Source organism: Pleurodeles waltl, chromosome 6 (assembly GCF_031143425.1).
Source record: "Pleurodeles waltl isolate 20211129_DDA chromosome 6, aPleWal1.hap1.20221129, whole genome shotgun sequence".
Taxonomy (NCBI): Eukaryota; Metazoa; Chordata; class Amphibia; order Caudata; family Salamandridae; genus Pleurodeles; species Pleurodeles waltl.
This window is the reverse complement of record NC_090445.1, coordinates 1,453,646,405-1,453,718,493: the sequence shown is the minus strand read 5'-3', so window position 1 is coordinate 1,453,718,493 and position 72,089 is coordinate 1,453,646,405.

Sequence of the window (72,089 nt, the reverse complement as noted above, 5' to 3'; positions counted from 1 at the left end):
TCCAGCAAGCTGCCAGAATGAGCTGTTTTTCAGCCAAACTTTAGACATCAAGAGCCAACCTGGAGTGGTCTAAAATACATCATTCCAGAGCCTACCAGCACCACAAGCCTTCTACACATTATCAGGTAGAATGAAGAATCTATTATTATGAATACTAGGATTGCAGGAACTATCATGATTTCATTCTAGCAGTAATCAAACGGAGCAAGATATAATGGAATGTATAATCACATTAAAATAATATATTGTTTCCAAACAACTTGTTTATGATCACAGCGTTTAAATTTCCGATCGCCCATAATTTACAAAAAATATTTTCCTATTTTGAAACAAACAAATATGTAATTATAATAGCAAAGAAGGAGACACTGTTTTTGATATGTCTGTATTTATGACAAGCAACGTTCATTTAAATGGAATAGCAACTTATTCAGGGACTTTTATAAATAATTTATTTTGTAACAAAAGGAAGACCATTTACCTTAGAAATACATTCGTGGCAGTCATCTACCACATAAATGTGAAATAGGATTTGTGCTTAAAATACCTTTAGGGGGTCATTCCAAGTTTGGCGGGCGGCGGTTGCCGCCCGCCAAACTTCCCCCGTCAAAAGACCGCTCTGCGGTCAGAAGACCGCGGGGGCCATTTCGACTTTCCCGCTGGGCCGGCGGGCGCCCGCCAAGGGAGCACCCGCCGGCCCAGCGGGAAAGGCCCTGCAACACAGGAGCCGGCTACGAATGGAGCCGACGGTGTTGCAGGGGTGCGACTGGTGCAGTTGCACCTGTCGCGATTTTCACTGTCTGCTAAGCAGACAGTGAAAATCATGCTGGGGCCCTGTTAGGGGGCCCCTGCACTGCCCATGCCAGTGGCATCGGCAGTGCAGGGGCCCCCAGGGGCCCCACGCCTCCCGTTCCCGCCATCCTGTTCCTGGCGGTAAAAACCGCCAGAAACAGGATGGCGGGAAGGGGGTCAGAATCTCCATGCGGCGCTCAGCCCAGCCAGGGGTAATCCGGCGGAAACCGCCGGATCCCCTTTTCTGACCGCGGCTTTACCGCCGCGGTCAGAATGGGCAGGAAAGCACCGCCAGCCTGTTGGCGGTGCTTTCCGTCGGTCACGGCCCTGGCGGTTTTACCGCCAGGGTCGGAATGACTCCCTTAATGTTAATTTTTGATTGCTGAGATAAATTTGCTTTTAAATATGATGGTGTGATGCATGCACATCATATTTAGAAATGTATGCTCGCTATATTTGATTATGGGAAATTAAAAAAATAATATTTTTCACTGAGTGTGAGTTTTGGATCTGAAAGAAGATTTCAGAGCAAATTGTAAACGAGAAAATATGTTTTGAATTTACATTAATATATTGTAATTCATTTACATTGTTTCTAAGTACCGCTCTTTACATTCAATATGATAAAAAAAAGAGTTACTACTAAGTTGACAGAAACTGTGAAGGTCTGCAGCAACAAGTTTGTATGAGCAGATCAGTAAATTCTCCTGAGAAAACCTTTATTTTATCTACTATTAGGAAACAAAACATGTCTACGCTGTACTATAGACCATTACTATTGCCAGCAGTAGTACAATATTTAATATTGCAAAACTGGAAAGAAAAGTCAATGAAGAGAAGTCAATGATGGGGGTTTAGAAGCATTATGAATTCTAAATGCTTGAACAGGTCTGTAGAAAGACCGTTAAGAAGATGCTGGAATGCTACTACCTGGACTCAAACTTGGTGTGTCTTCCAGAAGTGGCCTCTACCCACATTTTCAATCTCAGGGTCGACAAAATATCATACACAGAGGCAAGGAGATGTTAGAAGCCTTTTTAAAGTTGATGTTATCGTTTATAGGTATATTGCTATGAATATAGAAAGTTTCCACCAACCGAATGGACAGCTAACCCTTTTTGGTCGTTAGTCTCCAAACAGTGGTGTGGGACCATAGTTATGGTCACAAATCGTTGGTAAACTGCACTGCAAATTGGAAGACGGGGAGCACCCTTACACGCCCACCTCTTCCTTGTAATCTCAAGTCACAAAGTATACATTGTGATTTGGAAAGCCATGTTTGAGCTACAATATAGCTATTGTAAGTTGCCTTTTTTGCTGTTGTAAACCTACAATAAAAATTGCACTTTTTGAGGTTGCAAAAAGGCTTTGCATATCAGGGACCAGAACTTTATTAGATGGCCCAACTGCAGCATGTTTGTTGACTCGACACAAACTCAGAAAGAGACAGGCTCGGAACTCTGGCATTCTAAATAATGACAGGATTCCAAATCTAGGGACCGACTTGATTTGCAGATTTGGGCTGTTTGCGACTGGACAAATGCTTTTTCAAATGTGCGAAATGCAAAATGCAATTCAGGAACTTATAACCGACTCTCCTTTTGCATTAGCGAATCAGTATTTGGAAGGGGGGGTGTTTAGGGCACCCCTTCTATATACTGAATTGGTATGGTATGTATTACTGTGCTGTGACCCAATTCTGGTCGCAAAACAGTAATACTTTACCTCCAGTTTAAAGCTGGTGGTAACTCATTCCCAAAGGGACTCCTTCCCCTTTGAGAATGTAAATTATAATACTTTCAAGAGCAGGCACTGTCTACTCTTAAAAATGAAACTTCAAGGTTTCATTTCTTTCTTTTTAAATGCATTCTGTTTTCTAAAATAGGCTGCATTATTTGCATTTAAAAAAGATTGTTTTATTTAAAAAAAACAATCACAGATTTGGTGGTCTGCTGACCTCAGCAGGCCACCATCTGTGTGATGGATGTGATTTCTAATGCGTCACAAACTGCAACCTGCCGCATTAATATTCATAAGGTAGGTTGATTTGCACCCCAAAAGGAATCCCTAAATGAGACTCAATGAGTTTCATACATTAGGAAATCAATATTCCTAATGTTTGCACATCTGGCCCCTAGTTCCTCCTACACCATGCATGGCAATGTGTAGAGAGTGACACATAGATCAAAAAAAAATTACACCAGGAGACACATCAGAAGCTGTCAGTGGTACAGAAAAGATTTTTTGTTGCTGGCGCAGCATGCTGAATTCAACTCCTATTTCTCTGATGTGGAAAAGTAAGCCCATGCACTGCCAACCTTTATGCAAAAATCCTACAGGGTGGTGTGCTGAGCCTGAGCTCAACCACACAGGGTACACCAGAGGGACAGAGACTACAAAACACTTCCACAGCAGGCCTTTACCAGTCACTATTACCCATGAATGAAGCAGTCTGGCTGTCCAGCTCCTGATGTCCCATTCAGCGGGCAATGTAACTGCGGCATGGTACACATGGTAACTGTAGGAAAGTACCATCTTGCCTGGCATGTTACCCCCATATTTCACTGTATATATGTTGTTTTAGTTGTATGTGTCACTGGGACCCTGCCAGCCAGGGCCCCAGTGCTCATAAGTGTGCCCTGTATGTGTTACCTGTGTTATGACTAACTGTCTCACTGAGGCTCTGCTAATCAGAACCTCAGTGGTTATGCTCTCTCATTTCTTTAAAATTGTCACTAACAGGCTAGTGACCAATTTTACCAATTTACATTGGCATACTGGAACACCCTTATAATTCCCTAGTATATGGTACTGAGGTACCAAGGGTATTGGGGTTCCAGGAGATCCCTATGGGCTGCAGCATTTCTTTTGCCACCCATAGGGAGCTCTGACAATTCTTACACAGGCCTGCCACTGCAGCCTGAGTGAAATAACGTCCACGTTATTTTACAGCCATTTTTCACGGCACTTAAGTAACTTATAAGTCACCTATATGTTTAACCTTTACCTGGTAAAGGTTGGGTGCTAAGTTACTTAGAGTGTGGGCACCCTGGCACTAGCCAAGGTGCCCCCACATTGTTCAGGGCCAATTACCCGGACTTTGTGAGTGCGGGGACACCATTACATGCGTGCACTACATATAGGTCACTACCTATGTGTAGCTTCACAATGGTAACTCCGAATATGGCCATGTAACATGTCTAAGATCATGGAATTGCCCCCTCTATGCCATCCTGGCATTGTTGGTACAATCCCATGATCCCACGGGTCTGTAGCACAGACCCGGGTACTGCCAAACTGCCTTTTCAGGGGTTTCACTGCAGCTGCTGCTGCTGCCAACCCCTCAGACAGGTTTCTGCCCTCCTGGGGTCCACCCAGGCTTGGCCCAGGAAGGCAGAACAAAGGACTTCCTCAGAGAGAGGGTGTTACACCCTCTCCCTTTGGAAAATGGTGTGAAGGCAGGGGAGGAGTAGCCTCCCCCAGCCTCTGGAAATGCTTTCATGGGCACACATGGTGCCCATTTCTGCATAAGCCAGTCTACACCGGTTCAGGGACCCCTCAGCCCTGCTCTGGCGCGAAACTGGACAAAGGAAAGGGGAGTGACCACTCCCCTAACTTGCACCTCCCCTGGGAGGTGCCCAGAGCTCCTCCAGTGTGCTCCAGACCTCTGCCATCTTGGAAACAGAGGTGCTGCTGGCACACTGGACTGCTCTGAGTGGCCAGTGCCAGCAGGTGACGTCAGAGACTCCTTCTGATAGGCTCCTTCAGGTGTTGCTAGCCTATCCTCTCTCCTAAGTAGCCAAACCCTCTTTTCTGGCTATTTAGGGTCTCTGCTTTGGGGAATTCCTTAGATAACGAATGCAAGAGCTCATCAGAGTTCCTCTGCATCTCTCTCTTCACCTTCTGCCAAGGAATCGACTGCTGACCGCGCTGGAAGCCTGCAAAACTGCAACCAAGTAGCAAAGACGACTACTGCAACTCTGTAACGCTGATCCTGCCGCCTTCTCGACTGTTTTCCTGGTGGTGCATTCTGTGGGGGTAGTCTGCCTCCTCTCTGCACTAGAAGCTCCGAAGAAATCTCCTGTGGGTCGACGGAATCTTCCCCCTGCAACCGCAGGCACCATAGAACTGCATCACCGGTACCCTGGGTCTCCTCTCAGCACAACGAGCGAGGTCCCTTGAATCCAGCAACTCTGTCCAAGTGACTCCCACAGTCCAGTGACTCTTCAGTCCAAGTTTGGTGGAGGTAAGTCCTTGCCTCCCCACGCCAGACTGCATTGCTGGGAACCGCGTCTTTTGCAGCTACTCCGGCTTCTGTGCACTTCCGGCGGAAATCCTTTGTGCATAGCCAAGCCTGGGTCCACGGCACTCTAACCTGCAGTGCACGAGCTCCTGAGTTGTCCTCCGGCGATGTGGGACTCCTTTGTGTAACTTCGGGTGAGCACCATTTCACTCCTCTTTGTAGGGCCTGTTCCGGCACTTCTGCGGGTGCTGCCTGCTTCTGAGAGAGCTCCTCGTCCTGCTGGGCGCCCCCTCTGTCCCCTGACGCAATTGGTGACATCCTGGTCCCTCCTGGGCCACAGCAGCATCCAAAAACCCGAACCGCACGATTTGCAGCTAGCAAGGCTTGTTGGCGGTCTTTCTTCAGGAAAACACTTCTGCACGACTCTCCACGGTGTGTGGGATCCATCCTCCAAAGGGGAAGTCTCTAGCCCTTGTCGTTCCTGCAGAATCCTCAGCTACTACTGTCCAGTAGCAGCTTCTTTGCACCCACAGCTGGCATTTCCTGGGCATCTGCCCATCTCAGACTTGCTTGTGACTTTTGGACTTGGTCCCCTTATTCCACAGGTACCCTCGTTTGGAAATCCATCGTTGTTTCATTGCTGATTTGTGTCTTTCCTGCAGAATTCCCCTATCACGACTTCTGTGCTCTTTGGGGAACTTTAGCGCACTTTACACTCACTTTTCAGGGTCTTGGGGTGGGCTATTTTTCTGACCCTCACTGTTTTCTTACAGTCCCAGCGACCCTCTACAAGGTCACATAGGTTTGGGGTCCATTCGTGGTTCGCATTCCACTTTTGGAGTATATGGTTTGTGTTGCCCCTATCCCTATGTGTCCCCATTGCATCCTACTGTAACTATACATTGTTTGCACTGTTTTCTAATACTATACTGCATATTTTTGGTATTGTGTACATATATCTTGTGTATATTTGCTATCCTCATACTGAGGGTACTCACTGAGATACTTTTGGCATATTGTCATAAAAATAAAGTACCTTTATTTTTAGTATATCTGTGTATTGTGTTTTCTTATGATATTGTGCATATGACACTAGTGGTACTGTAGGAGCTTCACTCGTCTCCTAGTTCAGCCTAAGCTGCTCTGCTAAGCTACCGTTATCTATCAGCCTAAGCTGCTAGACACCCTATACACTAATAAGGGATACCTGGGCCTGGTGCAAGGTGTAAGTACCCCTTGGTACTCACTACAAGCCAGTCCAGCCTCCTACAGTAACATCTCTCTAGTGGGTTATGTAGGAAGGAAGAGAATAGACTAGCCCACTGATGTTCTGGCAGTGGCACACTCTAACATGTCATAGTTCAGGATAAAATAATAATTCCACAATTAACTTGGTGAGATATTTAGAGAGTTGGGCTAGGAAAGACAAGTTCATTAGTGGGCTGGCAATAAGCAGAAAGGCTATATCAGTCATTAGAACACTGGAATGTTGAGAGCTCCACTTAAGATAATGGAGTGGCTCCAGGTTTATAATGGTTGATATAATCCTTCTGCTTCAACATTCCAATGGATTTTTCTGTTTATCCCTCTTTAATTTTAATCATTCTACCCTTAGATTGTTTTATTAGCCTTCTAGCCCTTCTGCTTCAGTCTTTAACAGCTTTTAAATTCCCTCTCCCTTGAACTAGGCCCTTGCTTGGGTTCAGGGCCTTTAACAAGCTGTATATCCCTTGGCACCAGACTATAAGGCAATATGACTACAGGGCTTGAGGACAGCAGAGGGGAGGTGTCCTAATGTAGCTAATATCAGGATAAGCTTTCTTGTCCACAATACATTTTCGAAAACCTGTTCAGCTTCCATGCCTTTCCCTATGTGATGTTTTCCTTATGAAACGAGGGTGAGCAGGCACCAGGTGTCTTAGATCAGGCCTGCGTACAATTTACTGTCAGATTTGTCCACCTGGAAACAGTTACAAAGAATAGTAGAACATTCTAGAAACCCGGAGGCTAAGCACCTAACATTACTGCACTGGACACTATAAAACAGGCCTGACTCAGCTGCGCATTTTAATAGCTTCCTGTTCTTGGTCTACTATTATGAAAAGAGACCCATCAGGGATCTCCTTCACACAAATCTGTTTTGAATTAAGTGGAATAACACAAAAGAAAGCAAGCTGGCTAGCACAAGTTCATGAAGAGCTGGGAATTGAACTGACCTCCCTCTGACCCCTGTTACCGAGCCATAGCCGCTGTCCACACCCTCCCTGGGAGATAGTAATTTCATCTGGCCCTCAGCACCTAGGGATATTTATGAGTGAAAACCCTATATTTGTGAGCGGCCATTTTCCAAGCTTTCCTAAAAACGTTATTCATAGAAACAATTGAATGCGAGCGAAATGCACGTGCAATTATTTTCTCTGGCATGACTTGAACCTTTTTGCCGCGCTTCCCCCCTGGTTCCGTGGCCCACAGCTAGGAAGAGACATGTTGAGGCGGAAACCCCCGAACGGTGTACTGGTTACACAGAGTGCCTGGCCATGACACGAGTGACAGCAACGAAAGGATATCTGAGTTAAATCCATCTTTAAGGCGCAGAGATATAAATATCTAACATTTTCGTATGATAAAAGTGAGCCCTTACTCCCGCTGTTCTTCACTAAGACAAAAAGAGTGCAACATGCCGTCAGTGAAATTGCAAACAGCACAAAAAAGTATATATGTAGTTTATTTTATGCATGTTTGATACGTCGATGTCCCAGCGCTCTACAGGTACAAATCTCGGTGCGACTCTACACCCCTTTACATTCTCGGTGCGACTCTACACTTCTTGCTGAGAGTCTCTAATCCTGTTTGTCTTGATTTTAGTGTTCTACAGGATTCTGGATTGCTTTTATTTTTTGGCCCGTCCATGATTTTTATAGCCTAAATGTAATCTCGCTTGAAGCCTGATTTTTGAGCTGCTCATAAAGGGCCTCATTATGACCCTGGCGGGCGGCGGAGGCCGCCCGCCAGGATCCCGCCCTCCAAATTACCGCGCCGCGGTCAAAAGACCGCGGCGGGTATTACGAGTTTTCCCCTGGGCTGGCGGGCGGTTCCAGTAAAACCGCCCGCCAGCCCAGGGGAAAACGACCTTCCCACGAGGATGCCGGCTCGTAATCGAGCCGGCGGAGTGGGAAGGTGCGACGGGTGCTACTGCACCCGTCGCGTATTTCACTGTCTGCAAGGCAGACAGTGAAATACATTTTGGGGCCCTCTTACGGGGGCCCCTGCCGTGCCCATGCCATTGGCATGGGCACGGCAGGGGCCCCCAGGGGCCCCGCGACCCCCCCTACCGCCATCCTGTTCATGGCGGCTTTCCCGCCATGAACTGGATGGCGGTAGGGGGGGTCAGAATCCTCATGGCTGCGGAGCGCGCTCCGCAGCCATGGAGGATTCCAATGAGCAGCGGAAAGTCAGCGGGAGACCGCTGACTTTCCGCTTCTGACCGCGGCTGAACCGCCGCGGTCAGAATGCTCATTGGAGCACCGCCAGCCTGTCGGCGGTGCTCCCGTGGTCGGTGGCCCTGGCGGCCACCGGCCGCCAGGGTCAGAATGACCCTCAAAGTCTCATAGGTGGTCATTCTGACCCTGGCGGTCTTTGACCGCCAGGGCGGAGGACCGCGGGAGCACCGCCGACAGGCCGGCGGTGCTCCAATGGGGATTCCGACCGCGGCGGTAAAGCCGCGGTCGGACCGGCACCACTGGCGGGGTCCCGCCAGTGTACCGCGGCCCCATTGAATCCTCCGCGGCGGCGCAGCTTGCTGCACCGCCGCGGGGATTCCGACCCCCCCTACCGCCATCCAGATCCCGGCGGTCGGACCGCCGAGATCCGGATGGCGGTAGGAGGGGTCGCGGGGCCCCTGGGGGCTCCTGCAGTGCCCATGCCACTGGCATGGGCATTGCAGGGGCCCCCGTAAGAGGGCCCCTACATGTATTTCACTGTCTGCTGCGCAGACAGTGAAATACGCGACGGGTGCAACTGCACCCGTCGCACAGCTTCCACTCCGCCGGCTCGATTCCGAGCCGGCTTCATCGTGGAAGCCTCTTTCCCGCTGGGCTGGCTGGCGGTCTGAAGGAGACCGCCCGCCAGCCCAGCGGGAAAGTCAGAATTACCGCCGCGGTCTTTCGACCGCGGAACGGTAACCTGACGGCGGGACTTTGGCGGGCGGCCTCCGCCGCCCGCCAAGGTCAGAATGAGGGCCATAATTTCCTATTTTCCTTACACCTATGCCAACTAAGTATGTTCCCTTACAGGAGAGTTGGTCTAGCAGAAATGGATGCGGGAACAGCGAACTCCCATGTGTACAAGACTTGTTAGCTTCGGCTCCTCCGCTATGGTGGAGGAGCGCCATCCGACCACCAGCAACAGCAGCTGCAAACCTTTTACAATAAAACAATAATAAACTATGTTTATTATTGTTTTATTGTAAAAGGGCGGGACAGGAGTGGCGGGGCAGTGCACAGCACTCCCCTCAGTGCGCATGTATGTTTGGCGGGTCGGTGTGGGCCAGCCAAACACAGATGCGCACTGGGCTCTTTCCAACCCGCCATTGTGTTGCTGGGTTGGACACAGCAGGCAGAGGCTCCCACTCTGTCTTGGAGCACCAAGCCACGGCGCTCCGGCCAATCCTAACACTACTCTTATGCTGCCAGTAGTACGAAAGCAGAATTAGGGTGTGCCTCCTGTGAGGGCCAAGGAGTGGCACGATGCGGCGAAGGTGGCAAGGAAGGTAATTTTTTTTGTTATTATTTTTTTGTTTGTCCTCCCCGTGCCACGTGCCACACCACCCCTTTTCCCCCACATGAGCCGTGAATGGTTAGCACTAGCAACATTTAATAAAGTTTAAAGGAACTGCAGCGAGGACAGTGGCACAGACAGGGTCACAAGATTATTTATTCCTGCAAGTTATGAAAATGGTGATCTTGTGATGGAAACAACTGGGAAAGTCATGGTTTTCATGCAGATTGACTCTTATGTACCACACAGAGAACCAGTAGATCTCACAAGCAATTGGGCATGCTCCTTCAGAATATAAAAATAAGAACCCACCCTATCATTAGAATCCCTATATGTATCCATAAAATCATGTGGTTGTTTTTTGCTATACAGTGGTCCCCAACCTTTTGACTGCTGTGGATCCCCCACTTTATCATTACTGGAATCCAGGGAACCCCACTGAATCATTATTGGAATCTGGGGACACCCACTGAGCCATTACTGGAAGCCAGGGACCCAGACTCAAACATTGTTGATGACTTGAACTGCAAACAAATACACAAAAATACAGAAACAAGCATTCAAACACATACACAAATAATAATACATTTTATTTAATTTGTAAACAAATATAAATTATTTTAAAAAAAATAATGGGAATGTTTTCTAAATTACATTGAAACCACACATCTTCCATACTGTATTCTGTTTGAAGGAGCTACACTGCTCCCACAAATCATTCTGAGGATAGTAATTTAATTTTTAGCCTCAGATTTCAAATTCCTTGACATTTACAGTCTGTTTTAAATTTTCCAATTGTACATATAGCCACTTTATTTATTTACATTTTATTACTTTGTTGATAGCAATTAATGTTCTAAGCAGTCGCGGTCCCCCTGAGGAGGCTTTGCGGGTCCCCTGAGGTCCCGGGATCACAGGTTGGGAACCACTGTGCTATCAGATAAAGCTGACCAAAACTTAGATATTCAGCCACACACAGAGGGATGTTGGAACACAGGCCCATTCTACTCCTTAAAGATGTTCCAACCCTAAGCACAATACCTCCTCCAAGAAGTAAGCATGATCTGCTACCTATCCAATGGAAAAATGAATCATGCAGTCGACTAGAATGAATATCACCACCCTCCCCACACACACACTGTTTTTATAATTCCTTTTTTTTGTATAAATCTGACTTGCTGATGTTTTGCCTAATCAGACTGCGGAATAGCCTGCCACTGTCATTTACAGGGTAGGGCTGATGTAGAAAAGTAAAGCATGTAAGTGCACTGCGTTCAGTTCAGGGATGGATACACGCCATTATACTTTCAAACCTCTCTCAGTTCTTCATACCATTTATACCGAACACATGCACTGAGATGAATATGTTTATTGGTTAATGAATATGGTACTCTGGTCTCAGCTTATTTTCCTCAGCACAATGCTATCTTTTCTAAATATGATGTGCATGTGTCTGGTTCGTAAAAATAGAAGTACAACTGTACCCATAGAATAGTACGCAAGGGTGCAGATTTATGGCTTTGGCCTCTACAAAATGTTCCAGAAGTACAGCTGGTATACCTTTCCAGGAGTACTCCAGGGAAAGTCAAGTGACTATTTTGCATTCGCATTTATCAAATTTAGTCCAATTCTGCATGGGGTGGGGAGTGCCACTGCATGTGTGTAAATGCTCATTTTATACTTATACTTTAAAAAACTAATTTTACCAATGGGATTTTTTTCCCCAAGGAGCAACCTATTTCCTCTACAGCCTCACAAAGCATGGTGGATTTTCGCTCCCCCTCCTACCATGGGAAGGACCATATCTCTGACAATTTCCTTATTGGGAAAGGATAAGATGGAAGTTTTTAAATGGCCACAAATTGTCATGTTGGCCAGGAAGTGATGTGTGTACTCCGCAAACATTCAGGGCTTAACATGCCTTGCCACGTTCGCTCCTTATGTGCAGGGGGTGCCCAGCCACAAACACTTAGAGGCCCCCGTTTAGCCCAACACCAAATGGGAGACTGAGGGCCCCCTCACCACTTTCTGTAGGACGGGCCACATCATTTTGCGTTATGTCGTTCCTCCTACCCCTTGACAGGGATTTACTCACACACAGAATACTACGTAAGCATTTGAAAATATTCCACTGAAGTAAGTGGATTTTCGACTACAAAAGTATCTTTTTGTGAACGTCATCAGCTCCTAAATCATGCGTTTGCACTCGAAACAATGATTTTGAGCGCAAATTACTCCGAGATTCAATCCCATGGTCTTTTCTTCTTGAAATGTAAAAACATGCAACACCACTAGGTGCATGTGAATTCTGGGGACTTTCCCATAGCGGGAAAAATGAACTTAGGTTCTCTGATATTATTTAAAGCATCCCTGCCATAAAACATCGCTTTCTCCTTAGAGTACGGCAAGCACCGTGAAAGAACCAGAAGCGAGATGAAAGGTGATAAGTTGTTTTGGTTTCCTAGCACAACCTCTGACCTTTGTTCCTCTGCATCTTCAACACAGCTAGGCGATTGAATTAGTGAAGAACAAAGTATGAGCTTTCTTGATATTTTGAACTTTGAGGCATTTGTGGCTTCGACTCTTTCTGTAGCTATATCACTGCAGCTAGCAAGCTACCTCTGTGAATGAAACAGTGTCTCTGAGTAACATTGAGCTGGGCAATATTAGCACATGTTGTTTACAGAACTACATAAGGACAACGCTCTATCTGCCGGTACTATATATACAACATGCACGAACATTGATAGTGGTCTGCACTTTTATAAGGTAAAGCGTTCTGTTAATGCAGATGTTTGGAGTTTGGTTAGTGGAAGACGGTATGGCACAATGAGTAAAATGCTTAAGTATCATAATTTATTCGTATTGCTGTTTTTCTATGTCCATCTCTTTATTCATGTCTGTATTGACATATAGCAATAAAACAGTGAAAAGGCTGAGGGGCATATTTATGTGTGGGTTGCATCACCGTTGCAATACGCAACTCAGTACATGTATGCCACATATCTCTAAGTAAGATTTTTGAAGCCATGCAAAGCCACTTTGTGTGATCTTGAGTGCCTCACAAAATCTGGAGCAACCCAACATAGTGCAAATCCCTGTGTTGCATTACTGTGCCCTGGGAATGCATTCCATGAGTGTTGTGTGGGTGTTCCCATGGTAAACCCATGGTTTTTGATCCATTCCCAGATTTACTAGACTTTGTAAATCCAGTGGTAGCTGCTGCGTATGTCAAAACTACTTACCTTTCACCGCCCATCGCTCCTCTGCTTCTGATGGTGTCCCAGCATTCGCTGGGACACCAGCACTGGATCCCCAGCAATTCTGGCACTGCTTACATGTTAAACATATCATGTGAGCAGCACCAGGATTGGTCTGACTGGCAGTGACTGCCGCTCAGACACAAGCCATGCAGCCCGCTGGGTACACCCAAGTGCGCATGAGTGTTTGGCCGGCCTGAAACGGCTGTCCTAATGAAGTGTGGTTGTATAGAAGCAGTGAGAATGCACTAAGTGGGATTTTCTTATTTTTTCATAAAGTGGTCTAACGTTAGCCATATATTATTCAATGTTTTTTTAAAGCATGAGGGCGATTCAAATAGCTTATTAGCTCCTCTTAGATATGTTACCCATGCCCACCATGTGTGAGGGGAAACATGTTTGAGGGATTTCCAGTCTGCTATTATAACCTTAAATGAAATGGCTATAAGGCGATCCAATAAGGCGATGTCACTCTCATCAAGATTGCGTCTAGTTGAGACACTCCAAGGGCCCAGTATGATTAGTGGGAAATTAAGAGTAATTGATGTCTCAAACATATCATTGATTTGGTTAGGGATATATGACCACTAGAAAGCTAGTTGGGGACATTGGAAAAACATATGTTCATGAGATCCCGGAGCAGTTCCACAGTTCCAACATTTGTTGTTTTCTCTGAGACCCAGCTTGTGCAGTCTAGTGAGAGTCCAGTGTAGGAAATGAAGGGTAGAGAATTTAAATTGGATCAGCGAAGAGGCAACTTTATTTCGATGGGCATATTTGCCTATATTAATCGAGTTTTCCTCAGAAATCTGTATTAAATCTGACCCTCCTAGACATTTAGACCATTTAGAAATAAGAGGTGACCTGCCCCATGAGGCAGGTGATTCGAGAGCTTTGTATATCTTCGAGCAGATGTTTCTGAGTAGTGACATAGTTTTAGTCATTGGCATATGGTTGCATTTGTAGCCCAGTCTAGTTTAGAGAGTTTAGCTTTAATTCTTAGAAAGCTATAAAAGTTGATTGAGGGAGCTTGTGTTTCTCAGCCACAAAAGCGAAGGACATAGGTTCTTCATTGTCTTCATATAGGTCGCATATAACATGGATGTTTTTTGACGCCCATGACCGGTGTAGTTCATCTGTAGTGTCCAGTTTTATTCTGGGGTTGTGCTGAAGAGAAGCCATTAAATATCTGTGCAATGGGGTTTGTGATTGTTAATAGCGGAAGCAGTATCAACAAATATCTCTTGCGATATAGGAGGTCTGTCCTTTTTCATGGATAAATATGTGGCGGGTAAAGAAGGGTGAGCATAAAGACTTTTAAATTTCAAGCAATTTGAGGGGTTGGGTAGATCATCAAGTAGCCAAAAAGCACCCTGTGATGCCAGGAAAGCCGTCTGATATAAGTTCCAGTTTGGTAATCTGCATCCCCCTTCATGGGTGTCCATTCTTAAGGCTTTAAGGAGATTCTAGCCCTCTTGCCCTTCCACAGAAAGGTGTATGTTAGGTTCTCTATCTTATGAATAAAGGAGTGATAGAGTTGCATTGGTAACATAGAGATAGTGAAGTTAATGATTGTGGTGATCATCATTTTCAGTGTCTGAAGTCTACCCCACCAGAATATATGTTTGGGTGACCAGGCATCCAAAAGGTTTTTTACGTTGTTGATAGTTTTCTCTTCATGTATTTGGGGTGTGCCTAGGATGTCTCTAGCAAATCAGATATGTAGATATTTAAGTTGTTTAGGTTGCCAATTGAGGTCTGAATTACCCAAGTGTGAAGCAAAACATAACAAATTAAGGGGGGAACCTTGGTCTTTTTTTTGTTAAGTATATAACAAGAGACTTTAGAGAAGTATTATATATTAATTAATGCCAGGATTGCATTCTCTTTATCTTCTGAGCAAATATGTATGTCATCAGCATATGCTGAGGTTTTATTGGTGTGTTTGCCGAATTGGAATCCCGCAATTTCAGGTGCTGATTCAATTAGTAGGAACAAGGGATCTATTGCTAAGAAGAATAATAATGGGAATAGGGGGCAGTCCTGTCTCGTGGCCTGAAATAGATCAAATGTGGCAGAAAGTTCCATCTTAATCCAGATATTTGCTTTAGGGTTGGCAAATAGGGCCATTGTCATGTTAATAAAAGATTCACCTAAGTTGTGGGCCTCAAGGGTAGCGTGTAAGAACTGCCATAAACCTTGTCAAAAGCTTTCTAAGCAACAAGTGCTAGTGCAGCTTCTGGTAGAGTTGCAATTTTTACCTTATATATGAAGTGGCAGAAGAAACGTTTGTAATCTCTTGCCATTCTATCCTTCATGAAACCTGTCTGGAGTTATGTATGAGTTTTGGAATGAGAGATTCAATCCGTTTTGCTAGGAGTTTCGCAAATATTTTTGCAAATATTTTTGCTTCCATAATAAGTAAGGAAATGGGTTGATAATATTTTGGGTCTGTGTGGTCCTTGTCCTCTTTTGGGATTGCTATATTCTTTGCTTCAACAGTGGTTCCTGACACCTTCCCTTTGTGTACAAAACGATTTAGTGTGTTTCTAAGGTGGTTAATCAGTGAGGTCTGAAACGTTTTGTAAAAAGAAATAGGGAACCCACCTGGACCTGGTGCTTTGCCTGATTTAATATATCTAATCGCATGTGCAATTTTAGTGGAGTCAATGGGCTTGTTAAATTGGGTTTTTCTGACTCAGTAAATTTTTTGATTCAGAGATTTCGGAGAAATGTTTCGCATTCAGATTTTGGTCATTGCATTTGTGGGGTATAGTGTTTAACATAGAAATTTAAAAAAACTTCTAAAATCTTGCTAGTTTTATATTGGCGCTTTGACATGAGAGATGTTATTGGAAGTGTGTCTAAATTTGAGTGTGGTGGCCAGAATTATCCCGGTTTTGTTTAGAAATAGGAGTTGTTTGGATTTTTGGCCGTGGACCCAGAGATAGGCTTGTTTAGTAATGATAGTGTTCTATTTGTATTTCAGTAGTTTGATCTCACTTACAGTCACATTAGTTCTTGTTTGTCTAAAGGTGGATTTCTTAGCTTTAATTTCTGAGGCCAACTGTTGGAGTGATTTTATGATCTGGTCATTTTTGTTGGACATGTGTTTGATTATTTGTCCTCTCATTGCACATTTGAATGCATCCCATAATATTAATGGGGAGGAGACCTAGTGGCTATTTTCTCTGAAGAATAAGTTAGTCTCCTTATTTAGGCCCTCTATATCTTCCGATTGTCAATAGTTTGTTCATTCATGTGCCATATTCTATTATTTCGCTTAGTTGGTGCTGGGAAAATGGTCATGGAAACTGCAGCATGGACACTAAAATTTGTTGATTTTTTGAGAATGTGTTGTATTGAGGAAGAGAGTCTGATACTAAGACATAATATATAAGTAAAAAGCTGGAGTGGGGTGAGGAGAAAAATGTAAAGTAATTGCTGGTCGGATTATTAATTCTCCACACGCCTTTGAGTCTGCGTGTTTGGCAGAGTTTTGTCTTGTATTTATGAGATCTGGAGATTCTAAACTGAGCTGCAGAGTTGCGATCTAGGATAGGGTCAATTGGGAGGTTAAAATCTCCGCCAACCATCAGCTGGAGTTTGGTGGGATATTAGTTAGTTTCTTGTCTAGTCAAACCCAGAATCCATGGTCATCAGTGTTCGGTGCACAAATGTTCATTATGTATATTTCCTGGGTGCCATTGGTAACCCTACTAAAAATCCATCTCTCTCTATCCTCATGTTACCATGAGGTGACCGACAGTCCAGACCTCTTAGAGATGTTTGTGAGTGCCCCGTTTTCTTCCCTGCCACTTCAGTGCATAGTATCTCGGACACCCACCCTCTCCCCATAGAAAGGGCTTCCCTAAAGCCAATCTCTGTTTTTTGTAGGAGTATAATATCACCTGCTAATTCTTTAGAGTATTCTAAAATTTTCGTTCTTTTCACTGGATAGTTCAACCCTTTAGTGTGTAAGGATACTATATTAATGGACAACATATTGGAATATGTTATTGATTGACAGCTACTTCAGGCTTGAATCTGGGCCAATAATGAAGTCCAACCCATAATCAACATACACATGTAATACCATCATAAGGATGAGAGAATGGTAATTAGGGGGATGGTGTATAGGGGACATCCACAAGTGAACTTGCCATCAGTAATTGGTGTTAGGAGGCTTGTAGTGGTGTCCCTTCCCACCAGGGGAGGTCTATTGAGACGAATATCAAAGAGGGGGAAAGCACAAAACAATGGGTACAAGCACAGCCAGGCCCGCCACCAAGGCCTATGTAAAACACTTGGATGAGTATGTGGCAGTATGCGTAATATGAAGCCTCCATAGGGGAGAATATGGTTTAAGCCAGTGCCGATTTCCGCCAGGGTGTGGGCGTTAGTATATAAGTAATATGTTTAAGCATCAACATTAAACATATTGAAAAGCAGCCTAGGTATTACTTTCTAGAGATTACCCCCATCATCTTAGTAATACACGTTAGAACACATTACTGGTGTCCTTTTTGACAGTATTTAAGTCTACTCTTTCAACCTTATTGTTTGACAACATAATACAGTTGTGGTGCTAAGGCTTAGATTAACATATATTGAGATAAATGAGTTCAACTACTAATGTGTTTGAGGGACCAGTCTCTTGACAGTAGGGCCTAGGAGGAGCATTTACCCTGAGTAGATGAAGCAACAAGTGGATAATATTGGGAAAGCCCTAAATAACATAACAAAGTAATGCGTTTACAGTAAATATATTGTCAAGGAATAGCAACAGCAAAAGGATATAACAATAATCGCATGTTGTAGCTGTCTGTGTAAGATGATCACAGTGGACTATAGTTCGATGATGAGGATTTAGAGGGTTCAGCTTCCATATGCGACTCAAATTTATTGTCCAGAAACGTTGTTAGCTCCGCAGTTTCAGAGAAGCTTTTTGTCTTGCCTTTGGTTGTAATATGGAACTTGTACGGACCATTGAAGGCGAAGGAGATTCCCATCATCATAACTCTCTTCCTTAAGGCCAAGAAGCCTTTTTGACGATTCACGGTTTCTTTTGCATAGTCTTGAGAGATGGATATTTTCCGAATTTGCCACATTACCACCTTAATTTTCATCATCTGGGCCAGTATTTCTTCCGTGTGTTGGTGTCTGAGTGGTTTGAAAATCATGGCTCTTGGTGCCGTTTGATTATTTGGTTTGTAGGTGGGGCCCCTGTGTGCCCTCTCTATCTTGCAGTCTTTGTCAAAGTCTAGTTGGAGGGCAGTTGGAATCCATGAGATCAGAAAGTCAGCGGCTGATTTATAGTTCGATTTGATTCTTTCTGGGAGACCAAAGATTCGGAGGCTGCTTCTTCTATTTCAATCTTCCTGTTTCGTTATTTGGGATTTTAGAGCCAAAACCACCTTTTCTAACTCAGAAAACGTTCAGGAATGTTTATTGGTACAGTCTTCAACTCTGCTTATCCTGGATTCTGCAGCGGTGACTCTTATTTTCAGATCTTTAAGGTCACCATGTATTGCTGCTACTTCCACTTGGAGTAGATCAGTATTAGTCTTGCTGCTTTGGGTCATGCCACGCACCGTGTTCAAATTGTGTAGAAATGCATCAAGTGTAGGGAAGGTACTGGTTTCTCCTTTACCGGTGACCCTAGAGTGGGCGGTGAGTGCTTTGTTCATTTGAGGGCAGTTTTGGATTCCCTTTCCTTAGTTGTAGAGTCTTTTGATTCTGCCATGTTGCTCTCTGCGATGCAAAATGTCTGACAAGGTAGGTGAGCAGGCAAATGATTGAGCTGAGCACCCACACCACAATGTTGCACACGTTACACTCCTTTCAAATTATGCACGTGAGCAGTAGTGGTCCAGAGATATGTAGGGTTGAGCTAGGGATTAAACTGTAGCGGGAGCATAGAAGGTGCCCTTAATAGAGGTGTCTGCTGACTGATAGTTGTTGCTGTGTAATTAGTTAGATTATTTGATGCACATTATAGACCTCGCGTCGCACTCACACATGATGTTCACAGCAGGAGGCTGTGGAATGCCATACAGCACACAATAAATCGTAAGGATGGGGGAGCAGCCTGTGGCTCTTTGCGAATGCTCAAGATGGCTTGAGCAAGCCTGGTACTACGATCAGCCTCGGATGCTACAAGAGCCCAAAAACACTGGTTTTCACTCAAGCTTTGTTTTTTATTTATTAAGTCATGCCTCACTGCCCATTGTGCGTTGGATATTTCCTGCTAAAGGCTTCGCAGACTCTGCACATTAAACTTGTGGAGGTTGTGTATGGTTAGAATTCTCAAGTTTCCTTCACTCTCCATCGGCTCAATGCGGTGTAGGATCTGCATCCACCATCTTGGTTAGGTCAGGGGAGTGCCGAGAAGGTAGAGTAGATGCAGTCCAAAAGATCGGCGAAGGCACCGGAGTGGCTCAGTTTAGCTCCTCGACACTTACGGGGTGAAACGCTATTTCTGAGTATCACTGAATGCTTATGCCATCCGCTTATCGCTGGGACCGGCTCTCCAGAGCGCAAAAGGGAGCTGCCATCTTGCAACGCGCCAAAACACACCCTCCCCCCTTCAAGGCCCAGGTTTTCATAGTAAAAATACAACTCCGGTATCACAGACACTACATCCCAGGGATTGAACAATAACGCTGTCCTTGCTAATCAGCAAACATATCTCGCCTACAGAGTAGCACATGAATACCTCAAGGCGTAATTGTAGAAAACCATTTCCAGGAACAAGTTTGTAGGACCATCAAAAATATGTCACAATCCAACTTATAGCCTTCCTAAACACAAAAAGAAATATTTCCACTTGAAAAAACTCATTGTCAAAAAACCTTCCAGCAGGTTTTTTAAATGTTATGTACAGGGCCACAGGAATTGGGCAGCAAGGGAGTACGAAATTGTGCACTATGGTTAGCTATATTATACAGCAAGAAAAGGCTAATTAAGCAAAGTAAAGCAGCGCACTTTGTGATAGTGTTATGTCAAAATGTTGTTATTTTTACTCATGTTATGGTCAAAGATTCACCTCATTAGTACTAGCTTAACAATTTAACACATCAATAACCAAGTGAAAGATGACCAGTTAACATTTGTGAAGGCCCTTTCACTCGGCAACATGTTTTGCTGTGCTTTTAGTAACTTTTCACGCGTTTGAGCTAGGAAAACATTTTTATTTGGAAGAATCTGCAGGTTATGCAGCAGATGATAAATTATGTGGCAAATGCGACAAATACATAATTATGTGGAAAATTCCAGTGGTTCTGGCTATGTGTATCTGGCATTTATCTGGATTTATCATGTTGGGCACTGGCTTTTTGTAAAGAAGATTCTCCAATGTGAAAGTCGACGTTTTCACTTGTTTCTTGACTTGATTTGGACATTGTTAGGGTGCAATAAATTGTTTCAACACACAGAAAAGACTGAACAAAGATATTAGCTCCAAAGGGCACCCTTATCATACAGAACATTTACAAAACAGACAACAACAGATATTTGATCTCTCTAAGCAAGGGCTCTGGAACGCTTTGGCCATAAGCCAGAGCTCCATTTGCAAATAACATAAAACGTCCCTGGAACTCTGGTAACTTCTATGAGGAGCTCACTCCTCATTTTGATTTAGACTCATTGTTTGCTCCGGAAATGTTACTCACAACAGAGGTTTGGTCTGCAACCATGTGGGGGGACGTTCTGGCCTGTTCTGAAATTATTTTTCTCTATTTGAAGCAATGGAAGGTTCAGGTACACATTTTCCCTACCATGTGTGGAACAAATCAATGAGATATTCAATTTTCTTAGTGTCTTTAGCCAGCAAGCTACCACTTCAAATGTGTGACTCCACGTTCCTTTATTTAAATTAAAAACGTGCTACATTGTGTCATTTTAAGTTCCACAACTATGAGTTTATTGTTTATAAAGGGTAAAAAACATTCTGCTTTAGGTTTTACCTCTGGGCCTTATTTAGAGGTTGGCAAACGTGATACTCCCTCACAAATGTGTCCAATCTGTCGTATTACAAGTGCATTATAGTCTATTTTACTTGTAATAGGGCCGCCAACACATAATGAACTTTTAAATGGAGTATCTCATCCACCTAACACTGAATAAGCCCCTCTGTCTTCAAATAATATGTTTAATTCATGGCAGTGAAGAAATACGATTGTGTGTACCTTACATTTTCTTCTGTTTTTTCACTCCGGAGTTCATTCTCTGAATGCCCCCATCATGTAGGTGTGAATTTTGTACTACAAAACACTGACCAAGTAATTTCCTGACTATTCTTCTTCTATCACAGAACTCGATATACATGGATTTTCTATCACATGTGCATCAGACACTTAAGCGTCGGCCAGCGCTAGTCATGCCTAGTGTGGGCAGTTGCCCAGGGCCCCTCGCCTTGCCCATCAACATGGGGCCTCGCGCTAGTGCCTTACAATCAGGCTGGTGCACTAATCCTCTTGTTCCTCTCCCAGTCAATTAAAATCGAGGTGTGTCTTCTTACTGGGAAAGGGGAGGGGGCCCTCCCTTGGCCATGCAGCTAAAGTGTAGAGGTGTGAGGCCCAGGGGAGGGGTCCCATCCCCTTGCTCAGGTAGGCGAGACACACTGTGAAAGTATGTGAAGCAATCAGGTCTCTTGTCTCACCGTGAAAAGCGTGGCGAGATGCCCATTGTCAAATAGGGCCTGATTACGATCTTGGCATATGGGATACTCAGTCACATCATATCCTATGGAACTTGTAATACTACGGATGGGATATCCGTCACATTTGTGATGGAGTATCCCATCCGCCAAGATTGCAGTCAGGCCCTTAGCCCTTTCAAAGGTGAGACAACTGTCACTCAGCCTTTTACAGGCTATGCAAGAGGTGTCATGTTGGTCACTTTCAAAAAGTGCATTTCTTTAACCTATAGAAGCTTTGATATTAACATGACACATTATAGCACTGCACTGAGAACTAATTAGTAAAAGTGATAGTTTTTAAACCCAAACCATTAGCCAACTAAGAGGCAAGACAGTTGTCATGTAAACCCTGTATTATTATAGAGCAACATTATAGTCTATTAAGTGAAACACAATAGGTTTATGACCAACCGGTATTCTATTTACATGTGTCTATATGTTTTCATATGGGATAATAAAGAAAAGCAGTTTTGGTGAAATAAAATATTGCCCAAGATCATGCAATTTAAGCATGGAAACTGTGATTTATCCAGGTTTTCAGGATTCACTTTGTACAAATAAGCCACTAAATACTGTAGGTATCTATTTATATTTCCTTTTTTATGTTAACCCTTTATTTTTACTTTAATTGTGAATTTTTCTGCAATCTTTATACAGCACAAACATGACCATTAGTTACATTACTTTGGGTTACATCTATTTTTTATAGGCATAGGTAGATTAAGTGATTTGCTCAGAATCACGGGATATTGAGCTGACGCTGATACTCGAAGCTGGTTCTATATTTTCAAAGTCTGCAACTCTGGCCTTAATGCCTCATCCTGGGTAGAGAGAGGGTGGCAGGCAGAAGCCACTTGAAAGCTCAGTTCAGTATTGGTTCCAACAGGATCTTGAGTTGAGTCAGTGCCAGGTGTCAGGCTCGAGCCTAGCTTGATGTTAAAGTGGCTCACCCACCTCTAATTTCCAACTAGGCCATAAGTGGGATGGCAGAGACTCAGACAGCAAGGCCAAGAAACTGTCCTTGCCAAGTAAATCTCACTTTGTGGCGAGCCCTGCCTAGCTTTAGAACAGAGTGTTTATTTATTTTTCAGCTTAGTTCAGAAGGTAATAAACGGCCCAAAAATCAAATTCTATCTATGGCTGGGGGACAAAGTAGAGTGGGCCCCTTCCACTAGGAACCGCATGTCTAAACAATAGAAGTGAGGTGCAGGGGAAAGCACCTCCTCCCCTGTACCTCTCAGCTTTATATCATGGTGGAGAGTCTCTGGTCAGGGCCCCACCTGCCCTGGGTTTGTAGCACTATATCATTGTCCTGAGGCCCAGAGTAGGGGGCTCCAATGCCCTGATCTCCTGTCCCATGGGTCCGCAGCACTAGCCCTAGATCTCTTAGGTGTGCTGATTGGCAGCAAGGTCTTGAGAAAGGGTCCCTTCACTGGGCCCAATAGCAAGTGCTTCACCGAACTGAACTATGACAATATGCATGGACCCATGCCAGGGACTTAGCCATCAGTAGAGTAAAAGGTGCAGTGGCTCTAAGCCCTAAAGATACTTATTAGGTGCTCAGTATGCACAAATGGTGGCTGTATTTTACTTTATGGCAAGCAGATGGGGTGATGGACCGTCTTACTTTGCAGGAAGACCCAGTGCCACCATTGCAATACTACTTGCATCTCTTCCATTGACATTGCAGTCATGGTTGCACACTCAGGGGAAGGGGTGACCAACCATGGGCTTTGCAGTATTGAAATATGGCTGTGAGGCCTATGTGAATGGGTCTCTCTCAGCTACTAATAGTACAAAAGGACAGTGGTACCAGGACTTGGGGAATCGAGGGACCCAATGCAACAAATTATGGCTCTGTTTTACTGTCCAGCATAATTTGTGTCCATTATGGGTCATTGGGATGCCACTGGCCACCTCTTATGTCTCTTGCAGCAATTATCCAGAGCTGAGAGGACCATCAACCCCTGGGCCTGCAGCTATGGTCCACTGCTGCGAGACCCAAGTGAAGGGACATGGTCGGTGAGATTGGTGGCCCCCGGGCTGACCGCACATATGTGGGCGTGGCAATACTGGTCGCTAAGTGAGACATTATTTGAAGAAGGAACTACCCAAAAGCCCCTTCTCTGATGGAATGGAGGATAGGAGTAGACTGATGCGAGTACGCCAGACGCCAGACGCTACTACTACTACTAAGTATTGTCTGGCGTACTCACGGCAACATACTGTTTAAAAGTGAGGATACGCCGGGCCCGGCATCCAATAACGGTACTTAAATAAATGATCGGTTTGTCTGAGACTCAGCAGGCAGTAGTGTGAGTTCTGGATATTAAGTACAGGAAGTCCTCAAGAAGTCAATGGGCACTCCCTAGACGAAACGCGTGTTGACAAGTGGGACAAGTGGTGATGATAAGTGACAAGTGATGATTTAATGGATGGAATTTTAAAATACAGACAAGTGATGTCTTAACTAACGGAAATTTGGAATCCGACATTGTGATGGTCCTTTGATGAAATTTGGAACATTATGAAAAATATGTGATGGAAGTTGGGAACAAGTACAAGAAGAATTAAACAACAATTTGTTTATGAAACCGATTGGATTCTGCTTTGGTTTGTTTTACTTACTGCTATACTTGTGTTGATTAGTGATTTTATTGTGTGCTGCAACATTTTGAATTCGTTGGGTAACAATGGTTATCATGTAGGGCTTCACTGGGGGTGTAGCTCTAGTACAGCAGCACCGAGGAATAACACATGATTTAAATATTGTGATATAGAGCGCCACTTACCCCTTATCACCCCCAATTAATTAGGTTTTAACATTTTGACTAACCTGGCCCCAACACTCCTTAAATGTGAAATGTGTGCCACACCCAGTATACAGTTTCTTTGTCACAAGTCTAGGGGTGTGCAATATTCATGTAATTACCGCTAGCATAATTATGCGAAATCTGCAAAACAATTACACAAAATTAGGCGTAATCACACAAAATGCTCCTGCCTGCCTATGGGACCACAAATGATGCAAAAACTCATTTCATGCTAAAAAAATAGCACAAAATGCATGACAGGCGATGCATGCATGTGTTGATCAGGAAGAGGTACTATCACTCTAGCTGGCTCTTTCCTCTGTTTCCTAAGGCATCCACCCACCCCCATGCATTTCAAAACTGCTTATCTCACCCATTTTGTCTACTTTCTTTTCACATTTTTGTCTCCTTTTCACCACCCAGGTGCTTCTAATTTTACTGCTCCCCCCTGTCTGTTTGCTTTGCTTGTTTTTTTACCCCTGCTCCTACAGTTATGGAAGATGGAGGAAGTGTACCCTGGGAGGAGGAGTTATCTGTAACTCTCAGATGGCAGCATGCAGGTGTCACAGTCATCACACAAATGTTTTCAGAGGAGGAATAGGTTGTGTTTTTTGCACTGTAGCCCCCTCACCTCCCCTCATGTTGTCAGTGGGCAACAGGCCCACTAAGTGGTACACCCTGGATGAGCAGACCCTGCATTGAGGAAAAGTACACCACACACTGTCTCCCATACACAGCGGCAAGTCATGCACCACTAGGCTAACAGCCTGGATTGGGAACAGAACCTGCTCAGTGCTGAGGTTTGCAGAGAAAGGAAAGTGACACTATGGGTCTCATTACGAATTTGGCGGTCTTTTGGCAAGACCACCATGTTGGTGGTGGTCTGACCAGCGTATTAAGATACAAGCAAAACACAGCTATAGCTGTGTTCCCTACTAAACTGGCCTTTGAGATAACCTTCCAAACAATGTCATATACTCACCTGGGTAGGGGGGAAACGATATGGGAAACTGGATGTACTTACAGTACACCCATACAGAGGCCAAGGTCAAATGGTAACTCCCATTGTCTTGGCCAGCTCTGTGACCATTGTGCATTGTCCAGCTGTTAGTTCAATCAATGATGCCATACACCTTACTGGGATATAAATTTACATCTCATGTCTTTACACAGACAAGATATGAAGGCATCAACAGTCATCTAACTACCAACTTACTCCAAGAACTTGGAGTAAGGCGTGAGCAATTGCAAATCTCTGTGTCCAACTTTTCTCTAACCTAGATTTGAAAGCAGCTGTTATTGCCATATCAGGGAAACATGGAAAGGTATTGTGTTCATGCCACATTGCATGTCTAATGGTCGAAGTTGAACAACATTTGTTGCATCACTCACACCAATTGTATGTTCCACTACAGTTAACCCTCCCATTCCCACCATGGAGAGGACACCAGAGACTGACACTACCCCTCTGGATGAGGTACCCCATGAGGAAAACACCCCAGGATGTCTGGACACTGAGGACAAAGCTGGCCCATTAGGGACACCTGGTTAGTCAATAACTGTCAGCCTAACTCTGCCCACATCACCTTCTGACAGGCCTGTTGCATCCACATTACAGGCAACCATTCACTATGGTAGAAAGGACACTGGACTTGTGTTTCAAAATGGTGTAGCAGCTATTCAGATGATTTCATCCACCATGACTTAACCCTTCACTGTTTACCTTGTGTTTTATTTGGTTTCTATTCACTCTTTTTTCTATGCACTCCCTAGTAAATACCACTTAACCACAGATCGTGTGTTTGTATGATTGTTCAACCATGTACAACTGTCATGATTAACAACTCTTGTACCTAAATGTTTCTCTTAAATGTAAAACCTTTGTCATGTTCATTACACATGTACTGCACAATCAGACTACATATTGCATTAACAAAGTATAATTTACTGCTGATAACTTCAGAGTTACATCATAGGTGTCATACACTACAAACTCACACATTTCTGAAGTTAGGGACATATCAGTGTTTCAATATGCCAGGAGGCAAGCATATTGCTCAAATGCATCATCAGCTAAAGTCTTATCACATACCCATACCATAACTCCCAAATAATCATACCCCAGACAGAGGTCAGTACTAATGTCTCCAGTCATGGACCTTCCACTTACCATGGTCGGGTACCTGTATGCTTCCCATTCAACCATGTCAGTCTTTAGACACAGGCACATTGGCCTGCTAAGTGGAAGCACGCTGACAGCTACGTAGAAGTTAGTTCTCATCCAACATAAACCATAATGAACTTTGAGGGTCTGGACACAACATCTGACATGTGTCAGAGATGAATTAACACACATATGGCATCATTGGCCCACCTCCAATTCCAAACAGGTCTTTAGTGTAGAAAAGGAGACTACCATCCAACTGTCCTGACAGTTTGGGCATAGAACTCACAGACCACAAATCACATGCCAAACAGTACCTGGTTTAATCCATGTTAACTTCACATGTCAGTCTGCAAATCACATCTGCCTGTGACACTGTCTGATATTGCCAAATGATGATGAGCCAAACCGTCAATCTCCAATCTGTAAAAGACAAACATAAGGTATAGGCCACATTGATACATAAACATTACACAGCCAAATCATATGTACAAATGTGACTTTGATTGTTCATTGTGAAAACATTAGACTATGTACATAACATGTCTGTACACAATTCCAAGTAACAATCTGCATGCATATCTTAGTAATTGACTTTGGAGCCAATTATGACCTTTATGATGGTCATTAAAGAACCTTATCTGACATTCATATCATCACTAATACTCCACTAAGTCACTTTCATTACATCACATCACATACCTTAAGCCAGGTGAAGTACTGATTGATGAGATCAGCCCTGATGTCTCCAGCTTCATCCTCATCACGTTCATCCTCTATTTGAAAATCTGCATTTCCACCCACAGGATCAGCTGGCTGCCCCTCATCTTGTATGAATGGTATCTGACGTCTCAGTGTGAGGTTGGTTGTAGAGAATGCAGCAGGCAACAATAATTTGACAAACTTTTTTGGGTGAGTAGAAGAGGGATAAGCAATAGTGATAACAAACCAACCATTGAACTTGAACATCCTCATATCTGGTAGCAGATAAAAGGTAAAGACACACATTTCATATATGACCTATCAACCAGCCGAACCCTCTCTATGTACTGTGTCATTAGCAGTGGGCTATTGCTGTTCCACATCATGAAGGAATTATGGACTGACCCACATACTTTGCACACACTTCTGATATGTAGAGATCAGCCAAGCAGACCACTTGGACATTGATGGAGTGGAAGTTTTTCCTGTTCCTATATACCTGTTCATTGGCATCTGGGGGAACCAAGGCTACATGAGTGCCATCTTTGGTTCCAACCACATGTGGAATGTGTCCCAAAGCAGAAAAATCAGCCTTTACATGGGCCAAATCTTCACTTTGTGGAAACCTGATGTAGCTGTCCAGGTGTTTCAAAAATGCAGACAGTATATCCTTCAAAACCAGACTGAACATGGGCTGAGACATCATTGCAGTAAGGGCCACAGTATTTTGGAAGGACTCAGGGGTCAGGAAGTGTAGCACTGATATGACTTGGACAATGGGAGGTATGCTATTGGGATTACGAATGGCAGGCATCAGATCTGGCTCCAACTGACCACAGAGATCCATGATTGTATGCCTATCCAGGTGGTATATTTGTATCAAATGTCTCTCCTCCATAGTCTGCAAGTCTGCTAGTGGACAGTACACTGGAGGTTTTCTTGCTCTTCTCATACCAGGGTAACTATGTGGGACAACACCAGATTGTATGTGTATTACTCAATCAATACATCATAAGTATGATCACACCATATTCACATATAAAGCTACATTTTGTCACATGAAACAGTGAAAACGTACTCAGCACATACCTAGGCAACATTTGGATAATAACTGCATTCCGATCCCCTAACCCCTAGGATGTTCTGTAAATGTAGAAGCATGTCACTGACAGTAAAAGTGAAATCAACAAACTTAACATGTTGAACTTATTTAGTAACTATATACTAATTTCTGATTAACATTACTCTGCTAATAATACTATTTCATGTACATAACTCAGGATACAGCAAGTTAACAACCTCTACATTATACCAGCACATTTCTACATGTTTGCATAACGCCAGCAGCTAACACAATGTAATAAATGCGTTTCATAGTCAGTGATTCACCTTTCATAACATCAACATAAATATATGAGCCTCAAAATGGCAGCTGCCTGACCTACTGTACTGGACATCAGAAAATGACCTAACTCCACCGGCGGATGTCGTCATGGCGGTAGGCGGACACAACCGCGTTGGACATTGCCATTGGAACACATTGCTGCCTTTGGTGAACTTGGGCCAATGGTGACGTCCGTTGGTGGTGATGGTCCTGTATGTGGTGGACGTGACCGCCATCTCATATTTCATCCCTCACTTGACTCCTGACACTGCAGCCAGCAAGACCTCCAAGACCTGAGCTGCTGTGAATTGCCTCTGGATGCAATCATGCTATATCCTACAGGTGATAGGGCCCCTGCCTTCTCAGCTGACGAGCTGGGCAAGCTTGTGGAGGAGGTCCTACCCCTATATGAACAGCTCTATGGTGCACCAGAGGAGCAGGTAAGTGCAAGGTAATACCAATGTTTTATATGTTGAGTGTATTATGATGTTCAGGAAATGTAGTTGAATAAAGGTTTGGGATAATATGTGTGGGTAGATGGACATGTGCACATGTGCTTAGATAGATTTTGAGCCCTGATACATAGTAGGGAGTATGTGATGTTTGTATCCTGACCCACCTACAAACTGTAGGAAGCAATAGGAGGACCAGAGACTCCGGGCCTGGAAGACTGCAGAGGCCCAGCTGGGGATGTCCTCCAAGGAGGTAGGGGTGCGCACTGGACCTTGACTCCCCTAATGGCCTGCATAGTGGCATTGGCCTACCCTGAGTTGGATGGGCTTTTGAGGGCAGCACAGCAGCCACAAGGGGGTAACTAATGAATCAACACATTTTCATCCTCATGCCAGGTCAGTGTAGGAACTGATGGAATCTAAGGTGTGACAATGTGGTAAGTGCAAAGGAACACACAGATGTACAGTCCCCAACATTGGTACATAGGTGTGCACATTCTAGTGTGTCAGGGGACATATTACTCTCCTATGTTATCCCTTCTGTACACAAGCATATGACAATGCACATTTGACTGTGTCATATGTGTACCAATATATTGTGTTAAATAACCTGCTGGTTGTTCCTTGCCACCTAAAGATCCATACTCCCAATATCATTAAGGTAAGTTGTTCAGGTGTTTGCCTTCTGTCCATTCCAATGCCCCTTGATCCATGTCTATGTGCAACATAGAGTCTGACAAGTTTAGGTCATTCCTACTTTTAATGAGGTTTCTGATGAGTGACAACTTCATGTGAGGCTGTAATGTTCATCTGGCATTTCTCATGCCATACTGGATAAACGTATGCAGAGCTGTTAGGGGGTGAACTCATTTGGTAAGTGCATGCTGGTCCTTGGCCCCTGTAATGTCTCTGAGTGAACATCCTAGATGTTGGAAACCATGGAGGTATTGCTAGACTACTATTGCAACACATGCATTTATATCATAACGCTGATTGTTAGTACCATGTACATGTATTTTGGATGCTAAGTGGCTACACAGCTATTTCCTTAGTCATTGGGTTGTGGGAATGCTAAATAGGCCAAGACATATTATTAACAGTTACATTCTTCATTGTTTTTTGCCAACATCATGTGTACATTGTAAGGTTCTGTCATAAATAAACATTGTAATGTATCATAAACATACTTGCTTTTGGTATTTTGGATATGTTTTGAATGCTTTTAGTATGAAAATCTATTGTTTGCAGTGACTACATTGTGGTGTCGGTGTGGTAGTTCACATTCACATGTGGGTGGAATGGTATGTGTAGTCATTCATTTGGTTTGCCTTAAGGTGTATGTCTCTATCATGGTATCCTCAGATGTAGTTTGTGTCATTGACATTTTCCTATACAGATGTAAGACTACTCGTGTCTGAAGTGTGGATTGTGATGTTGCCTCTCAAACACTGGGCTATTGAGGTTGCCACTCATCATGAGACATTGAACTGTGTGTGGCTGCCATGCACATAACAGGTGTCCATTGTAATTAAGGAGATGCCAGGCTGCCTGTGAATGTCTGTGGGTAAATGCAATGTTTAGCATATGATAAGGTTCCTTTACTGGTAAATGACATTGGGTCATATTGTAAGTATGTGTAGATTTTATGTATGTGATATGTGGAAATCAATGTTACCACTACTTCCCATAGCTTGGTTGTTGGTTGACTATGTTGCTGTGGAGAGGGACCCAGATTCATTTTTCCAAGTCAGCTTGTCATGGAATGGTTAGTGGGATAGCTCTACATATATGAAGGTATTGTAGGCATGAGATAGGCGCCTTAGCTGGTGTGTGGATTGTATCTTGTTGTGACATGATGTTGGCACTAACCTGGTGTTACCTGGGGTGTAGCACAACTAGGTGTAATGTAAATGTTCTGTATAGTGTGATGTTAGTTTATGAAGAAAATGTGATGACCTTACCTCTCTTTCTGTTTTCCAGCATCAGTATCTGCAGGAGAAGGAGACGGGACACAGCTGGGTGGGGAAGCTGCTGTCCACTGGACCTCAAGTGATACCACCAACACCGAGGGACCCAGTGGCCCTGAGGGCGAGGGGAGTCCTACGAGGGAGACAGTCTCAGCCTCATCATCTTCAGAATCCACCTCCAGTGGACTCTCCCTGGCAGTGACGGACCCATCTGGGACCACCTCAGCACCAACTCTGTGTGCCCCCCTATTTTCTACCACTGCCCTCCCTATAGCTCCCCACCCAGTTGATGTGCCCTCTCACCCAAGAGGATGGGCATCTTCTTTGCCACTGACACATCTGTCCCAGCCCCTGTTAGCCCTGCTGCCCTCAGTGAGAAGGCTATTGACCTCCTGAGGTCGATCTCTGTGGGTCAGGCAACCACTGTGAATGCCATCCAAGTCTTGGCAACTCAACTCCAACATAGTAATGCGTTCCTCAAGGGCATTCAGGGTGCACAGGCTGGCCTACAGAGATCTTTTCAGGCTCTGGCCTCCACACCAACGGCAGCCAGTCACTCTTTGTCTACCGTCCCTCCTCTACCTTCCTCTTTCGAATCCCAAACCCTTCTTCCCTGACCCAGCCAAAGCACACAAACATACAGGCATGCATCAACCTTAACATCCAACGGTAGCTCAGACAAACATAAGCACCACAGGCCACACCACCGGCATACAAACAAGAAACATTTAGGTGCACACAAATCAACAGTCACAACCTGCCCTGACACCCCCACCATGCCCAGCATCACAGACAGCACACCTGATACACCTGCAGACACCACACCAACCTTCACAGATCCAGCCACTACACCTATACTACTCACAGATAGCACCACAGCAGACCCTCAGACATCCACCCCAGCCATCACATCCGCAGTCACCACAATTACTGACACTCCTACATGCAGCACATCCACTATACCTGCAGTACCACCCCCACAGACACACACACCCCACCGCATCTCTCAGTACCTGCACCTCAGCCCAAGAAACATAAACACCCACACGTACTCACCCAACAGACACCCACCAGCCACAAACATACCTCCCACAAACATGCATGCAAGACATCCATACAACTCCTCCGACAACCACTCCCTCTCCCTCCACACCAAAACCCTTTTTGTTATTACCGTCCCTGTGTGTGCAGAAAGTCTTTCCTCTCGGAGTTTGACCTTGTCCCTACTCCTCTCTACCCCATGAAACCCTTAAAAGTGCTGCTTCCCTCCACAAGTCCATTACTTCAACCTCAGAGGCCTCCCCTAACCCTCCCTGGGGAATATTCATGCCCCTCCCTCTGCCATTAAGCCTACCCCTCCCAAGAAGACCCACTCCTCCCCCAAGCCTAAAGCTAATACCCCCCTTCCAAGCCAAATCCAACCCCCCTCTCAAGCCTTAGCCCAAACCCCCCTCTTCTACCCCCTGATCTTCACTGAGGTGCCTGCCTGCCCCGTTGATACCCCTAGCTGTGGAGGTTACATGGCAGTCAGGGGTCAAGTTGGGGCACCATATGGTGCCTTTGCAATTTACATTTGATACTTGACTGGCTAAGGGCCTTGTTTATTATGGAAATACATTCAGTAGTTTTGTAGCTATTAAAGGGAAAATAAATGTGTATATCTAGGGCTGCGGTTCCTTCACAAATATATCGCACAAATTTGTGAATTTTCACGAATGCACGCGCAAATATAAGCGCTGTAATTGGCTGGTCACAATCTGACTAGAAAGTTGCGGCTGCCATTATATGTTATCAGAGAGGGTCCCCCGGGCTGAAAATAGAAATACGTGGTATAATGGGTCAGGGTAACCAGGGGTGTGATATAGGGTTTTTTTAGGCTTAAATTATTGGTTTGAAATTATTTTTCTTCACCATGTGTGATATTCGCGAATGTCCCCGAATATTCCCGTATATTTGAGGATATTCAAGGATATTCAAGTATACGCATGAAATAAAATAAAAAATCACCAACTCATTCTTACACTAATTCATTCACTCATATATGGACTCAGACTCAGCTGCACACTCACACACCCACTCAGACACTCATACACCCACTCAGTCCCACTCATAGAGTAACAAACCCACTTTCAGTCCCACTCAGACACTCACCCACTCACAGATCCATTGACAGAGAAAGGCCCTGTAGCCAACTTCTGCTGCGCACTGCCAAAGGATGTGCGTGGTGCGGGGGTTGGGTGATTATAAGGACATGGCTGCAGCACCTGGCTGCAGGCCAGGCTCTGTGACCAACACCCGTATAGTAATTTAAATTACTTGATGATAAAAAAAAAGATATAAATTCACTAAAAAAAACCAAAGGTTACAGGGAGGTTATAGTTAGGTTCTGAATTTACTTGTAAAAACCATGGAAATTTAGCAGTTATAGTTAGAGTTATTTCAAATGACTATAACTCACACCCTAAGGAAACTATAACTTGTGCCTTCCCCATGAACAGCTAATTACTCCACATATTATGGGCCCCATTATGAGTCTGGGGGTCACTAGACCACCAAACTCACAGATTGTGGTCAGACCGCCACTGATTCGGCAGGCTGAGGTCTACATTACAACCCTGGCCGGCCGTCAGGGATCTGTTAGCTCTGGCAGGATCAGAGATCCCGGCAGTCTGGAGGTAGGTGACAGTTCTAATCTGCCAGGGTAACACTGTTGGGGATTACAACCTTGTTCTCCACCAGCCTTTTCATGGCATTTACTTGGCATGGGCATTGCAGGGGCCCCCTGGCCAGCACCATCGCAATGTTCACTGTATGCTTTGCAGACAGTGAATATTGCGAGGGGGCTGGTGCACCCTGCAGGCTACAGCATGTCACGGCTTGATTAAAAGCTGGAGACAATACTGTAGCCTGTTTCCCGCTAAGCCATTGGGTGGAAACTCAGGTTTTTGCCTGCTGACCTAGCGGGAAAATCTTAATAACTCTGGCATGGATGTTGTGACGTAGGCTGCAGCCACCCTGTCAGGAGTTTGGCGGACGGAGTTTTTCATCCTCCAAACTCAAAATATGGCCCTTTATCATTGATGACATCTTCTGTATCATCTTTGATATTATCACTGCAAGATTTGCAATAAACCTATTGATAAGAAAACTGTGCATGGCAAGGGTGTGAGTTATAGTTACATTAGGGTGCGAGTTGTAGTTACTTGAAATAACTCTAACTAGAATTGCTGAATTTCTATGGTTTTGTACAAGTAAATTCAGAACATTAGTTCTTTTCAGTGAAAATATACATATACATGTATATTTTCACTGAAACAAACAAAGGTTACAGGGATGTTATCATTAGGAAATAGAATTTAACCCCTTAGCTGCTGGGCCGTTTCCCCCCCAGTGCTGAGCCCTTTTTTGGCTATTTGGGGTAGTTCGCGCTTAGGGCTTCATAACTTTTTGTCCACATAAGCTATCCACGCCAAATTTGCGTCCTTTTTTTTCCAACATCCTAGGGATTCTAATGGTACCCAGAGTTTGTGGTTTCCCCTGAAGGAGACCAGGAAAATAGCCAAAATACAGTGAAAATTTCGTTTTTTCCCAAAAAATGGGAAAAAAGGGATGCCAAAGAAGACTTGTGGTTTTTTCCCTGAAAATGCCATCAACAAAGGGTTTCTGGTGCTGAAATCACTATCTTCCCACCTTTCAGGAATGGGCAGACTTGAATCAGAAAACCACATTTTCCAACACAAATTTGGCATTTTACTGGGACATACCCCATTTTTACTATTTTTGGTGCTTTCAACCTCTTTCCAGATAGTGACAGGAATGGGTGTGAAACCAATGCTGACTCCCGGAAAGCTAAACATTTCTGAAAACTAGACAAAATTCTGAATTCAGCAAGGGGTCATTTGTGTAGATCCTACAAGGTTTTCCTACAGAAAATAACAGCTGAAATAAAAAAATATTGAAATTAAGCTGAAAACAACAGCCATTTCTCTTTATGTTTTACTCTGTAACTTTTTCCTGCGATGTCAGATTTCTGAAAGCAATAAACCGTTTTATCTGCTGAACTCTTCTGGTTGCGGGGATATAAAGGGCTTGTAGGTTCATCAAGAACCCTAGGTACCCAGAGCCAATAAATGAGCTGCACCCTGCAGTTGGTTTTCATTCTATACTGGGTATACATCAATTAATTTGCTGAAATATGAAGAGTGAAAAAAGGTATCAAGAAAACCTTTGCATTTCCAAAATGGGATCAAGATAAGGTTTTGAGGAGCAGTGGTTATTTGCACATCTCTGAATTCCGAGGTGCCCATACTAGCATGTGAATTGCAGGTCATTTCTCAAATAGACGTCTTTTTTACACACTCTCTTATATTTGGAAGGAAAAAATGTAGAGAAAGATAAGGGGCAATAACACTTGTTTTGCTATTCTATGTTCCCCCAAGTCTCCTGTGCATTTTTGAAAACTAGAGACCTAGGGGAATCCAAGATGGGGTGACTCGTGGGGCTCTGACCAGGTTCTGTTACCCAGAATCCTTTGCAAACCTCAAAAAGTGGCTAAAAAAACAAGTTTTCCTCATATTTCGGTGACAGAAAGTTCTGGAATCTGAGAGGAGCCACAAATTTCCTTCCACCCAGCGTTCCCCCAAGTCTCCCGATAAAAATGATACCTCACTTGTGTGGGTAGGCCTAGCGCCCGCCACTGGAAATGCCCCAAAACACAACGTGGACACATCCCATTTTTTGACAAAATACAGACCTGTTTTTTGCAAAGTGCCTACCTGTAGATTTTGGCCTCTAGCTCAGCCGGCACATAGGGAAACCTACCAAACCTGTGCATTTATGAAAACTAGAGACCTAGGGGAATCCAAGATGGGGTGACTCATGGGGCTCTGACCAGGTTCTGTTACCCAGAATCCTTTGCAAACCTCAAAAAAGTGGCTAAAAAAACAAGTTTTCCTCAAATTTCGGTGACAGAAAGTTCTGGAATCTGAGAGGAGCCACAAATTTCCTTCCACCCAGCGTTCCCCCAAGTCTCCCGATAAAAATGATACCTCACTTGTGTGGGTAGGCCTAGCGCCCGCCACAGGAAATGCCCCAAAACACAACGTGGACACATCCCATTTTTTGACAAAATACAGAGCTGTTTTTTGCAAAGTGCCTACCTGTAGATTTTGGCCTCTAGCTCAGCCGGCACATAGGGAAACCTACCAAACCTGTGCATTTATGAAAACTAGAGACCTAGGGGAATCCAAGATGGGGTGACTCGTGGGGCTCTGACCAGGTTCTGTTACCCAGAATCCTTTGCAAACCTCAAAAAGTGGCTAAAAAAACAAGTTTTCCTCATATTTCGGTGACAGAAAGTTCTGGAATCTGAGAGGAGCCACAAATTTCCTTCCACCCAGCGTTCCCCCAAGTCTCCCGATAAAAATGATACCTCACTTGTGTGGGTAGGCCTAGCGCCCGCCACTTGAAATGCCCCAAAACACAACGTGGACACATCCCATTTTTTGACAAAATACAGAGCTGTTTTTTGCAAAGTGCCTACCTGTAGATTTTGGCCTGTAGCTCAGCCGGCACATAGGGAAACCTACCAAACCTGTGCATTTTTGAAAACTAGAGACCTAGGGGAATCCAAGATGGGGTGACTCGTGGGGCTCTGACCAGGTTCTGTTACCCAGAATCCTTTGCAAACCTCAAAAAAGTGGCTAAAAAAACAAGTTTTCCTCATATTTCGGTGACAGAAAGTTCTGGAATCTGAGAGGAGCCACAAATTTCCTTCCACCCAGCGTTCCCCCAAGTCTCCCGATAAAAATGATACCTCACTTGTGTGGGTAGGCCTAGCGCCCGCCAGGGGAAATGCCCCAAAACACAACATGGACACATCCCATTTTTTGACAAAATACAGAGCTGTTTTTTGCAAAGTGCCTACCTGTAGATTTTGGCCTCTAGCTTAGCCGGAACATAGGGAAACCTACCAAACCTGTGCATTTTTTAAAACTAGAGACCTAGGGGAATCCAAGATGGGGTGACTCGTGGGGCTCTGACCAGGTTCTGTTACCCAGAATCCTTTGCAAACCTCAAAAAGTGGCTAAAAAAACAAGTTTTCCTCATATTTCGGTGACAGAAAGTTCTGGAATCTGAGAGGAGCCACAAATTTCCTTCCACCCAGCGTTCCCCCAAGTCTCCCGATAAAAATGATACCTCACTTGTGTGGGTAGGCCTAGCGCCCGCCACAGGAAATGCCCCAAAACACAACGTGGACACATCCCATTTTTTGACAAAATACAGAGCTGTTTTTTGCAAAGTGCCTACCTGTAGATTTTGGCCTCTAGCTCAGCCGGCACATAGGGAAACCTACCAAACCTGTGCATTTATGAAAACTAGAGACCTAGGGGAATCCAAGATGGGGTGACTGGTGGGGCTCTGACCAGGTTCTGTTACCCAGAATCCTTTGCAAATCTCAAAAAGTGGCTAAAAAAACAAGTTTTCCTCACATTTCGGTGACAGAAAGTTCTGGAATCTGAGAGGAGCCACAAATTTCCTTCCACCCAGCGTTCCCCCAAGTCTCCCGATGAAAATGATACCTCACTTGTGTGGGTAGGCCTAGCGCCCTCCACTGGATATGCCCCAAAACACAACGTGGACACATCCCATTTTTTGACAAAATACAGAGCTGTTTTTTGCAAAGTGCCTACCTGTAGATTTTGGCCTCTAGCTCAGCCGGCACATAGGGAAACCTACCAAACCTGTGCATTTTTGAAAACTAGAGACCTAGGGGAATCCAAGATGGGGTGACTTGTGGGGCTCTGACCAGGTTCTGTTACCCAGAATCCTTTGCAAACCTCAAAAAGTGGCTAAAAAAACTAGTTTTCCTCATATTTCGGTGACAGAAAGTTCTGGAATCTTAGAGGAGCCACAAATTTCCTTCCACCCAGCGTTCCCCCAAGTCTCCCGATAAAAATGATACCTCACTTGTGTGGGTAGGCCTAGCGCCCGCCACTGGAAATGCCCCAAAACACAACGTGGACACATCCCATTTTTTGACAAAATACAGAGCTGTTTTTTGCAAAGTGCCTACCTGTAGATTTTGGCCTCTAGCTCAGCCGGCACATAGGGAAACATACCAAACCTGTGCATTTTTGAAAACTAGAGACCTAGGGGAATCCAAGATGGGGTGACTCGTGGGGCTCTGACCAGGTTCTGTTACCCAGAATCCTTTGCAAACCTCAAAAAAGTGGCTAAAAAAACAAGTTTTCCTCATATTTCGGTGACAGAAAGTTCTGGAATCTGAGAAGAGCCACAAATTTCCTTCCACGCAGCGTTCCCCCAAGTCTCCCGATAAAAATGATACCTCACTTGTGTGGGTAGGCCTAGCGCCCGCCACAGGAAATGCCCCAAAACACAACGTGGACACTTCCCATTTTTTGACAAAATACAGAGCTGTTTTTTGCAAAGTGCCTACCTGTAGATTTTGGCCTTTAGCTCAGCCGGCACATAGGGAAACCTTCCAAACCTGTGCATTTTTGAAAACTAGAGACCTAGGGGAATCCAAGATGGGGTGACTGGTGGGGCTCTGACCAGGTTCTGTTACCCAGAATCCTTTGCAAACCTCAAAAAGTGGCTAAAAAAACAAGTTTTCCTCACATTTCGGTGACAGAAAGTTCTGGAATCTGGAATCTGAGAGGAGCCACAAATTTCCTTCCACGCAGCGTTCCCCCAAGTCTCCCGATAAAAATGATACCTCACTTGTGTGGGTAGGCCTGGCGCCCGCGACAGGAAATGCCCCAAAACACAACGTGGACACATCCCATTTTTTCATAGAAAACAGTGCCTACCTGTGGATTTTGGCCTCTAGCTCAGCCGGCACCTGGGGAAACCTAGCAATCCAGCACATTTTTGAAAACTAGAAACCCAGGGGAATCCAAGATGAGGTGACTTGTGTGGTTAGGCCTGGTGCCCGCGACAGGAATAGATCACACAACGGTCAATGTTGGTCCTTACGTGAGGCAGCTGTTGACCCTGGGGTGATCCATTCCTGACACAGGCACTAGGTGTAGGCACTCAAGTGGGGTAGTGTTTTTATCAGGACAGGTGAGGAGTCACTGGGTGGTAGGAATGTTGTAGATCCCAGCATATTCCTGTAGTTTGTGTGACAGAAATGCAAGAAAAATTGAGGTTTTTTTTCAACATTTCAGCTTTGCAGGGTATTCTGGGTAAGAAAACTTTGGGGAATCCACACAAGTCACACCTCTGTGGACTCCCCCAAATGTCTAGTTTCCAGAAATGTTTGGATTTAGTGTGTTTCTCTATATGGCCGCCGAATCCAGAACCAAAAACGCAGGTGCCTGCCTTACAAAACCAGTTTGTTTTGCCATAGATAATTTTGATGTCTCCACAATATGATTTGGGTGGTAGAATTTGGGGCTGAACTAAATTGGGGAGCTCCCAAGAGAGCACTCTCTCTCTCTCTCTCTCTCTGCTTGCCGCCACATTCACCTGCTCTCTGGGTTGGCCTAACCCACTATTACCCAGTTGCACGAACAGCTTGCGAAGGGACAGCAGGACTGTCCCCATCACCTCCCTCATAATGTACTGGAAGAGGAGTTATCAAATGGGACTCCTCTGACTGAAAAATCACTCCCAGAGTCTGTGCCATTGTCCTATCCCTCAGATGCTGTCTCAGTATCTGATGTCTCAGTCTCTGATCCTATGTCAGAGCGGCCCTCTATAACCCGAGTGCAGGCAGCAGTCATCCATCAAGATGCCATCTCTGCTATTGGCTAAACTGTTGCTCTAAAACACTAGCCTACGTAGACAGTCACAAAATCGATGGTGTGTGTGAGATACGTGCAACAGTAGAGGCCACCTTACCTGCGCTTCTTCCCTCAATCAGCACGTACTTTCAAGACACTCAAAAAACACCTGGTCACATACCATTCGTCACAGTCTTTAGCACCTCCTGCGCCCAGTCCAACAATCATTATTGGTGCTCCCACTCCCTCCTCCTCGGATTCCCTCATTACCACCCAGCAAAAGTGCCCTTCATCTCTCCATAGCTGCCCTCCACACCGCACATACATTTAATTGGTATTATAGCATAGGTAATGGCTGACTTTACTAATGTACTCAGCTATTTACATGAAATGCAGATTTGCTCTTTGCAGTAGGCATATAAACCTTCTGCGCTTCTTTATGGCACTAAAACTCCCACTAGACAAGTCGGACCCTTTTCCCCCCAGGGAAACCACACACATATTGACAAAAGTGATATATATATGACAGCCAACCACCTGAAACTCAACTCAAGCAAAACCGAAATAATGTTCTTTGGCCCACACAAAAACACGTGGGACCCCTCATGGTGGCCCACCACGCTAGGCCCTGCACCCACCCCCGCCAACCACGCATGCAACCTCAGCATCATCCAAGACTCCTCCCTCTCGATGACCCAACAAATCAACGCTCTCACCTCCTCATGCTTCAACACACTCCGTATACTGAAAAACATTCAAATGGATCCCCACAGAGACCAGAAAAACTGTCACTCACGAACTCATCAGCAGCAGGCTTGATTACGGAAACGCCCTCTACGCCGGCACCACTCTAAAACTCAAGCACAAACTACGCGCATCCAGAACTCAGCAGCACGACTCATCCTCGATCTCCCCCGACACGAACACATCTCTCCACACCTCAAATCCCTCCACTGGCTCCCCACTGACAAAAGGATCACCTTCAAGATCCTCATCCTCGCACACAAATCACTCCACAACACAGGCCCTGCCTACCTCAACGAGAGTCCCCTTCCACACCCCACACGAAACGTCCGCTCAGCTGACCTCTCTCTCGCCTCTGTCCCCCGCATCACACACACCACCACCGGGGGCAGATCCTTCTCCTACCTTGCACCCAAAACCTGGAACGCCCTCACAACCCACCTTCACAAGACCCAAAACCTACTTCTTTTCAGAGAAGGGCCTCAAAACCTGGCTTTTCGAACAGTGAACCTCCCAGGCCCTTTCCCTCCCCCGTCCCCCCCTCCAGCGCCTTGAGACCCTCACGGGTGAGTAGCGCGCTTTATAAATCTTTGATTAATATATATAGATCTACCTCTATATATATACATATCTATCTACATAGATATATCTATAGATATATCCATGTACATAGATATATCTATCTTCATAGATATATCTATCTACATAGATATATATATATATAGATCTATATATAGATCTATTTTTTTTAGTTGTTGTATGGTTTCCTTGGGGGCCAAAATGGCCCCCAGGGAAACCCTACAACATCTAAAAAAAAAACATATTGCCCCCTCAGGGGGTCACCCTGCCCACGGGCGACCCCCTGTCATTTTATTTTATATTTTTATTTTTTTATTTTATTTTTGGGGAAAATAGAAAAAAAAATTCACGGGGGCGCGATCGCCCGGGGCGATAAAAAATATGCCCGGGGGGGGCGGCCCGTTTTCCGAGGGGGCCGCCCCCCCAAAGTGAAATCCCTGGCGTCTAGTGGTGTTTCCTGGCCCCCGATCGCAGCTGTGCTGCGATCGGGGGCCAGGAAACACTTTCAGAAGGCCTCGTAAGAAAGGGGAGAGTCTCCCCTTTCTTACGAGGCCTTTTGAAAGTGTTTCCTGGCCCCCGATCGCAGCACAGCTGCGATCGGGAGGCCAGGAAACCTGAAAGTGTTTCCTGGCCCCCGATCGCAGCACAGCTGCGACCGGGGGCCAGGAAACACTTTCAGGAAGGCCTCGTAAGAAAGGGGAGACTCTCCCCTTTCTTACGAGGCCTTCCCGAACGTGGGGAAGGCCGTTTTCCCCATTGAAGCAGGAAGCGGCCGCAAGGCTGCTTCCTGCTTTGATGGGGAAAACACCTTCGAAACGTCAGCGCGTCGCAAAGGGGCGGGTGGGGGTTGGGGGGGAGACACGGAAGCTTCTGTGTCTCCCGGGGAAAGGTTAAAAAAAAATAAAAAATCCTCGGGTGCGACGCACCCGAGGATTTATTAATACCCTTCCTGGTGTCGGCCACTGGTCGTGACCCGCACCAGGGAGGGTGTGTGGGCGTCGGCCAGTGGCCGACGCCCGCACCAAAAAGGTTAAAAGAAACATAGAAATTCACTTAATGAAACACATGTTACAAGGACATTATAGTTAGGCACACCTTTTAAACTTTGAAACCCATAAAAATTCAGCTGTTATAGTTAGTCATTTCAAGTAACCATAACTCGTACCCTAAAGTAACTATAACTCCTGCCTCCTGCAGTTTTCTTATCAATAATGTTACTGCACATAATACAGTGACATTATCAAAGGTGTTATAAAAGATGTCATGAGTGCTGTAATGACTGGGATAAATGGCAGTGCTGAGTCTTTAGGAGTGAGAGGGCGCGAGTTATAGTTACCCTGGGGTACGAGTTAGAGTTACTTGAAATAACTCTAACTATAACAGCTGAATTTCTATAGTTTTGTACATTTAAAATGTGAGCCTTACTATAACGTCCCTGTAACCTTTGTTTTTTAAGTGAATTTTCAAGTTTTTTTCATTTTATTTCCTACCTATAACGTCCCTGTAACCTTTGTTTTTTTCAGTGAATTTTAGTTTTTTTTAAGTAAAGTAATTTGAATTACTATAGGTTAATCCAACCACTGCCGTGCACACCTGGAGGCCAGGCTCTGCGGGCATCCCCTAATGAACATCCAACCCCACTGACCCGTGGCCAGGCCCAGCACGCAATCCCCTATAACCACCCAACCCCGGGCCACACACGGGCAAAGGCTGTGGAAGGTGGGGGCTGGCCACATGGCCTGATCTGTGGCCAGGCCCTGCAGCAACACCCTATAACCATCCAAACCCTGCATGACCCACAGCCAAAGTTTGTGTGGAGCACGGAGATTGGAGTTTAAAAGTGGCAACATTAAATATATATATGTAGGGGAGCACACTGGCGCCCCGGCTGCGAGGAGCACCACCTCCCTGTGGAAACATAATTAAAAAAGTTATGGGGGCCATGCACCCTCACACCCTCTGTATTGCAGGGACCACCACCCCCCTGAGACAACATTAAATATATATAATTGAGGGGTCACAAACCCCACTGGACCACGGGGCCCACACCTCCCTGGGGCAACATAATAACATTTGTTAGGGGGTCATGTGGACCTACCCCGGGGACCACCACCTCCGCGATCCTCTAATAAAATATTTTAAGTGGGGCTGTGTGGAACCCCCTATGGACCACCACCTCCTTGGGGCTACAAGATTACAATAAAGCGGTGGGGCCATGTGGACCTGCCGGGGGACAACCACCTTCATGGGGTTTCAAGAATAAAACAAAGTATGAAAGCTGCGGGGATGCCTGTGGGCCCTGGGGACCACCACCTTCCTGGGGCTACAAAAATAAAATAAAGCGGGGGCCGCACAGACCCCTCACCCTGGGAATTACTACCTCCCCGGGGCTATATTTAAAAAAGATGCGGGCCGCGTGGATGCTTGGGCCATGGGACTACTACCTCCCTGGGTTACATTATTTTAATATAAGGGGGGCAGTAACAACTTATGGGGCTTTAGGGAGACTCACGGCTCCGGCAGTCCCACCAGCCCCCGTTTCCTGCGAAAGCTAGCATAGCAAATAGCAGCTCCCTGCGTGAGAGAGGAATAATTTCATCTCTTTCTCTGCCCGCATGTCTACGGGCAGGGAAAGAGACAAAAGCTTCGCTTCAGGCAGGCAGGAGAATTTTTAAAGCTCCTGCTTGCTTGAAGCGAAGTGTTTGCTTTTGCTTGCCAGGAGTTGTATCAGCTCCCACTAAGCAAAAGCAAACAGCTACATCCCGAGGGTGAGTACCTGAGAAGGTAGCAGGAGTCGGTCTATTGGGGTGGTGGTCCGCTGGGCCATACATGGCTCCATGAGGGGGGCCGTGCACCCCACTCCTCCTTCAGTCTTCATGGGCCAGTTCTGGGATGGTGGTGGTTCCCAGGACTATATATGGCCCCTCTCCAATATTTTAAAGAAAGTTATTGGCCCTCAGGGGTGGTGGTCCCTGGTGCCCAGTGGTGTCTGCGTAGCCCTATTCATCCTATTTTAATTGTAGCCTGGGAAGGTGGTGGTTCCCGGGCCCAGGGGGGCCTGCGCAGTCCCCCACTTTATATTGTTATTGTGGCCTTGGGGAGGTGGCAGTCCCCGGGTCCTGTGGGGGTCTGTGTTGTACCTCCACATAATTTGTTAGTTTGCTAGAGCAGCTCCCTCTCTGTGAGAGCAATTGTTCTCTCTGTCTCCCTGCCTGCATCTCTGTGGGCAGGGAGGCAGAGGAAATATCTGCTTGCAGTGAGGGAGAGCTGATTGAAACCTCTCCCTCGCTGAGAGTGGAGTGTTTGCTGTGGCATGGCGGCAGCTGTAAAGCTGTGGCCAAGCCACAGTAAACAGCTATGTCCCAGGGGTGGGCAGCCTGGGACATAGAAGGAGCCTGCCCTGGGGGGTGGCGGTTCCCAGGGCCATCAGTGGGTCCTCGATGGGGGCCTTACAGCCCCCATCCAACTAATATAGCCTGGGAAGGTGGTGGTCCCTGGGGCTGTGGGGATCCACAACGGATCCCCTTTTCTTTTTTTAATGTTTGCCTCGGGAAGTTGTGGCCCCGCATACAATTACATGAATGCCCCGTAGAGGTGCCAGTCCCTGGGGCTGTACAGAGCCCAGGATAGGGGCCCCATGCACCCCTCTCCTTATTAATCACATGCCCCCAGGACCTGGGGACTCACCTGGGGCCTTTAAAAAAACAAGCACGGAAGCCCTGGCTTGCTTTTTGAACATTTTTGCTGCAAAGTTTTTAATTTCACAAATTTGCTGCAGAAACATTTTTTTTAAATGCTTTTTTTGCCCTGGTGTATTCCCTCTCGGACTGCAGCACCAGAGCTAAGGGGTCAGGGTGTCTCTACCCTTCCTGGTTGAAGTGTTGGTAGCCATTCAGAGCTGGGCATTTCCCTGCATGAGCTTGTCATTATTCACAAAGGCTTCGCAGCCAGAGATATACAAATTTGGATTTCTTTCAATTTCTCAGAAACTACTGAACTGATTTACACCAAATAAGTAAAACCATAATCTGCGTACCCAAAGTTAGCTTTCTGCCAAATTTGGTGTAATTCCATCCAGTGGTTTGGGCTGTAGTTGTGTCTGAAGATCCTACAGGAATTAACATGGGAAACCCAACTTATTTGACCCCCCCATTTTTCTCAGCCCCCACGTGATGGATCACCCCCTGAAACTTTCCGTGCGCAAAAAGAATCACTGGGGCACGTGTTTTTGAATACTTTTCTGAAGATTAGGCAACTCAAAAAACTCTTTTTCTATGGAAACATGGAATATTAACCAGGTTTATTTATATATATATATATATATATATATATATATATATATAAAACAAAGCAGCTCTCAAAAGGCACAGCGCTCCAAGTACCGGTGCTACTGCTGTGGGCGAGCCGAGCCCGAGGAAAAATATGTAAATCAAAGATTAGTAGTGCACTCCATTAGGGGAAAGTAATTCTTGTGTTTATTACATTTCAAGACTGGAAACAAAAGAAAGAACAATGCGTTTCGACCGTCTGGTCTTTTTCGAGTTCAAAGAATCCTGTTACTATTGCAAATCCTATTTATAGTGACATTCAATGCTAATTACAATGCATGTTGGGAGTCGTGGTTCTGAAACAATAAATCTTACATAACAACATAAAACGATATAAAAGTAATCTGATAAATCTCACTACATTTCAAATGAAGGCATCAATCAATTCAATTACACACGGAATGTGTCCTCTAATAGATCAACCAACATCTTTCATCCTAAATGAATATTTAAAAGAGGGCAACTTACTATTAACTGCATATATCAATGTGCCTACTGTTTTAATTTAAATTAAATTAAACTAAACACTATTTCCGCTCTACTGATAATGATGCTAGATTTTGAACTAGGAGACCTATACATGAGCATTAATTTCTTAATGTATCAAAAATTATTGTATAGCTCCGAAGGAGACAAAAAATATATGTATAAAAATGAAAATAAACATAAGCATATCGGTTACAAGTATATCAATTCAGCCTTTGAATATATAACATATACAATAGGGCCACACCTAATAATTTCAAAAAAATATATCAACTTAGATAGTAATTGGCTCTTATTAGTATCCGCAAAGGCGGTCAAAACAAATATACTAAAGGATTTAGGGGCCAGATGTAGCAAACCATTTGCGACTCGCAAACGGCGAAAATCGTGGGTTTGCCATGCAGAAATGCATATTGTTAGTCATTACCGACTCGCAATATGCATTTCTGACTCGCAAATAGGAAGGGGTGTTCCCTTCCTATTTGCGAGTCGCAGTGGGATGCAATACCAAGGTTTCGGTTTTTTTTTAAGTGCAGCTCCTGTAAGGAAAACGGGCTACACTTAAAAAAAAAAAACTGTTTTATTTAAAAGCAGGTCACGAACATGGAGGTCTGCTGACGTCAGCAGGCCTCCATGTTAGCGAGCGCCTAGACTCGCTATGGGGCTGCAATTTGCGACCCACCTCATGAATATTCATGAGGTGGGTCATTGCGACCCCATAGCGAGTCGCAGTCGGTGTCTGAGACACCGTACTGCATAGCAATTTGCGACTTGCAAATTGCGAGTCGCAGGGACTCACAATTTGCAAGTCGCAAATTGCCGATTTGCTACATCTGGCCCTTAGTTCCACATTAATTAAAGATGTTATACAAAATAAGACTGGACCTACAAATGGACATAAAGTTCTTCATCTTTGTTCATCCCAAAGGGGGCCCTCGTTTTCATCTGTATTATAAATCTGGATTCGAGTCGCCTTAACTTTTTGACTCTGTCACCTCCTCTCTCATGTTCCGGGATATGATCAATACCGTAATATCTCAGGGTTCTCCAATCATTTTGCATGTGCATTTGTAAGTGTCTAGCTGTTGCATATGTGTAATCCTTATGAGTGATTTCTCTAATATGTTCCAAAATTCTCTTCTTTAATGCACAGATCGTGCTGCCAATATACTTGGAACCACAATGACATTCAATGACATACACCACAAATTTCGTTTCACATGTAATCTTGATGATGAAACTTGATAAAGACCTTTATGGCCATTTGTAGGTCCAGTCTTATTTTGTATAACATCTATAATTAATGTGGAACTAAATCCTCTAGTATATTTGTTTTGACCGCCTTTGCGGATACTAATAAGAGCCAATTACTATCTAAGTTGATATATTTTTTTGAAATTATTAGGTGTGGCCCTATTGTATATGTTATATATTCAATGGCGGAATTGATATACTTGTAACCGATATGCTTATGTTTATTTTCATTTTTATACATATATTTTTTGTCTCCTTCCGAGCTATACAATAATTTTTGATACATTAAGAAATTAATGCTCATGTATAGGTCTCCTAGTTCAAAATCTAGCGTCATTATCAGTACAGCGGAAATAGTGTTTAGTTTAATTTAATTTAAATTAAAACAGTAGGCACATTGATATATGCAGTTAATAGTAAGTTGCCCTCTTTTAAACATTCATTTAGGATGAAAAATGTTGTTTGATCTATTAGAGGACACATTCTGTGTGTAATTGAATTGATTGATGCCTTCATTTGAAATGTAGTGAGATTTATCAGATTACTTTTATATCGTTTTATGTTGTTATGTAACATTTATTGCTTCAGAAGCACGACTCCCAACATGCATTGTAATTATCATTGAATGTCACTATAAATAGGATTTGCAATAGTAACAGGATTCTTTGAACTTGAAAAAGACCAGACGGTCGAAACGCGTTGTTCTTTCTTTTGTTTCCAGTCTTGAAATGAAATAAACACAAGAATTACTTTCCCCTAAGGAAGTGCACTGCTAATCTTTGATTTACACACATATATATATATATATATATATATATATATATATATATATATATAATGCCTCCTGCATACAATTTTACAAAATTAAATGACACTTACCTGTCTCTGCAATCCTCAGAGGTGAGCAGGTTCTGTTCTCAATCGAGGCTGTCAGCCCAGTGGTGCAGGACTTACCACAATGTGTGGCAGCGCGGACTGTCCTTTGGGGTGGAGGGGCCATGACCCTCCACCTTGTGCCCCTCATGAAGAGTGTCTGTCAGGCTGAACAAAGGTCAGTCTGAAAGACACTCTTCATGTTCAGCTCAGACGGCCAGGAGTGAGACATGCGCGATTTACGCAGACTCCTGGCTGCCTGAGCTGAACTTTGCTGGGCTGAGGAGCTCACAGCTTCTATGGGCGTGACCTCCTCAGCTCAGCAAAGGTGCCTCGAGGCCCTCCCCTGGGTGATGAGGAAAGCGTCACCCATTGACTTCGACCTGGGCACTTCAGGTGTAAGCCCTGAAGCACCCAGGGCGAGTGTCAATCAGTGACATTTCGTCACAGAGTGGGGTGGGGTCAGCAGTCTCACTGACACCATCCCACTCTGGGACGAGGCTGGGACTGCTGCCTTCCCTCATTGGCTGAGCTAAGGTCAGCCAATGAGGGAAGGCAGCAGTCCCAACCCTCCTGGGACCTGGAGGCTGAAGGTAAGTGTGTGTGTGATGTTTTAAAATAAATGTTTGGTGCATGCGTGCATGTTTGAATGTTATGAGTGTTGTTAATGGATGTGTGTGCGTGTCTGTGTGTGAAAGAATGAGGGTGTGTGTGTGCTTCCTGTCCGCCCCGCTCCCTCCTAAAGCTGCTAGCCGCCACTGGTGTGTGGTGTACTTTTCTACAGTGCAGGGTCTCCTCCTCCAGGCTGTATATCATGTTAACTCGCAAACATTTTCCCAGGGGCCAAAAGGTATGGTTTGTTGCAAGACCCTGGGCCTCATTGATGACAGCAGGGTGGGGGAGGGGTGATCTTATCTGTAAACTTTTGAAGTGCATAGAGATAGGCTCAGTTAAAGAAGAGATCCATGACAAAGATCCGCCAACAAGGTGTGGAACTTATCAAGGTCAGCATTCACAAATACTGTAACCTCCACCACTGGACATAAGACAATGGCACTGTCTTAGCCATGCCAGTAGGAACCTCAAAATGTAGTCCTGGCTTTATCACTTTGCCAAAACATTCTGGTTGTGAACACTGTGTTCAACAAAGCATGCTGGTTGTGAACACTATGTTTAAAGTCCAAGCAGGTTCCACAGCACAGTTAGATTTCTCTTGGCAAGAGTAGTGACTAACAGGGATGTCCTGGAGACTCACACATCCCCCAAGGTGCAGGGGGGGCCGAGATTCCTTGTTCTAGAGGGGGCCCTTCACCCTCTAAGCCATGTCATTGCACGCCTTGCTAAACGCATTCAGTAGCATGGAATAAGAAGCAGTTAAACACTAAGGAAAGCCACTCTGCTCTCCAGACCAGGCCCCTGCAGCATAGAGATGCCCAACCATTCATGGGCCCCCATTGAGCCTAAGACCAAGCGATATCTATGTGATCTAGGAGATGCCAGGATCCCTCATTGCATTCTGCAGGGGGCCCCATCATTTTGCGTTACACCACTGGTGCTTGAGGCTCACCATCAGAACCACTCACACCGCATTTGTTGTGAATGAGCAAGATAAAAACCATGGAACCTGAAGACATTTCTTATTAATCGCAGCTGCCCCTTATGACAAATTTGTGCTCTTGGGTAATCACACTCACAACCTATTTCTCTTCTTCTTTTTAACACACATAGGAAAATGTTTAATTAAACCTAAAATTTACTGTAAAAATGTAAGAATAAATCAGGATTGTAATCCAACAATTATTTGATTCCAATCATGGGTGGAGGTGGGGACATAGTCCATAGTTTATTCACTAAAATATAGTGTAGTGAAAAAGTTAAGAATCTTGAAGCAAGGAGTCTTTCACTGTTGTTTGATGATAGTCAAACCTTTGACCATTTAACAGGTGTTATGTGATAGAGATAGGAAAGTCAAGTGTGTGGTGGAGTAGCTCAAGATTCTCTTGACCGTCAAGCCCAAATCAAGCTGGGCCTTCATGTAGCATTTGTCTGCCACCCAATCGCTAACCTCATACTCCAAGAAGTAAAGACAGAGCACTAACTTATGATGTAAAACGAGAGAGGGAAAGATATACCCATCTAATGGCTAAAGTGCACAACGTGAAACAAGAAAAGCTGGGATCAATCCTGCCTTTCCCACTTGACCAAATTGTATGATCCTGGGAAATTGTTTTATTTCTCTTTGCTTTCTTTTACTTCATTTTCACTAGTGAGAGCACCTTAAAATGCATGAGTTCAGGATGTACTCTGTATAAACCTTCTTTTGTGTTTAATAAACTAGAGTGTTGGCCGCTCAGAGGTGCACCTAAGAACTGACATCTCTTGGTTCACCATTGGCACTGTTGTCAGGGTGGGTTGGAGGCATAGTTCCTGTTTGAAAACTATCACTATTAAAAATACACCTCAGTGTACTGATGGACTAAGGTGAAATGCTTTTACATGTAAATGAAATACATGTTTTCGAATTTTGAAGAAACTCATATTTTATGTTTGTTGCAAGATCTTTATAAAACGAAGGCATTTCTAAAGTTAAATGGTGCAGGACACGTTTTTGCTTCTTTTCGTTTATTTCACTTAAAGTTTAAACAAATGCTTGTATTTATTTAACATTTATTGGAATGTTAGTGCTCAGTCAAGTAAACAGCAGCCCGGGGCTGCTGTTCACAGGGAGCTCATATGTAAAGGTCAGAAGGACCACCAGCATCCCGTGGGCCACATTTTGAGTATCACTGGCATACATATTTACTGAAAAAAACATGTTGAAGTAACATTATGTTTAGGTGAACATTTCAGTAACAACATAAGGTTTAAACTAAAAAAACACTGGAATTCACCAGTTAGTGTTATTTGTAGTAATCATGACAGGTTCTCTAAAGTAACTATAACTTGTTTCCCAGTCATTCACAATGTTGTCTTCAAGGATGTAGTATCAGATGTTGCAGTGATGTTATCAATCATGTCATAGAACATGTCATAAGTGATGTAATGTATGTGGTATTTAGAAGTGCATTACAAGGGTGGGATTTATAGTTACTTAAGGCACGAGTTATAGCTACTAGAAGCAACTATAACTGGTGGTTGGTTGTTAGTGTTTTTTTTTGTTTCAAACGTTATCTTGTTACTGACATTTTCACTAAACTATAATGTTACCATAACCTTCCGTATTTTCAGTGGATTTCTAGGGTTATTTCAAGGGAAAGTAAAATATAATTACAATCCCTAACTATAACATCACTTTAACCTTTGCTTTTTTCAGTTAATTTCTAGGGTTTTAAAAAAATGTCAACTAATATTTTATTACCATATATAAAATCAAGTCGACGCCATGAATTGCCTTTGGCCAGGCTTGTATCCAACCCTGTGGGCAGGCAAAGTCCCACTGTGCATGGCCTCTGGCTGTACATGACATGGGATTGCTCACAGGCCTTGGGTCCAACCCACCGTGGGAGCCAACCACCCCCTTGCATGGCCTTCAGCCGTGCACAATGCTCCTTTCAGGCAAGCAACCCATGGTGTGCATGACCTTCACTTATGCACAGTGTGGGGTTGGGCACAGAGCCTGGTCTGCGGCCAGGCCCTGCTCCCAAACCCCAACAAGTATCCTACATCCTGCAGCACACAGCCTTCTGGCACACATAGTATGTGGTTGGCCTTTGCTGGCCTTGGCAGCACAAAGACACTTACTGACTTTGTCAAAGAGGCACAACACCAAATACAAAAAGTGGGCCTGTTGGCTTTATCAAAGGGTGAGCAAATCAATGTATGTAAACCAGATATATCACCTTTCTCTAAAAATCACCAATGTTTGTTTAATAAAGTATATATTTCAGTAACTCAATCAATGCAATGTTTAATCATAGTGATTATTATATCAATGTTTAATAAAGTTTTAATTAAAACAAATCTGTAGTCTTTCCTTTAGTTTAGTTTTATTATGCATTTTGTGAGCTGAAAATGCTAAAAGAAAGACTATAAGAAAAATTAAACCAACATTTCTGTGAGTCTTTCTTTTACCATTTTTCATCCTTTTATCCTGCAATATGCAATCTATCACAGAAAGAACATCAAGAGGGCCTTGCACTACACCTGAAGAGCATTCAGCTCCACCTAGGAGAGCTTTAGAAAATATGGTAAGCTCTCATCAGATCATGGGTTTACGGACCCAGGTGACTTACTGCTTTTTTTCAAATGTTGCTACTGATCTGCTGCACTTGATGCAGTGCCACCACAACATTAAAAAATGGTTATTGGTGCCAAGCCCTTTTTTGATGGATCACTGGGAGCTAAAAATAACTATATAAATCCCTTGTAGGGATTTAGGGTGCACTCCCTGGCAGAAGCTGTGAATATGGAATGAGCTGCTTCTCCCCTCATTTTATATTCTATGTTATGACCTTTTTATTGTTAAGGCAGCAGGAGGAGCTCACTCCCACATTGCCATTCTCTTTTTCATCATTAGTTTAGCAGCGTGGGCAGCTCACTCCTGGCCTGCCATGCCTTTTTATATTTTTCATTTAAACAGCACAGGGAACCCCCTGCCGCACTGCCAGGGAGAATGCATTGGTTCATGGCCTCTGCGACCCACAGGTTTCTCCAATACCCTTCTTGGTTCTGGATGAACTAACTTCTCTTGTTTGATCCTTTGGTGGGATCACCAGGTATTTTAAACTTTTTTAGGGGGGGATTTGACTGAGTATGAGTCCTAAAATGCCTGCCATCACTTCCTGGTTCATGTGTTGGCAGCCATTCAGATCTCCGCATGAGATCTGTTGGATCAGCAGACGATCCACATCCCTAGATATCTACATCTATTTTTGCTTTTAATATCTCTGGCATTACAGAATGGATTTACACCAAATTACAGGATGTGCTCTTTTGGACCAAGATCTAGTTTGCTGCCAAATTTAGTGTCATTCTGTCCAGTGGTTCAGGCTGTAGTGGTGTCTAAAAATCCCTATAGAAATTGTGATGGGGAAAGACAGCAGCAGAAGTGCAAAGATTTTGTGAGGATTCATCAAACTGTGCTAATGTTCTTGGCAAAATATAAAACACTTTTTGTATGGATACTAGGTCCTAAGTATAACTACCTACAGGTGACTGCCAGTGGGTAAACACATTAAACAATATATAATGCGGACATGCACTGACTAAATGAATTTAATATTTGCACATAAAACAATATATATGTTTAGAGATGTTTTAATGTACATTAATAATTGTTAAAAGTGATGTATAGATTTCATTAAAATTAATTCAATTACTGTTTTAATAAAATGTATTGTTACATTCATTTTAAAATGCTTTGTAGGTTATTAAAATATTGTATATCCAAATAAGTATGTACTTCTTTAATATGTTTTTTAAACAGTTATGCATATTTATTTCTATTTTTAACTGTTATAAATAACTTAATTCAATTCAACATTATTTCTGAAGAGGTTTTTTTTAAGTCCCTACAATGAAGTAGTAAACTTACTCAAAAGTTATCTTTGTGAATCTGGCCCTTAATATTTAAGTAACTTTAGTTATCTGCAAATGTGTCTTTATATGTATATAAATTTGCCTACGAAGACCAAGATATATTATACATTATGTTTTATTTAACTCAGTTTGTGAGAGGGGAGAACTGGCCCAGACTGAGGCAAGGTAGGCTTGTCGGGGAAGATGTCAGGAGGACTGGTAGTGAAGTGGACTTTAAGGAATTGTGCTGGGCATTGGGGTTTAAAAAATCTATTCCACAAATCCACATTGAGTGGATGCCACCTAGGACCTCAGCAGGCAGAATGGGAACCAGGTATGCTTAAGCTTAGGGGCTGGGGAGGAAGTGGGGAGGACATAGGGAAGATCTTAATGGCTGTGGTGGGGTCCCTCCGTGACTCTCTTGTCAATGCACAGTCTCCTTCTCCGTGAACAGCATTACATTGTCAACTTCAATTCCGGATGGCTTTAGTATGATGATAGCTAGAACTTATGATGGTAGCAAGGGAGCAATAAAATTTGTAGTTGAAACCAATTTCCAGGACAGGAAACTGTTTTTGGGCTGCACTTAAGGCGAGAGAATTTGGCTTGTTACTCAAGCTGTACCTTTGTTTGCTTGGAAATGTATATGACGTGCTTCAACATTATTGCAGCTAGCGCTACTTATAATCAGTGTCTTCTTTTTCTCTCCTCCTTTCAGGAATACCAAAGGAGAGGAAGTCTGAGACAGATACGCCACATCCACTGCTGCCACCACCATGCTGGAAGTCATTCCCTCTGATGGTGGTCAATCATGAATAAATATTTATTTTCTCTTCTTAGATTTCAGCTAGCAATCTCACATACAGCAATGCAGTGTGGCATTCTCCTAACTTACCCCTTATCTCCTTTAGTTAGCGTCTGTACATCCTACAAACCTCCTTGTGTTTCCTGTTAATATTCCCTTCTATTTCAACTGCCTAAATCGTCCTCGTATTTTATGTGTTTTCCTCCTCTTCCCCATTTTATCTCACTGATGCATCATCAACCTTTGCATTAACCCTCTTACATTTCATCTCTCCATTCCCTTCTTCTTCCTTAAACTTTGTTTTCCTAATAGTTTCCTAATCTTTTCTCCATTAGTAAAACTTTTATATTGTTCACTTTTTGAGCATTTGATTTTTAAAATATAGAAGTATACAATTCACAGTGATTCTTTGGGTAGCAATTAATTCAGATTTTTTATGTAGTGTTTTTTAGTTTTTCAAACAATGCATTTGGTTGTGATGTTACAAAATAAGGGGCCTATTCATGGAAAGTGGTGCTGCATCGAGTGCAGCGCCAGTTTCCCTTCACCCCTTAGCACCCCCTACCGCCACCATGTGTGAAACGTATTTAAAATTCGGTGCACCATGGCGCAGGGTAGGGGGCAATAGTGTCATTTCCTATGACGCTATTGATGTACTCTGCAGGAGTAGTACCGAAATATTTCCACTACTCCTGCAGAGTACATAGGGTCCCATTCTAAAAAAGTCAGCCCCCTTTTAATGCGTGCTCTTGAGCAGGCGTTAAAAGTGACGTAGAAAATGGCGCAAGGAAATCTCATAGATTTCCTAAGGCCATTTTTCCAGCTCCCCTAATGCCTCGCACAGGCATAATGTAGCGCAATGGGTTACAGAGTGGTGATTAACGTCAAAATAAATGATGTTTATGTGGTGTAAGGTGGCACTAGGGGCCTATAAATAAGCCCCTAAGTGCCTTGCTTGTTTAGGATCTGCTCAGGTGGATACTAAGGAGGAGCACAATGAGGAAGATCATGAGCAGGAGCATGTAGCTGCTAAGATGAGAGGTATTATAGTGTAAAATACGTGGTAATAATGACTCAGGGACCAGGGAATAAACAGTATCAGATGCAAATGGTGCCCTAGGCGGAAGTGTAGCCCTTGACTTCCATAACTACTACTTTATTTTAGAACCCTTCAATGAGGAAATTCTTCAGTCATTAAATGCAGTTTTATTTTTATATTAAAAAAACAATTTCAAATTTGAAATAGTTTTTTTTAAATATAAAAATAAAACTGCATTTAATGTCTGAAGGATTTCCTCATTGAAGGGGATCTAAAATAAAAAAAATGAGAGGTAAGTCAGAGTCCTTCTCCCTTCACAGTAACAACTACAGCATTTATTGCATTTGTTAAGGTATTCCTTTTCTTTCTTGCTCCTTTCTAAACCTAATCCCCAATACTTTTTTAGTTACACACATTTCTATATTTCTATCTCTGCCCCTTCACCCATTTAAATTAAGGGACAACAAAGAGGTGTGTTCAAATTGCTCTAGCCCAGTACCCACTGTGCACCCACACCGTACCTATTGCTTCACATCGCACCCCATTGCCGACATTTGCCCCAAATTCTTCCTCACCTTCTTCCTTGTATGCCATTTCTTATGCTGGTCAGCCTCTGCCTTTCATTAACCATCCAGTCTGTCCGTAGTCCAACCTACACCTAGCCAAAAAAAATCAACCTTACCTAACACTCACTCACTTCATTATCCAGGAAAGATATGTGCTGTACTTGTACTGGTAATGAAGTAGGGCAGTGGGACCTAGTGCAAGGCATGGGAGAATGGAAAGTCTGTCACCATTGGATTTATTGTTATGGGCCAAGAACTATCCAAAAGTCATGCTGCTCACTGGGTTAGCTCTATTAATGTCACATGATATAGTAAAATATTTTATAGCATAAATTTAAAACACCAACGTTTTTGAGGACAGTCTAAATAACTTTTCATTCTAGTCATGTTTTTTATACTCACATTACTTTGGTGTCAGGTGAAATAAACCTTTCTTGTATTCCTTTTGTTCCATTTGAGCATAACCCATATTTTATTTTAACTATGCACAAGCTTGTGGTGGATTAATCTTTGCAAAGTACTGTGAATAGTAATCAAGTGACTAATGTGTAAGTCACAAGGACAGAGTATCCTAAATTTCAGTAGCACTAGACACAAACTGCAGTACGCAAGCAGCGAGAATGTGAAAAACACATTAAAAAATACATTCAAGGCCTACAGCAGACTTGGCACCAAAAGATAAAACACAGCACAGTATGAAGATAAATCTGGGCAAAATTCACAAAACTACAAGGAAAGGTAGGAAAGATATATTATTCTCAGCCTCCAACATCCAAAAATCATCTCTCTTTCTCATGAGGCCCTGCAGCAGTATGCCTGATTGACTATGTGCTTGCAGTGGGGGCTTCAATTTATGTTTTTTTCTTCTTTTTTCAAAATAAAATCATGCTGTTCCTGTCAGAGGCTCACTAAAGTATACAAAAAGTGATGAATTGAATGCTTGATTTAATTTCAGCCACTGGTAATTACTTGGGGCTGCATTAGAGACCACTGTTACTTTGCATACCAGGCTACCTCAATTTGGATTCAGCCATAAGCAAATCAATCTTGACTCTGCTCCAATGGAAACTGTGTAGCCAGAACTTCTAGGCCTGGTTCGCCCTCAGTTGGAACGCAGGCAACCTAGGATGGTTTTCACCCTAGTTAGGGCTCATCAGCCAGGTATATCTTGGTTCCAGTGAATGCCTCCCAGGGACAGAGTAACATAGTACAGCGATTTGCGCCTCATTGCATTACTCTGAATTTATCAAGCTAAGCAGGGCCATGCAATGTGGCTTTGCGTGGCTTGATAAGTCTGACAGGTTTTGAGTCACACTTACATAAATATGCCCCCATGTGTACAGTAGTCCTAATCTCTACAACACTTCCTCTGTGAAAACCACTTAATGCTTACAATTTGCCCGAACAGTCCGTATGGGTAAAAAAGTTAACTTCAAATATTTAATCAATGCCCTTGCTTTCAGGTCAATCGTCATGTTGCTGCACATCGATGACTTTGCTCCTGTGTGCCCACTATCATTGTTTCTCATAAAGAGACATCTTGTTTTATGAGACAGAATAATGGCCTAAAATTGGACATTATTCGAGATTTTTGCAATGCAACATTTCTGACATTACCCCAAATTAAACTGGCATAATGAAAAGTATGCCCAACCTATGCAGGTTGTTATACAGGATATGTGTCAAGGTCACTAAAGATTAAAAAAAAGACAAGGCCTGGGCTGCAATGTTTTTTTTCTGACCGATATTGACAGTTGCCTCGCTGTCATCCTTTCAAATTTCAAGACCTTTAAATGGAGTTCCACTTCAGAAACCAGGCACAAAAGAAGGATAATGAAAAACCATTCATAGATACAGCATGTCGAGGGAATATCACGCTGTCAAATACCCTCTGGATACCGTGATTGAGAACAACAAGGAAAGAGCACAGCGCTGTACCAACTGAAGCATTTTACATCTATGTTACGTCCACCTCACAGCAAGACAGGCTATGAATTTGCACAGACAGTACTGTAAAAACTGATCTAATGAGAAAAAAAGGTTTACCATCTTTCTGTTCATGTGTAGGCTATGAAGCTTGGTAGTAGAATTTAAGGTTAAAATATGATGAATAGATTACCATAAACGCAATCTATTATCTTTCAAAGAAGATATGGAGATCACCGAGCGTGGTTTGGTTCATGCTCCAGGCCTCCAAATAGTTTTATATTCTTTCATATAGACATGTGTAGCTATCATGTGTGCTATCTGTCTTGACCAGTGAATGAAGGAATCAAACTGAACATTGCTTTAGCTAAATTCAAAGATGATCAAGCTGTTATTTGATATTTAATTTATTTATGCATTGGTTATATTAAAGCACCTTTGTTCCAATTAAAAGGGAAAAATATTTGATCTTACTAAACATACACAAATTTGCAAACTAAGGGCCTGATTTAGTTTTGGCGGACGGGTCACTCTGTCACAATGGTGACAGATATCTCGTCCGCAGAAATATAAATCCCTTATGAAATTGTAAGATTTAGATTTCGGGGGACCAGATAACTCCTTGGCCGAAATCTAAATCAGGATGGATTTATATTTCGACACGAGGGATTTATATTTCGCCAGGACAGCGTGAGGATTTTGGGGGCCCTGGGCCAAACATTTTTTGGGAGACCTTGGCCCAAACATATTTTGGAGGTCCCTGTTCAGAACAGCTTTGAATCTATGATTAATTTGTGATTCAATTTCAGCTCTTTCATGCCCTCTTTGACCAGATCACTGACACTGCACAGGCGATTCTACATGTATTTGTGCTTAATATTCAGGGATAGTGATGTGTGTTTCCAATATTGAAACACAGCAGCAGCTCACTAATATTACTGCAAGTCATCTCAGTGACACCCTCCATTCCTCATATATGAGGTCAGATTGTGATCTAAAAGAACCTTTTTAAATGGATGTTGCATGAAAGATAAACTCGAATTTCTCTGCCAATTGACTGTAATAGACTCTCACACAATACCCAGGTTAAAAATACATTTAAGGAAAACTGTATTTGAAACAATGTTTAAAAATTACCAAAGCTCATCAGGGCTAAACTCTCTGCAGAACAGAGCTAGCTCTATCAGGGCGACCCCTAAAAGGCAGGGGCCCTGGTCCAGAACCCACTTTACCTATATCTTACAACATCTTTGCCAAACCTGTTCCATGTGTTAAGTAAGATTGCCTTCTGCTTGGCATATGACAGACGCTTGCAGCCTTGCAGCACACCGTGCTTGTGCTACACTGGAGACGTACTATGAACAGTTACGCCGGCTCAGTTCAGATCCAATCACGTGTTTTGTACTTTTGCACTGTCTAAAGCATATACATATACTGCTGAATTTCGCCAAGTTAGACTATGATTTTCAGACGCACCTCGGAAACAGTGAGCGCGGCTCTTAGAATGTGAACTGAAGGAGAGTAGGGATGCGGAAAGAGGAGCCAGTCCGAAGAAACCACAAGTGCTGGGCCAGTTTACAGTGGGTGGCTTATTGTCTGTGAAATCGTCTAAATGTACCAGTTTTGACAGCGACACAGTTTTAAGGATATCGTTCATCAACCTAATGCGCTATCTCCGGTGAATCCCCTAACAGAAATGTATTCAAATTTTACTACACAATAATTGTATCTTATATCAACCATCACTTCTGTTAACTGCTTGATCTCTAGTATTGAAATTTTGTTACTAAGTCAAGGTAAAATAAATCAACTTTGGGCTGATACAATGGGCTTTCTCAGTGCCGAAACAACAATATGTGAAAATCACATCCAGTGATCAATATTTGAAGGCAGTTTCTCAATGCTTTAACCTCTCTGTTGAAATATTGTGTACTGAAGCGTCCTTAAATAATTCACCACGTATAACTTTGTTTTAAAAACATGGTCACCACGATATTTCTCGATCTGAAGCTATAATCTTGTAACACGGTATTGATTTAAATATAATAATGTCATGGTTGTAGGACAGGGGTAGAAAAAAGGTTCGTTCTTATATACACACAGCTTTACCATAAAATGTGAATCAAGCCATCTGTTTTTTTAATTAGACATATGGTCTGACTAACGAGTGACTAAAAAGCAATAATGTTTATACTCATTTTCGCAGGCTTCGGGTCACTCTTCTTGTTGAATTTTGCAAATATTACTGGAATATGGGTGGTATCAATGTGGTTAATTGCTCCAGCAGTACACTTCCCAGCATGGCAGAACAAGGTCAACCTGTGTTGGGAGGCCTGGCCCATGGCATCAGTTATAACAAAATATATATCAAAGTATTCCGGCAAAATTGTAAAAGTAACAAAATATTACTGAAAAAAGTCAAGGAATCTTGTAGGCAATGCATCATTCAAATATAACGAGCATATCAAAACTAAACTTTAACATTTATATATAACATCTAGAAAAATGTAAAGTGTTCAAACGTGTAAAGATGCTTGGATGTCCCTTTTTAATGGCCTGGCTTGACAGCGCAACTGTCGTCAGGCAATTATATGAGCACCACTAAATATGGGCTTTGGCCCTGCCCACATGTTGGGAGCCAGGAGTATATGTTTAGACAGGGCAGAAGTTGTGCTCTTGGACAAAAAAGATCGATGCCCTCCACACAGCTTTGATCGTTTTGTTTATTTATCTAGGTGCCAGAGCCTGAACTTTCAGGGGCACACACTTGACATTGTAATGTTATTAAAGTGTCTTAGATAACTGGATAATTTGTGGTGTTTTTTCCGACAGCAGCACAGATGTGAGGCGGGTAGTCATTTACCTACATAGATGTTTAACACTGGTGTCACTGTGCAACTGTCACCTGACATTTTTAACTGGCACTATATTATACTACAGTTCCTTGCTTCCACCCAAATACATATCCATTCACATGATATTTACTTGGAATGTTTCACATTACCATACAGTGTTACTCTAAAGCTATACCTATTGGCTTTGCCAGTGCTGTTTTCTATTTTTATTGTCATTGTTTAAGCCTATTTGAAAAGACACAGGATTAAGCACAATACGTATACTAGCATACTTCAAAACTTCTCCACTTTAGTGACAGACATTTAATTAGTTAATACTGCAAGTACGTGTAATTATGTAATAATAGTGCAATATACCAAAAGAACACTTGGAACCCGAACATGAATGCCCAGTAAACTGCGATCTCTGCCCAAACATGTTTGTATAAGGATCACAATTGTGACTGATGTGAAGTATATTGCACCCAATAACTGATAGGGACGATGTCAAGTTTCAGAAGGCCAAGCTTCACAGAATTTGAAGAGTGAAAAGACCCAGGAAATAAAAAACGACCTGCATAATTTAGTGTAAGTACCACAATGCTCACGTTATGCCCCATTTATGGGCAACACTTGGGACGGGCAATAAGAATAGCACTGCAGTCTCAGGCTTTGTTGGATGAAATAATTATCCACTCTGACCATGCAGCACTCATAATCAAACCAGGGGTGGCCCCTCTACTGTAGAGGAGGAGCATCGCCCTGCTGCTGGAGGCAGAAAAATAAAGTGATAACAAAAGTATTTTATTATCACTTTATTTTTCTGCTTAGTGAGGGCAGGGAGGGGCAGGACCAGCCACCCCACGTCACCAAGGAGGAGAAGTGGTACATGCACTTTTAAGTGCGCATGTCAGTTTGGCCGGCCAATTCATACTCACTTAGAACTCTCCACCCAGCTGTGTTGCACAGCCGGATAGAGACCAAGTGCAAGCTTCCACATCCTCCTTGAGCAGCATTTCTGCCCACTCAGGCCAATCATGAGGGAAGCGTCTGGATTGGGTAGGGAGGGAAGTAAGAAGACAAGAAGAATCAAGGCAGTGGGAGTGGCAGAACACCAAGACGTAAGGTACGTTTTTTTTTCATTATTGGTTTTCCCCCTCCGTGCGCTGCCCCCACCCCTTCCTGGCAGCAGCAGCTACAGCCATAAAAGTACATAGATAAGGTAGCAAAGCAGATAGGTAAGGAAACTAGTCAGTCAAGCATTAGAGTCAAACTGATCGCCATAGAATTTATGGCATTTCAAACTTGACAATTCCTTGCATTCATTCTGCTTATCGGATTGTTTGTACATATATTCCTTTCCCTCATATTGGCTCACTAAGCCCTTCTTTAAAAAATTGAAATCTACTCCCATGGGTTTCCACATTTGTTTTGGCTTTTTGGGGATTTGCAAACATCCCAAGGAGGAATCATAGCAATCGCCAACAATCTTAGATTTCTCGAAATCTTTGTACTAAGCAATATTGATTCTTGAAAAATGTTCTCTAGTAGGAAATCTGCTTGAGTGAATCAGGTGGAACTGTATACTCCCCTGTTGAACATTTTGTTTTCCTTCTTCAAAAAGAGAGTATTTGTAAAATGTTGTCCTCTGCACCCCAACAGAATTTGGGGGTGTTCCCTACACAATTACTGTAACATTATCCTGTATTATCCAAGATTATGAGTGCTTCCGATGGATGTCAGCAGTGCTTAATTTGTGCTTGTTGTTTCCGGTGCTAAGCACCGGCCCTTATTTATGAGGGCCGGAGCTTATTCTCCCGCGTCAAGCATTTGCTGCGAGCAAAAGACACATATGGGAAAGACGGAGGAAGAGAAAAACGAAAAAGCGTCACAAAGGTAGAAAGCAGAAAGCTGTAAAAGTGAGCTGAAGGGGCAGGGAGTGGCTTTATATGGATTGAAGAGGTGTGAGATGGCTTCAGGATTACACTGCCTCAGTTTCCATGTTCCCACATTTAATTGCAGCAGCCGCAGGTTTAACAGGAGGGCATTAAGCACCAGCACGTTTTTATTTACAAATTAAGCACTGGATGTCAGTTAGGAGAGCAGGACCGGTTTTAGAGCTGGTGGTGCCCAGTGCAACAATCCTTTTGGGAGCCCCCTCCCAGTCACCTGCTTCTCCATGGATTCCCTCACTACCACCCTCTAACAGTGCTCTTCCTCTCTACATAATCCCTCCCTCATATGTGTTCCTTTTGTTTTTTTTGCGATACTCATACCAGCATATGGTGTTATAGGTGTGGTGAGCACATCACACATTATACAGAGACAATGAATTATACATTTGTAAATGAGTCTATAGGAAATGTTACATAAAACAATGAGGATTACATGGTGTAGAAGTCACATCATCCATACTAGTAGGCGGTATGTTTTAAGAGTGATTGGTATGGAGAAGCACAAACTCAGGATTTAAAATGTATTACAGTGGCTGAGGTTGCTTTTATTAATAAGAAGGTGTTTCTACTAAACATATGCTTTTTTACAACACTAGGCCAATGAAAGAATGGGGAAAAAAACATAACGTTCTAACCTGTACCATGCACTTTGCATACAGCACTTTGACGACAGTTCATAGATCAATGTGAAATATGAGGATTGTAACTTTTAACAAAAGGGTCTCTGCGACATAAGCAGTAACCCACTGACCTATTCACATAAAATACAGTTCTGTGATCTACATGGTACATGTTCTTTGCAGCAGGCATATTAACACTCTGCCCTAGTTTATGATGAGTAATGCCTGTCATGAGATAAAACTCTGATCTGTCTCCAGCAGCAACATTAGTCACCAGAATTATCTTGACATTTTTTTTGCTTCCTGAAAACTGCTGTACACACAAGGAACTCTGCAGCAGGTGGTTTTAATCCCATAACTTATTCTAACCATGGCACCCCCCACATCAGCGCCAGGTGCGGCTGCATGCGTCGCATCATCATAAAGCTGGTTCTGAGGTGATGTAGCCTTGGTTGCTTCTGCTACTTCTAGTTTGCTGTTTGTTTCATGGTACTGCTTTTAATGCCCATGACCTTGGGGCACAAAGGCAGCAAAAAGCTTCGAAAGGAAGAAAGGGTCTAATGGCAAGGTTAACTCTGTGACTTCTACTCTTTGGCCTTCAGCATCATCATCTGCAGTCAATGGAGGGTGGCAGGTTACAACTCCAGGCTTGTTGGTGAATTTCTTTGCAGGGAGTTCCAGGGTGGAATGAATACCCGCAAACTTAAGGCTTTGTAAAAGCGACATGAATTCTGCAAAGCCACCCTCAATACACCTCTTTCCCACACTTAAACAAAACATGCAGGTGGAAAGTGCGTTTTATGATTTTACAATTTTTGCTGATCCTGATTCTGCGTATTAGAATGTTTGTATGTAGGATAACAAACTGTTTCTTATGCACATAAGATACATGCAGGCATACATTCGTGAATCGGGCCCTGGACAATGGTTTAAAAGTTATTAGTGACCTTCAAGCAATCAGTCCTTCAGTAAAGACGGATTCTTTACCCCTCACAGCATTCCTACTTTTGAGCTGAACAACAGCCAGACTTCAGAAGCTCAGTGGAAAAGCATGGGCTCAACTGAGTCGTATTGAAGATGTTCGGATTGAAGTGAGATTTCTCACCCACACTTCAGCCTCAAGTAAATATCACTCCCGCTCATCATTGGGGCCTGTCAGAAGAGGGTAGGGGCAGAGAGGAATTTATTTCCCAAGGCTCCTCTGTTTGAGGCCTTTGCAGCAAGCGTTTATTTACAGATTTTAAAGTAAAACTGCCTTCTTTCTTAATTTCGAGGCAGTTAACACAGCTAATTCCACTAGATGGGGCCTGATACTGGATCTCCTGTGTGTCTTCTTTCCCTATACGAAATTTAGTTTAAACCTTGAAACAGACTCTCCTCCTGTCAAGGACCTCAATTCAATTTGTTGATCCTGACACTGCAAAAACTTCTGACATGCCAGGCATGACCCCTCCTCGAACTGAGCCTCAACAGTCATAATAAATGGTTTTGGCATAAATCCTAAGTGTTATATAGCTTCATGGACCTGTTTATCACAGTCATTCCACCACAATTTACTCATGGCTTGACAGAACCAGAACAGACATGTCATTTTCATACCGGATATCGTGTTCCAGTGCTAGGCTTTCTTTAAAACCTTCCTGGGAGTTCGAGTCTTTGTTTGCTGCAGTTAAACAAATTTGACTAACATTTCTACAACGATATATAGATTTGCTCTAGGAAAGCAGATCCAAAACTGTTGACAAAATAGTCACCTTTATCTGCAGAGGAAGTTACCTAATGAGATGTTGAAGATCAGCCAACAGGTAGCCCATTCAAGAAACGAAGGGATAGATGATCAGAGCTATTTAGCCGTCGCAAACTATCTGTTTAGAAGAATCGGGCTGTTTGCGACTGCTAAAAAGCTGTCTGGCATGTTGAAATGCAAAATCGCGATTCGGTAACCTGTTACCGAATGGCAATTTGGCATTGCGATTCGGTATTAGGAAGGGGCGTATTTAGGGCGTCCCTTCCTCAATCCGAATACCAGTGGTATGATTGACTGCTTTGCAACTGAAATGCAGTTGCAAAACATTTGCAGGCCCATTTGCAAATGAACCCCTTTCCCTTTGTGAATGTCTGTAAAAGCATTTTTTAACAGCAGGTAGTGGAAATGAAAGGAATACATTTAATTTTCTTTTTTAAACACATGCCATTTTCCTTTAAGGAAAACAGGTTGGATTTAAAAAAAGATTGCTTTATTTAAAAGCAATCACAGACTTGATGGTCGCAATTATGAAACTGCAATTCCAAAATTGCGATCGTCTGGCCCTAAGCTGTTGCAGGAAATGTTGCATCAGCCCTATTTCAATTCTAGAGACTACCATCCCCCTGAAGAGATCCAAGCTAAGGGGAATAGTGCAAGGGGAAGCCCTCAAGTTATTAAGTCTCACAAAATGCCTAAATTAACAGAGGGCAGTGTGCAGCGGTAGTCTAAAAAGTGCTTGTGAACGCCTCATGGAAGCACCATGTGGACTAACTCTATAACAATGTGACAGTCTTACAGATTTTCCATTAATGTTTTAATTTGCAAGTAGGTGACAAGGAGATCAGAAATACAGACACATAAATATATATGGCGGGACCCAGCCTATGTAGTCTGGGTGATCAGTAGAGCTGCTCCTTTACACTGTGTGCCCACCCAAAACAGCAGATAGGTGCCACTAAGAATTCTTAAACTAGCCATACTTAGTTAAAAAAGAACAGCATCCGGCCATTTCAAGCATAACCTAATTCAGACTGTTCCGGTACAACCATCGAAAACCATATTAGGGGGATTCTTCGGTAAATGTCTGGATAATTCCCTGCTTTTATAATATTTCAGTAGTTTCATCAGTATTTAAGAAGGCCTCGAATACTTTTAAACTTGAGTATGTCATACTTTTCTATTTATTAAATAGTAGGAAGATAAATTGCATCTATAGGGGAACTGTATGGATCAATATGCATGAACACATTTACGTTGATGCATTCCACTCAGTAAGTGGTAAAAGTTTATCAACTGTCTGTCACGGCAGCAACAATGCTTTCCCACTGCCACAGTGGACCACTTACGCTGCCCCCTTGTTCTTTAAAACTACAGAAAGGTCACATTTTGTAATGCTCACAAAGTATTTTTTTTAATTGCAAAGTTGTAAGTCGTGCACCATTACAATTTTGCACAACATACCAAGAGTGCATCCTTTAAGGATGCCAGAACTGTAACCAAAGCAGGAAATTGAACTAACTAGTATTTACTCAATCATACAGAGGGTGAGAGCGAGTATGGCTGGATACAGACATTTAAAACAGGCTCAATATTTGCAGGGATATATAGGCAGTCGCGGCTGGTTTTGGGGCAAAGTGGCGGGCCGAGGGGACAAAACAAAAATGTTTTTTAAAACTTACCTGAATGCCTAACGCATCACCTCTCTTCTGGCTCCAATGCAGGCACAGGCTCCCAGGCTGCCCTGCAGCCAAACCTAACACTGCTCTCATGCTACTGCCAGCGTGAGAGCAGCACCTGGATTGGCCTGAGTGACCTCGATTTGAGCTACCAGACAGACTGGGAGCCTGTGCCTGCTGTCTCCAACCTGTAAACACATCTCGGGTTGGAGACAGTTCAGTGCACATGTCGGTTTGGCTGTCCTGAGAAGGCTGGCCAAACCCACATGTGCATTGACCTACTAATCCCCCTTGTGCCTGTCATTCCCATGGCCCTGTATCCTAGACTTGACGCTATGGAGAAAAAAAAATGATAATAAACATGCTTTATTGTCGTTTTATTTTTCGAATTCTGCAGCTGCAAGGTGGGGGGGGGGGTGCTCTCTGCCATAGCAGAGGAACCACCGCTGTACATAGGGTGAATACATTAGCCTTTCCATATTTCTGGGTCTGTGTTTTTGCAATCTAAGTATTTTCAAAGGCACCATTTAATGAATAACAACTTAACTTACCACCTCATTTTTATTGCTTCCATGCTGGGCTGGCCATCTCGAAATCACCTTCTGTGTTGTTTTCCCTTTAATGTCTCCACCTTTCTCTCCAACTCTACAAGATTATTTATTGCAGATTATTTTCTCAGGCTCAGTACAAATCTAAGTCTTGGAAAACAGATAGTGGTACTACTGCAACATCCCAAAAATTCATAAATGTTGCTTAATTCTACTGGTTGGTAACCAAGGAGGCATACACAGTCATTCCATATTTTCTTTCTCTTATACTGCTTCCTCAGGTCATCCGAAATGAGTTTCCTAATTCTCTTGCAACAAATGAGTCTTTAGTATATCAAAAATACATATCAGGTCTTATTGTTAGGTGCTCTGCTGTTTTGCTTCAATACTGATTTTGTACATCAACCTGAACTATGTGGGCTCCCTTGGCGACATATTGGTAGTCGATATCATGTGCATTTTAATCTAATGGATTTTAATACTGTGATAAACAAGTTCTGTTTTCAGTTTAAGCCTATGTCCCTCGTTAATCAAAGCTGCAGCTTCTTATCATATCCCACATAATAGTTACCGCAGTCACCCAAAACATTCATTATTGGTACATCAAAACAAAGCATTTAATATAAAGTAATTTTAACTTCATAAAAATATTACTCCTCCACTCACTGTCCATCACTAAAGACTTGACGGAATAATTTGAGCAAATATTGGAAGCCCGTGTATTGCCCTGCTTTATAGAGAACGCTTTTTATAAGGTAAAAAGGGCTCTTGACAACTAAAGACAGACATCTCTTAATATTTAACAAGAAAAGATGAATTCTCCGATGCTGGGGGACAATCCAATTTGAGGATGATTACATGCTCTGAGATTATGCCATTTGATTACAAACCAATGTTAAAAATAAGAAAAACAAAAAACTTTAATCTGCAGGGACAAGAAGCTCATTGAATATGTTATTCACAACTGTACATGCCACACGTCATGTTGAATACCTTGGGTCAGTGGCATAAGGGAAAGGCTCATGTATCTATTTTGTGGGTGATAGTCTGTTTTGATGTAACAGAAGTAATTTTCAATTTCCTCAGTGAAATCAAGGAAAAGTTTCAGAGCACTATTTCTAAGCTTTGTATGCAAAGTTTCTTATGAGTGCCGGGCTGTATTGGCCTCTGATTCACTTTTCATCAAAGCTAATCATAGCAGTCTGTGTTTCTACATTTACCTGAGAATCTAGTGCAGCTGAAGTGTTCCAGAATTATCTAATGACAGGGCGAGCCAGGAATCTTGCTGGAAGGGGTGTGAACTGTTCTGAGGGTAACCTTGTGGTAGGGCGCCTCTGTGAGAAATTCACCCCCTTCCAATCTCATGTCTCCTTTTCCAGATGGAGTGGACATAGCCGAGTGAGGATAAGTTCATGCAGAAGTACACCTAGAGGTCATCTACAGATTCTTGTACAAGAACAGCTCACAAAGTAAAATAAAAGAATGTGTTAGCATCAAACAACTTCACCAAAACTGAGTGTGGAAACACATGAAGATGTGCAGGTGGTCGCAGCCCATTCATCTACCACACCCCACTGCCATAATAGCATGAAAAATCTATTAAAAAACACAATGTGTGACAGCAGCACTTCTTGGTGACACCCACCCTGTATACATTTGACCCCATAGCACTGCATGCTCATTAGTCCTGGAGGAAACCCTTTGCAATTCACACCAGATTCACATGCAATTGCCAAGTATCAGCATGATTGAATGTGATGTCAGATCTCTGTTTCACAAACAGCATGCACAAAACAAATATGCCATTACAACAACAGATTTCTAAACTAAGACACAAGTAGAACTGGCCATTGTGGTATTCATTTCATCACAGTTTAGAGTGGGTGGCCTCGGACAAAAGTTTACCTTCCGACAGTCATTTTCTTGAAGATTTTCTTCAGCGAGATGAAGTCCCCAGTCCGATCCGACCTCCCTGGAGCCCTTCCTTTTGTATGCGTTGTGGGAGCCCTCGGTGAAGATTTCTACATTCGGACTTAGACGATTTTTCAAGATGAAAGTCCTTCGACCGAGCTGAACCTGAATTTTGAGCCGACGTCCCTGGAGCCCTCTTCGGATACATTGCTCGGCAGGTCCAGGCCAACTTGCTACATTCTGAATTAGTCACTTTTTCAGAGATTTTCTTCAGCGGTATGAACCTGCAAGTCAGGCCAGGGCACGGTTGAGGCAAGCCTGCTAGAGTTGCCGCGGCAGGCCGGTCCCTCTATGGAGCTTTATCCAAAAAGTTTTCCAAACTTCTGGATCTTCTTCTAGAAAGTCTTTTGGGAGTCCACAGCTCACGCCAAGGTTCCAGAAGCTCTGAGTTGCTCCTTGAGGGTGCGGACTACAACTCCCAGGATGCACCAGATTCAAACTCCAAAATGGCCACTGGACAGTGGTCAGCTGGTCAGTTTCTTCAGGATCTGAGGCAGGGGACTCTGGTTAGGAATTTGTCACCTGTAGCAAACAGGGAGTCCCTCCCTGAACCAGTTGCAGCTAGCCAAAGTCCTTCTTGTGGTGAAGCCCAAGGGTGCAGCTGGTGCAATTCTTCAGAGTGCAGTGTCCAGGTACAGGTCAGGGGTCTAGCAGGGCAGTCTTTTTTCTTCTGATGTTCTTTCTGGTAGGGATCTGGTAGGGATCTGAGGTGTGGCTGCAGCTCTGCCATATTTATCCTTGCTCCTGGATGAAAAACAGGGGGGTCCTGGTTCTCCAAACAGATGCAGGGTCCTTCCCCCTGTGATGACCACTTCCTGGGAAGTGTGGCAAAAATCAGTCCCAGGGAGCAACATTCTTTAAAAATCGATCATAGCTGAAAATGATTTTTGGAGGTTAGATCTGACTGATCCCACCCACTGGTGTGGCTAAAAATCCTAAACACACCCCTCTCCTGCCCGCTCCTAATCTAATCAAGAGGGCACCTAATTGTCTGGGGTTGCAGGGTGTGAGGGAGGTGCCGGGTTGCTCCAAATGTCATTCCCTGCCTTTGAAGGCCAGTTTGGCAGCCCTCCCCTTCCTGCTTCCCCATCTGCTGAGGCAGATCTCCTCCCCCAGGCACATCCTTTGTGTTCAGCCCAGACCACTTCACACCTCATCAAGGCAGCCTGGTCAGGCTGCCAAAGGCAGCCAATCAGAGAAGGGCACTACAGAGCTGAAGTTGGCAACTTTTCAGGTAGAGTTTAAAACTCTTTACCTGAACTAGTATATCCAACAATTGTAAATTGCGGGATTTATTATAACAATTAATTTGATACCAAACTACCTGCTTATAGTTACATGACACCCAACTTTAGGGGCACATAGGACACACCTTAGGGGTGACATATGTAAAAATAAGGTAGTTTAAGACTTTGGAAGTACTTTTAATTCCAAAGTTGAATTTGCATATAACTTTAGTTTAAAAGCAGCCAGCAAGGCAGGCCTGCCTTTAAATTGACACTGGGCACCTCAGCAGCGCACCCGTGGGTGCACTACCTATGCTGGGATCCCTAAACCTACATGCCCTACCATATACTAGGGACTTAAAGGTAGGTTGACACAGCCAATTATAATTAGCCTAATTTTCATATTCATTTTATACAGAGCACAAGCCCTGGGACTGGTTAGCAGTACCCAGGCCAAGATCAGAGTCAGGAAAACACCAGCAAAAAGTGAAAAATGGGGGCAAAAAGTTAGGGGGCCTTTGCAGTCATCCCTGTTTTCTCACATTAATAATTTGATAGAGAAAGCAAATTAGCTAGATCCTCTACGGAAAAAGAGGCGAACAACTGTGCAGAGAACATCTGAGCGGTGGATTAGCAAAGACCTTCTAGATTCTAAGAATCAAATAGGGGGAATAGATGGTGTGTGTGGACAAAATATGAAGTCCGAAATATCATGTGAACAAAATATCATGTTAGGAATATTGAGGAAAAGTAATATCTTGAAAGCAAGTTTCTGCAGGAAATCAAAGTTTTACTGTACTTAACTATCACCCTGATGCTATATATATCTTCAGAGTGTATAGATGAGGAGTTAAAAATACTAAATCTATACCTATCTATTTGCACTTACCTTTTAGACAAAATATTCTGTCCACTCAATATTTTTAGCATCAATATTCTGCCAGACAACAGGAATAAATGGCAAATGACGTTTCACAATATGTTGATGAGAAGTCAATCATACATTTAAAAGCGTGCTGCATAGCTCTGAAAATCATACTCTCAGAAATTGCTACACTTACTTCCATTCTCACTTCAGAGCTATTAGGCCAGGGTTTAGCGAGATATTTTTCACACAAGACATTTTAAAGATGAAAACATGTAGCTATGCTGAGAAAACGTTAATTAACGGAAGTTGACCTTTAACCAATTTCAACTGCTTTTAGAAACCTCTAGGAACTTTAGTACCACCAGGTCAAGAATTTTGAAACAGTCTACAAAACATATAATTGTCACGCTGCAATAGATTGTGAATGCATACATCTCATTGGTAGTTGTCATAGCAGACCCAAGAGTCACTTTGCTCTTCCCTTACTGAAGAATCATACACTCAACAACAAAGGCCCAGAATA